General features: G+C 36.5%; 3 protein-coding genes across 3 annotated transcripts; 1 reads left to right on the forward strand and 2 right to left on the reverse strand.

Annotated features, from left to right (window-relative positions):
- Positions 1 to 17,869: 17,869 nt before the first annotated feature.
- LOC114541139 lies at positions 17,870 to 25,875 on the reverse strand. The gene is made up of 5 exons (XM_028561126.1): positions 22,337 to 25,875; positions 21,407 to 21,823; positions 19,064 to 19,211; positions 18,638 to 18,888; positions 17,870 to 18,196 (listed from the first exon to the last, which is right to left on the reverse strand). Exons 1-5 carry the CDS (start codon positions 25,832 to 25,834, stop codon positions 17,870 to 17,872), a joined length of 4,641 nt encoding a protein of 1,546 aa, XP_028416927.1. The 5' UTR covers positions 25,835 to 25,875.
- A 2,406-nt stretch (positions 25,876 to 28,281) lies between these two features.
- On the reverse strand, positions 28,282 to 38,948 carry LOC114541141. The gene is made up of 3 exons (XM_028561127.1): positions 38,723 to 38,948; positions 38,230 to 38,510; positions 28,282 to 28,344 (listed from the first exon to the last, which is right to left on the reverse strand). The coding sequence occupies exons 1-3, from the start codon at positions 38,946 to 38,948 to the stop codon at positions 28,282 to 28,284; spliced, it is 570 nt and encodes a 189-aa protein (XP_028416928.1).
- A 23,073-nt stretch (positions 38,949 to 62,021) lies between these two features.
- Positions 62,022 to 71,305, forward strand: LOC114541142 (protein C12orf4 homolog). Its single transcript, XM_028561128.1, is given in 14 exon segments — positions 62,022 to 62,181; positions 64,139 to 64,469; positions 65,242 to 65,326; positions 65,328 to 65,354; positions 65,518 to 65,632; positions 65,825 to 65,846; positions 66,504 to 66,592; positions 67,062 to 67,146; positions 67,645 to 67,766; positions 67,963 to 68,133; positions 68,216 to 68,418; positions 69,063 to 69,120; positions 70,580 to 70,647; positions 71,198 to 71,305. Coding segments are annotated over 14 exon segments (1,635 nt in total). The 3' UTR covers positions 71,297 to 71,305.
- The last annotated feature ends 784 nt before the right edge of the window (positions 71,306 to 72,089 follow it).

Consider the following 72,089-nt stretch of genomic DNA (forward strand, 5'->3'; position numbering starts at 1 on the left):
GTTCATTGTAATGTTTCCACTTTCCATGGCCAAAACTGTGATTCCTTGTGTTTGCACATTTATTGCAAATTTTCACACAATTCTTTTTGGAGATAATATTCTCTTATCAACACAAAAAAGTCTGTGTAACAATTTTGCAAGACATAATTTATTAATTAAGACCTTATGCAAAACGATGTCAAACGCTTCTGCTTGGCCACAAAGACCAGCATTCCCGACATTTTCATTGTTTTTTTTATAATTCTCAAAGGGAATGCTGGTCAAGTGCCCTTTTTAAAAAGTGCCGATTTTAGATAATTAGAGACATTTGCTCTGTTTGAAAATTGCCCATAAAAGCATGAGTTCCCCAACTTCAACCCGCGTCCTACCCCTCTGTTTGTCAGGACTGTCAGGGGCTGTCAGGACTGTTACAGCTGTTAGGACTGTCAGGGCTGTCAGGATTGTCAGGGCTCTCAGGATTGTCAGGGCTGTCAGGATTGTCAGGATTGTTAGGACTGTCAGAATTGTCAGGGCTGTCAGGATTGTCAGGATTGTCAGGATTGTCAGGACTGTCAGGATTGTCAGGGCTGTCAGGGCTGTCAGGATTGTTAGGACTGTCAGGTCTGCCAGGACTGTTAGGACTGTCAGGATTGTTAGGACTGTCAGGATTGTCAGGTCTGTCAGGATTGCCAGGACTGTTAGGACTGTCAGGATTGTTAGGATTGCCAGGATTGTCAGGTCTGTCAGGATTGTCAGGGCTGTCAGGATTGTTAGGACTGTCAGGATTGTTAGGACTGTCAGGATTGTCAGGATTGTCAGGACTGTTAGGACTGTCAGGATTGTCAGGGCTGTCAGGTCTGTTAGGAGTGACAATCTAAAGATACAAAATGTGAAAAAATAACTCAAAAATGCCATTTTGTCAACATACATTAAAGTTTAATTTAAATTTCTTTAGCATTATTTTAACGTTAGCTTTTATTATTTTTTTATGGCCATTAATTAAATATAACTGCGTGAGAAATAAGTTTATACTTTTTATGCATGTATGTGAGCATGGGAAAGATGTTAAATGCATGCGTGACTAACAGTGCATCATAAACGCGAAAGGGTGGGGCATCTGCAAAATTCTTCCCCAGGCCCCACTTAAACACTCAGCGAAATTATGCCATTTGTCAGGATATCAGGCGCTGACAAAATAAACTGGACTATTATTTCTAGTCCAAATCATGCATTGTATCATATAGGGATACATTCATTGCAAAAGATTTTAAAGACAGAATTTGGGTTGTAAAGAAATATAAGCCAGAAGCAATTGTACTTATTCAAGATACCAAACAAACAGTGGAAGACCACACAAAAAGGGGGCAGTACATGTGCACCTACTGGCAAAAAGTTTTGCTGATCAGTTGAAAAAGAAAGTTTTAAGTGATGAGGTATGTAGGTCAAGAAATTTTTACCAAAAATTATAAATTACTTACCACTTATTCCTTACTCCGGAAAAGGATTATGCAATATTGATGATATATTGGTGTTACATATACTTTCTTGTCTTTCTTATCTGTTTTGAATGCATACATTTTGATTCTCTAATGCAGTCATCTTGAGTTATCACTGTGCAAATTATGTACATCTACAACATGTGTTATTTAATTTGTCTAATATCTCTTACAGATTGAGTCAATTTTTGGAGAGACTTTTCAATACAACAAAATTTATCTGGAAAACAAGCAAATGGAGAGTTGGTATAGTTGAAGAAATGGTAGATGGCGAATTTGTCAAATACATAAATAATGATGGTAGTATTTGCAAGAATGATGACACACATTCTGCAAAAGTGCAATGTTTAGCACACTTTTCATATGAAAAATCTAACAAGCAGGTCATGCTTCTTGATATACAAGGTAGCTGCTACACCTTGTATGACACCGAGATAGCTTCTGGGGTATTAAAAGATTGACTTGCCTGTCACTGTTTTGTTAAAAAACTGTTGATATATAATTGTGTACAGTGGCATAGCCAGCATCGATAATTGGGGAAATATTCATATATTCATGTTTTACATAATCAATTTCTTTGGAAATCTATTGAATATATGAATATTTGGTCGCAATTAGTGATGCTACAATCCTGGAAAAAAATTAGTAGACTTTTGATTACTTCATGTCTCCCCCTTCCCCCCTACACAATGTTGCTATTTATGCATTGTATGTTGGGAAGTTACTTTATTTTTTTCATTGAAGGTCATGCAGTAAGTAATTTAGGGAAAATGTACAATTATAGCATTTTATAATAGATTTTTAGTGAAATTAACAAAGAGTCTCCAAGTATTTTCCCAAGATTGTCTCTAACTTCAATTAAATGCAACAATTAGGCAGTTGTATCATTGCGTTGATTTTTACACATATGTTATATTACTAGTATTATGAAGTGCAAATTACGTGTTGTTAAATTTACCTATACGGGGGGGTGATCTGGATTTTTGAGGGGTGGTTGTTGACTGTTAATAGTATTTCGGCGCATTAAATCAAGAGTTCAGATGACATTACAAGTAAATTTATACGCTAAACTCAAACAAATGTTTAATCAATGGGTGAAATTGACAAGTCTAAACCACAGAGAAGTTATCTTGTTACATACAGTCAAGCAAACTTGGTAAAATTCCCAACCAGAGAATTGTTTGGCAAAGCTGTGGCTGCTGCATTCACTTCCAAACAAAGTAAAGCTACCCCGCTACATTGGGCATGTTGCCTGGAAAAGCATAAAGATGATGGTTATCACTACCACATTGCCTTGAAACTCAGTGTTACAAAGAGATGGCTCAAAGCAAAGAAATTTATTGAAGAACACGGTATAACTGTTAACTTCTCTGATCACAATGGCTACTACACTGCATATTAAGTAAATCTGATGATATGGTCTTCCACAGTACAGGGCACCCGAATCTCAATGAAGTTGGTTCCCCAAGAACAAAGCGCTGTCAACAAACATATCGAAAAAGGCGTTGTGAGAAAAAGTCGTCTAATGTGGATGGTAAGGAGGCTGCTACTACGTCCATGCGAAGGAAAAAACTTTCAAATTTGGAAGTGGCAGAGTTCATTGTCGAACATGAAATTAAGTCTGAGACTGAATTGTTATTTGTTACGAATGAGCAAAGCGAAGAGGGGAAGAAATATCTTGCAGATTTTGTTCGTTCACGCAACTCAAAGGGCTTGCTTGCGTGAGCCTAAAGAGCAAACATGGAAAATGAAGATGGCATCTGCTAACCTACAACGAAAAAAAGCCTCATAAATAGATTTGATACGCAAGGCTGCTGATAGTGAATGCTCAACATCTTGCAAAGGAAAATGGTTGGAGTGTGCTGAAGAAGTGCTTGTGAACAACAAAGTCCATCCTATATTGTTTGCTGCTGCCGTTAGAAGAGCTATTGCTGTTAGGACGAGGGAAGTACCAGAATGTGATGATAGTTGGGCCGGCTAACTCTGGAAAAATGTTTCTATTAAGACCGTGGAGTTAATTTTCAAAATATTTTCGAATCCAGTGGAGGATAAATATGCATGGGGTTGGGGCCGAGCATGCTGAAATAATGATTTCCCATGGAACAAGGAGTTAATCGATTGGAAGAGTTTTCTGCTACTATTGGAAGGAAATAGAGTTAACCTGCCTGCTCCTAAGAATCACTTCAGCACCGATGTTTGCATCAGTGAAGACATGCCAATATTTGCAGCCTCAGAGTATCATCAAGTATAAAGGCTGCTACAACTCTCACAACCAAGCCGAACATGACATGATGGCGTCAAGATGGAAAGTATTCACCTTTTTCCACAAAATCCCAGAAAACAAACAGAAAGATATTGTCCCATGTTGCAAAGTGTCTTGCACAACTTGTATTAATGGGAGAAATATGCTAAACAATGCGGAACATTATTAAGTACTTGTTGTTTATTTACATTTAAAATTCGTAGACTACTATGGCAAGATATAGCCAAAAGAGAGACCAAAGTTTATGAACGATAAACATTTATGTTTCGTGCAATAGGCAATATTTATACTACATGTTATATCATGTTACACCTCAACTATTATATTTTACTATATATCTTGACATGTTACACCTACTTTTAAAAAGAACATACTGATTATTTTAAAAAGTAAGTGTAACATGTGTAGCATGTCAAGATATATAGTAAAATATACAAGTTGAAGTGTAACATGTGGTGTAACATGTATGAGGGGTGATTACCGCCAAAATTAAATATATACTTATATTATGTTGTTTGTCGGTGGGGTTATGTGCTTCTCAATTTCAATTATTTATTTCCACAATTGTGTTCGGAATTGCACCGCTGTTGTTCTGTTGCTGTATCCTATTGTGCATAACCGAATTCTGTTATTTGCTTTCAAATTATGTTATGCATAATCGAATTCTGTTATTCACGTTCAAATTATATTATGCATAATCAAATTCTGTTAGTCGCTTTCGAATTATATTATGCATAATCGAATTCTGTTAGTCGCTTTCGAATTACGTTGTGTATAATCGAATTATGTTGGTCGCTTTCGAATTATGTTGTGCATAACCGAATTATGTTATTCGCTTTCAAATTATATTATGTATAAACAAGCCTCGTACTCAGGCCACTGCCCAGGCGCTTCTAATTATGCATTCTGTGTATAAACCTAAAATTATTACTTATTTGAGATTGCGCAAGAAAATTTATTCAAAATTAAAATGGCGGAAATTGTGAGGGGTCGGCTACGAGCCTGGATCAATGAAATTTTACAGCAATTAGGTTCAACAAATTTTGATTCGGATAGCCAAGATTCTGTATTTTATCGTGTGGAAACTTTGTACAATACTGTCGTGCGATTTGATGGAGTTGAAGGGATTGATCCTACGATTGTTAACTATCTGAGGGAGGTACGGGACTGCTTAAGATCCACTCACACCCATAATCAAGCATCGTCAGCAAACCTGGCGAGCCAACTTTTCACTGGTAACCGTGGTAGACCGAAATATATTTTACCGCGAGAACAATTGCTATTTCTGGTGGAACGCAGATTTAGTGTGCCCCAGATATCACAACTTCTTGGTGTTAGTACCAAAACTGTGGAAAGACGTCTTTCTACGAATGGGATAAGTGTTCGAGAAACTTAAGCTGACCTAAATGACAACCAAGTGGATGAGATAGTTAGGAGTATACTACGGGATTTCCCAAACACGGGCTATAGGCGAATGACAGGTCTTTTACTCAGTCGAGGAATACGACTCCAGCAATCAAGAATACGATCAGCAATGCAGCGAGTCAATCCTGAAGGTTGTCTTTTAAAGTCACTAGAGTTAAACATTTTGCACCGTCGTCGATACCAGGTGTATAGGCCTTTGGCCTTATGGCAACTAGATGGTAACCACAAAATGATAAGGTGAATGTATATTTAGAAATCATTGTTATGTACTTGCCTACTTGGTGAGTGACATGCATTTTCAGTATGCTTCTTTGTCAATACTAATAAATATACACTGTCTTCTATTATAAAAGAAGTAAAGTGTACATAGCGCTTGGCACAATAAAATGGCATGCCTTTAGGAGTTATTACAGTATTAGGATCCAAATTAGGATCCTCAGTCACCTGTCTGGTCTCAGATAATTCTGGAAACAAGTGCTGATCTCTCTCTGGACCCTGGTCAGTTACTCAGTTGTACTAATTACTAGTGTGAATTTTAGCATTAGGTCACATGTACTAGCTGTAACCTACTATTCATGCTCATGAGCAGCATTTAATTTATTTGGAGACATATCCATATATCCATGTATGTATACTGTATGTATGTTGTATGTATGTATCTATAACTATCCAATTTACATATGTTAATTACTTTCTAGATGGAGAATAGTAATCCATGGGGGAATTGATGGTTTCTCAAGATTAATTGTTTTTCTTCATGCAACCAACAACAACAGAGCCACAACGTTTCTTAGCTCCTTTCAGTCAGCAGTACAAAGATATGGCCTCCCATCAAGAGTACGAACTGATAAAGGTAGAGAGAATGTGGAGGTGGCATGGTTTATGTTGAACCATCCATTACGAGGCCTAGATAGAGGAAGTCATATTACAGGCCGTAGCGTGCACAACCAGAGAATAGAATGGCTGTGGCGAGATCTGTTCTTAGGTTGTACATATGTTTTCTATTATCTATTTTATAATATGGAAAATTCTGGCATCTTAGACCCTACCAATGAACTTCATCTGTTTGCACTTCATTATGTATATTTGCCAAGGATACAAAGAAACCTTGACCTGTTTGCTGCTGGTCATAACACAGTTAATAAACTGAGATGGTTTGTTCTCCTTAATTGATGGTCACGTGACGAGATAAGGGGGTGAATGACAAACAGTCTATAGAGTGTAATATGAGACAGAGTTATTGCTACATCGAAATCTTTAAGCGTACTGCTATTTTCAGCGAATTTCGGAGTATTTTCTATAGCTGGGTTATGACAGGTTCTAACTGTGCACTCTTTGGCTGTTCGACCAGCCGAACGAGCGATTTGTCTTTGTTTAAAATACCTTCCGTTGGGAAGGCTGATGGAGACGAAACAAAGGCTAAGAAGGAAACTGCGCGCAAAGAATGGCTTCGTGTGGTTTTACGAACGCGAAAATTGACCCCTGATTTAAAGAAAAGAATAGATGCTAACAATCTGTTCTTGTGTGAACTTCATTTTAAAGCAGAGTTCATCGTTGATCGTAAGTCATTTTTATTGCGCACGATATGCTTTAATGATATGATAATTATCGGTCTTTGTTTCAAATTCATATTTGAATATTTAATAAATTCACGTCGAAGGTTAGTCAAGTAAAAACTATTTTTTTTCTGTGTAGATGGGAAGCGCAAAACGCCTAGATACAGGAGCTGTTCCGACTGAAAACCTTCCTGCAAGAAGCCACGCCCAGTAGCACACGTCGTGTTCTTGTACGACAGCAAAGTGGCCCTTCCTCAGAAAGCCTTGCATCTCCTTCGCCCCCCGTCGTTCAGGAAACGTTTAGTGAATTCACAAAGCAGCTGAAGAAAGTTTCACTTGACCCTTGGACGATAGAAGCACTCAACGACACCGAAATCAGGATTGTACTTCGCGACAGCGAGCATTCTATAGCAAAATACGTCCTGATTATAGATTCGTGTTTACATTTTTCTTTGCATGTTTTCAATTGGCTTCTCCCTGATGTCCACAAAATCTATTCAAGCTACATACGAAGGATTAACTCTGGCGAAATTTTGGAACTTGTGCAGTGTATTTCAAACAGTGAATACAAGATATGCGAAGGTTTGCAAGAAACTGATTATCTGAACTCCATTGCTAAAGATCCTGTTGCCCCAAATCACAGCTCATATAATGTTTCTGATGTTCTTCGCCATATTGTCCCAAAGAATATTGATATTGAAACAAATTATAGAGTCATGGTGATCTTGCGCTCTGTTGATTGTATGGTCCTTTTCGATCAGGATGTTAGTAAGGAGCAAGTGATTTGCGAAACCTGTTTTAAGCTTCAGAAGAAAATAAACCAGCAGCAAGCAAGGAAGGAGCGTACATCTAATGCCCCTGCAAGAGACAAAGCTCCTTTGGCTGCATGTGGTCCTGAGAAGCTTCGAGCAACAGTGATTGCTGACCGTGTCCGTTTGAAAGATCTTGAGGCAAGACTTGAAAAAATGCAACGGCAAATAGAAAAGCATGCTGTCAATGTGAGTAAGCCATTGGAGAAAGATTTGTTGACCATAATGAGTGGACAAAATCTGGATTCAACACCTCATATGAAGTTCTTTTGGGAACAGCAAATGCATCTTTTGCAAACAAATAAAATGGGGCGTAGATACCACCCTCAAGTCATCAGATTTGCTTTGTCAATTCATTGCAAGTCCCCATCAGCCTATAGGGAGATAAGAGAGAGTGGAGCTCTCATATTACCCAGCGAGCGTGTTCTTAGAGATTATAAAAACTATTTTAAGCCGGGACCTGGTATAACAAAAGAGAACATTGAGGAACTGAAAGATAAAACATCAACATACACTGGCATTCAACAATATGTTGCTGTTGTCATGGATGAAATGAAAATTCAAGAGAATCTTGTTTTTGAGAAATCATCAGGTGAGCTGATCGGCTTTATTGATCTTGGTGATCCAGTAACTACATTTGCTAATGTAAACGAGGACAGTGATCCGATTGCTTCCCATGCACTTGCGTTTTTGGTGAGAGGATTGGCTACCCATCTCAAGCATATTGTCGCCTATTTCTTTACTGGCAATGTGACATCATTCCAATTAATGCCATTGTTTTGGAAAGTTGTTGCAGAGCTTGAATCCACAGTAAAGTTAAAGGTGATTGCAGCTGTGAATGATGGTGCATCTCCAAATCGAAAGTTTTTTAACCTCCATGCAAAACTTGGTGGTGTACTCCCTGATGGTGTTGTATACAAAACACCCAATCTTTTCTACCTCGCCCATATAATTTACTTCTTCGCCGATGTACCTCATTTGATAAAGACTGCGAGAAACTGTCTTTATAACTCTGGGTCTGGATCACGCAGTCGGTATATGTGGAACAATGGCCATCATCTATTATTCAGACATATTGCTGACATATTACCGTGATCAAGAGTTTGCCCTCCACAGATTACCTAAACTGACATTGGACCATATTGTGCTGACCAGTTTTTCAAAGATGAAGGTGAAACTTGCTGTTCAGGTTTTGAGCAGAACAGTTTCAACATGCCTTTTAGAATGTAATGACCCCAGTGTTGTTGGTACTGCAATGTTCTGCCAGATGGTCAACGATTTTTTCGATTGCACAAATGTGAGATCTACATCAGAGCACCAAAGAAAGAGGAATGAAAGGATCAAACCCTATGAGAGTGCTGAGGATGAGCGATTAGTCTGGATGAAGGATACATTTCTAAAGTTCTTGGAGGATTGGAAATCAAGTATTCAAGCCAGAGAGCGACCATTTGCTGCAGCTGAACAAGAGAAGATGTTTCTGTCCAACCAGACCTATGAAGGATTTAAGATCTCTGCTAATTCGCATGTTGAGGCCATTAAGTTACTCCTTTCTGAAGGATTTTCCTATGTTCTTACAGAACAGTTCATGCAAGATGTCATAGAAGACTATTTTGGACATCAAAGGACTCAGCGAGGAAGATCAGATAACCCTTCAGCAGAACAGTTTGGCTATAATGATCTAACAATTGCTGTCAAAAGGGATATTGCACCATCTGTGAGTGGTAACACTGGAGGTCGATATGGCAAGGCAAAGTGGTATACTGTGTCTGATGATCCGGTGAAAAAGCGTAAAAAGAAGTGATTCAACCCGTTGAGCCACAAGGCGAGTTCCTGGCACCTTAAAACCAGATTGCTCAGACAGCCTTCCAAAGGCTGTCCATGTCGGAATCACAGGATTTCCATATGGTATGGTAATATCTGTTTCCTAGGCATGCTGATGAGCCCTGACATTGGGCGAAACAGTCACCCCCTCCCCTGAATTTCAACAAAAACTTTTGAAACAATCTTTTGTGCATTGTTCAGTGACAATCTTATTTGAATAACTATATTCAGTACATAATATCCCCTTTTGATTAATTAAAAAAACCATCTATATGCAAACTAACCTATATTATGACCTATATACACACACTTAAAACTTCATGCTTTACTGTTGTAAGTTGCAATTAAATTGTAGTAATTTTTTACATGATCCTCACCACATTAAAGGCACAGTAGCCCCTGCTGAACAATGTGTTTTAAAAGCACTTATTGTAAATGGCTTTTTGGAAGCCAAATTTTGGTGAATTTAAACCAAACAATACAAAATACATAGGTCAGCACAAGTGTGACATATGATAACAACAGCATTAGTGGTAAGAATCAGATCAGAAACCATTAGTTACAATATTACATTTTTGCAAGTTAGTTGTCCTCATTTTTTCTTTTAAGTTCTTTTCGTAGGCTTTTGCTTCTTAGTGCTTTTTGCTGCATCTTAAAATTACTAATATAGTCTTTTGCATACGAGAAGCTTCGAACCCTTAAATACAGCTTTACAATGTTTTCCAGGCAAAGCTTTTTTGTTTGTTTTGAAATTTCCTGACTACGTCTTGCATAATATTTTCCCATAGTGATTTCAACAATGGCAAGTCAAGTGCATCATTGCATAATGTTTGACAAGGTATATTCCTTACAACACTTGTCTGCTTTTGGATAAATTCTCTGAATAAATTCTCAACAACCTCTAATACCTGTACAAGATCTTGAGATGGTGTGACCAGACCACCTCTGCTGCGAGCCTCGATATAGGAATTTTCCACATCAGGGCAAATCATGCTTTGTAATATGGTTTGAAGTTCGTCATTGTCTTTTTTGACACATTTCTTCCTCAGATTAGCCAACACATAACCTGCTATATAAGAAAGAGGCCCACGTTCATGTTCAGTAAGTTCTGATGAAACTGTTACACCAGTCTCACTGTCACTGGAAGTAGAGGGCTGTTGTTCACCAGTATAAACACACCCCTTGAACAATGACACCAAATAGTCTGGCATGGATACAGACATGCCAAGTCTCACGCATTACGCGTGTGACACACGCCTCAGCATTATTTCTCACGCTCACACGCATAATATGATATATCTCACGCATAAACAGGGAGTTAGCTAAAAAGTTAAAATTTAGAGAAATCATAGTCATTTTTAAAGACATTTGAACAAGTTAAATGCTTTATTTAGTTTACCTTTTAGAGATTTTAGTAATATAGTTCCACAACAAGCCGGATATTGCAATATTACAACAACCGGTATACTATATCAGCCTATCGCAGTAACGCTATCGAATTACGGATTAGAGTTTGACGCATTTTACTGGGCGAGGCTGCTATTACTTGCAAAATTCCAAATCGCCCAATTGAGAAATTACGTTATGTGACTAATTTAGAACTTGTGCGGTAATATGCATAAAAGCGCGCAAATTATTTATATTATTACATTAAACCAACTGCGTTCTAAATGCAAAGTACTGTAGTCACCAGTGTATCACTGTATGGGTAATGAAATATTCAAGACTTCTATGGTTTGATTCTCCCTCAAGTCTATGACTTTAAACATATTATATTACATAACGCATTTTGCTAATTGCTATTGCATAATACTATCGATTACGGCTTAGAGTTTGACGTATTTTACCGTAGGTGAGGCTATTACGAAAAAATCTAAATTGAGAAATTACTTCATGTCACTAATTTAGAACTTTCAGGCAGTGCATAAAAGCGCTCAAATTATTACATTGAGTTAATTGCGCAGTGTAAAATACTCAGTAAGGAATAAAACATTTCAAGAGCTTTTACTTATGGCTGACGTGAACGATTCGGTATCTGGTTCAGAAGACGATTTTCCTTCAAGCCCGGGTCCTTCAACACAAACTAGTAAGTCAACAAGGAAAGACAGTGGAGCTGCAAAGTACAGGTCAAAATTCAACGCTGCTTGGAAAAAACAATATCCTTTCATCAGCGAAGTAAGGGCAGATAAACACAGCTTTTACTGCACAATTTGCAAACGCAATGTAAAATGCGGTCATATGGGTCTTTCGGATGTACAACGACATATTGCTACATCGATGCACCAACGATATGCAAAAGACGCAAGATCGCAGACAACCCTTTCGTTTCAATCGGTATCAAGCCCAGTAACTGAAAAGGTAAATCTATCTTTATAGTTTATAAATGGATTAATAATTTTAAACCAGATAAAAAAGGACCTTACGATTACGTAAACCCATCTTTTTACACTAACCTAGGTCATGCGTGCCGAAGTCAAAGTGGCCACGATGCTGATCCAGCACAATATTCCGTTTGCAGTTGCTGATGAACTTACACCACTGTTCCGCGATATTTTCTCCGACAGCGAAATCGCCAAGAACTATTCTTCCAGACGAACAAAAACAGCCTGCATCATCAATGGCGCTGTTGCTCCTTTCTTCCGAAAGAATCTGGTTGAACATATAAAGATCAATCCTTTCTCTATTGCCATTGACGGCTCCAGTGATTCTGATGTTGAGAAGATGAATCCCTTGACCGTTCGAATTTTTGATGTCAACTGCGGAAATGTTTGCACTCAGTTCCTTGACATGTGCATGTCTTCCTCGTCCACAGCAGAAGGAATATTCTCAAAAATGGAGGATGCCTTTACTACACATAATATTTCATGGGACAACTGTGTGGGTTTAGGAGTGGACAACACCTCTGTCAATATGGGTTGCAGAAATTCAATCAAGACTCGGGTATTGGAAAAGAACCCAGCGATCTATATTATGGGTTGTCCTTGTCATATTGTGCACAATACTGCACTAAAAGCAGCGCACGCCTTTGAAGAAGTAAGTATATCTATGTCCGTTTTTAAAACTGTAGTGTAGGGGTAATTCCGAATTATTCCGTTGCACATCTTTAATAGTGTACATTCGCTAACAAATCCCCATATTCTTGGTTCAGATATCAAAATTCAATGTTGAGGATATGGTTATTGATATTTATTATTGGTTTGACAAGAGCACAAAACGAAAAGCTTGTCTGGCAGAATTCTACTCCTTCTGTAACGTTGACTATCGTAAAATAGTTAAACATGTCAACACCAGATGGTTAAGTTTAGAACGAGCGGTTACTCGGGCGCTTCAGCAATATCCTGGCCTCAAGAGTTACTTTTTATCTAATATATTATTTGCCAATGTATTATTCATATGAACTGATTAAAAGTTGGAAATTAATTTATATGCGTCTTGTCTTTTGCAGATGAACACGAAGCAAGATTTCGGAGATTGCATTCCCTTTTTGATGATCCTATGACGGAAGTTTATCTTCTCTTTTACCAATCATCTCTTCAAACATTTATTCATTTTAACATGTTTCTACAAAGGGAAGACCCTATAATTCCAGTTGTCTTTGAGCAAACAACTTCGTTTTTGCAGAAGCTTGCTGGCAAATTTCTCACTGTGACAGCTATTAAGGAAGCAAATGGAGACTTTAGTACTCTTGATTTTAAGGAGCCAGAATTTCAGCATCCAGGTAAGATACACCGGCATACAGAACTATTGTTACATGTATACATACATATGTACATGAAACATCCATAATGAATTGACTTTGTATTATAATAATACGTCGTATGTTTTTTTAGACAATTTGCTGTTTATTGGGTTGCACACCAAAGTACGTCTTCGCAAGCTATTGGAAGAGGGTGATATCAGCCCAGTGCAGAAAAGCACTTTCTACAGGAGTGTTAGAGCATTCTACGTCCGTGCCTTGGAGTATGCCATCACAAACCTACCGTTAAAGGATGACTTGCTACAAAATGCCAGATTTTTAAATTTTCACAGGAGAGAGAGCGCTAACATTACCGAAGTGGAATACTTTGTAGAAAGGTGAATTAGAGTGACATTAAAATAGCTTCTACACCCCGCCAGTCAAACTCAGTTACATGATTTGAAATCCTGTGCTGCAGTTTTTCGGCTGTTTCTGCATATTTTGGTTTTACACTTTTAGATTTAACTCGATATTGCCTTTCCAATCCTCTGAAGAAATGGACAAGCTATCTGAGGAATTTGTCGAGTTTCAACTGCTCCGTGATGAAGATATACCCAAACCAATTTGGGATAAAGCTACAGTTAAAGTTGATAGCGAAAACGACAAATTTTATTACAGGATGGATATCATTTGGCATTACCTTTCATCGCTGAAGGCCCCAGATCATACCACTCGCTTTTTGAGACTTTCCAGGATAGCTACGCTGGTTCTCTTAATCCCACATTCTAACGCCCAAGAAGAGCGTATTTTCTCTATGGTTCGTAAGAACAAAACAGCGTTCCGGCCTAATCTAGATCCCAGGGGAACATTATCAAGCATTTTGACTGTAAAACTTGCTAATGACGTGCCAGCCCATCAATTTGAGCCAACGAAAGATCTTCTGAAGACAGCTAAATCTGCCACTTGGAATTATAACAAAGAACACTCGAACAAATAAAATTCGCTTGACTGATGCATGATGAACTTTAACTAATTAATGCTAGATCACATAGATTAGTTTATATAATAGTTAGAATTTATTATATTGCGTGTTGTTCCCTTCAATTAAATTACATTTTGGTTAAAAAAGAGGCGTTCTGTTTCATGACGTTTAATGTGTTTTAATACCAGCAAGGTGTTAAGACCTAAGCGGTGAAATCAACCTCGTACCCAGGGTCTTTTTACCTCCGCACCACTTGATCTCACCCTGTTAATTCGGATTTTAATGGCCTTTTGGTTGCTTATATCTAGTCAATAGTGACCGAGCTTTCTCTCTAAATTTTTTTAAATATGTCCTCAGAACGCTGGAAATGCCATTTCAGAGACCCAAATTTAAAAAATTTTCCGGGGGGGCATGCTCCCCCACCCCCCTAGATTTGCCGCGGTGTGGTATATCTCACGCGTAGCTAATCGACGAACTTGGCATCTATGTGGATATCATTATCAGACTACAGAGTTGTCGGTTTTGACATTGTAATGTGATAGTCGACTCTGGAATAAGTTCATAAAATTCCATTATAAATTTGTCTTGATTACGTTTGCGACAAAATAGCTCATAAACAGGCTGTATACGGTTGTATACGGTTGTATAGAGCATCGTTTGATGATATACTCGCCATACTTGCAGTCATTTCAGCGTCCCAAAAACCATCCTTCGTTATTTTTGCCTTTATTTTCTCAATAATTGAGGACAGCTCTTCTTTTGTAAGTTTAGCTACTGATGAAGGTACGTTCTTGTTTCCATGTCCAGCTTTGTTCTTATGTTTCGCGTTTATATGTCTAGTCAACCCTCCCTTTGACTTACAAATCTTCTCACAGCTATTGCAAGGAAACGACTTTTCGCCGGATATTTCGCTTATAGCATCATCAATCTCTTCTTCCATCGGGTCTTCGTTTCCTTCGACTACGGACAAAGCAATGTCAAAGTTAAACGGCAAGATATCTTCACCTTCAGCGAATTCTCACTCCTCGCCAACCAAGCTCGAAGTACATTCGCTTTCTCTCTCTTCTGGAATCAGTACAATTGCCTCCAAATCTTCGTCCATTACCCTTGCTTAGTTATACTTTTGTATCAAAGAATGCCGAGCTATTTTAGTGCAATATTTTGGGGTGAAAAGACAAAAAGATTGCCAGCTGTAATATAATCCCTTATGTAATTCGAGACATTCACCCCCTTATCTCATCACGTGACATTTTTTTCCTTTGTGCCTCAACACATTTGCCGCCGCTTGCGAAAACCCTTTGAAGTTTGCCGGCTAGCCAAACCATCTTATTTTATTAACTGTGGTCATAATAACGGGCCACTTAGCACTGAACACAACTCTTCACCCGAGCAGTTGTTTATTGAAGGAACATTAGCAGTGGCCAAGACTGATCTAAGAACATCCATTGAATTCGCTAACCAGGTGATGTAATTATGCTGTAAATAGATTTTTTAGGTATGAGGGTCAGGCAAAAGGCATGCCTGTGCCCTGCAGTATGAAAATGTTTTGAAATGAATCTTATAAAATTAATAATAACTATATTCACTGAGTATTTAAATTGTCACCCCATATATTGTTAAATATGTTTGTTAACTCCTAAATTTTTGTTATTTATAATTGTAATAATATACGTATATATGACACTTTATGTACAGTTCAAAAAATTCAGCTACTAAGTCACTGCGTGTACTGTAAATCATCAGACATGTCTCTGTTATTCATGTAGTATTGTGTATTCTTTGTATTATCAGAGCGAAAGTAATGCATATGGCATTGATCCAGATGGTCCTGCTCCTTCAGAAGAGTGGGATGGTGAAATTAATGAAGATGTACCATTCGTTGAAGTACCTCCAATAGCCTTCTCACTGGAAAATGAAGTTCTGTCCTTACTATCTACTGCCATTGACCCATTGCGTGAATCTGATGTACATGGTGTTGACATATACCTTGAAACACTCAGGTTTATTCAGTACCTATAGGTATGTATGAATGTTCCTGTATCTTACAGAATTTAAGCCATTATACAATGGTCAGTAACATTAAGCTAGAAGAAGGATCACAATTATCTGACAGAGGATTTAACAGTTTGGTTATCCCATAAACAATCTAATATAATTTTATACTTCATAGCAACCAAGAAGATCAGTTTGGAACAACAAGAACACAACATATTATTTATTGTTCTTCTAATGAACTGCAATAACAACTTAACATCCATAGAAAACATTGAGCCTTGGAGTGCTTAACATTATCATTGATACTTTAACTAACTTTAACTTTACTTGATTTAACTAAGCGGTAAACATAGTTTGAAAAATGCCTTACAGAACTGTATCAGTATGGACAGCTTAATTACAATTTTTGTAAGTGTATATGCATTGGCAATTAATAGCACAATAGCCAAGCACAATAGATATACCCATGGATGACATTTAAGCAATGGCAGCTAAATAGAGGTTGTATTCATTTCTCTTAGTAGGAGAAATGTCTAAACAATGTTTTCATCACTACTCACTTAAAATTTTGATATTTTGTATGACATTGATGATAACATGACTATAGAATCTGCACCTCTATGAACAGTTATTGCACTAAATGAATGCCAGCTAACTATGCAACTATAAATATAAACAACATTTCTCAACTTTGAATAATTACTGGGTACATGTACTAATAACAAAAACACAACAAAAATAGTTGAGGATGATTGGAGTGTAACCATACTTATTTGCAAGATAAAAAGGAAAAGTAGGCTTTCGGCTGCCATCTCAAAATGCCATAACAACAAGAAGTACCAAATTGTTTTCCATTCCTCGCAGCATGTTAAAGTCTTTGCATGAAGACAATAGTTTAATTTATACTTTTTCTCCATCCTTAAATGATAAATTTTGCTCTACTAGCCTGTGCTTATTCTGATTATGCATAACTATATGGTGCCTCCATAAGCAATTTTGTATGAATACATGTATCCAAAGTTTGTTACCAATATTTCAACATTGCAACTTATCCATATTGCACAACAAAACAAACAAAAATTGAATTAAATTTTTGTGGATGAAAACTACTGCAACTGAATAGAAATAGTGCTAGTAACGGTGACAGTGATGGATGTTAATTGTATTCATATGCATGCCCTACCTTATTTCAAATTTGGGTGATCATGCATGTACTCCATTAATCATGATGACTTCAGGGTAATGTTATTCAAAATGATGAATATCCCCTAGCACCATATTTCAGAGCTTTAGTAACACAACCCTTAAAACATGCATAATTGACATAAGATGATTGAAGGATAAGCCGGTTAAAGCAAGCTTTGCTCTCAACCAGCCGCGTACAGGTAGTTGCCTCTTGTACCTGACCAACTTCATCTAACTGGATGAACAGGCGTCCTCCATTACTTGGCAATATTTCCCAACCTGTCCAAAATGACATCAAATCTCGCAAACCTATACCAGCTAAAAGAAATGTGAATTAAATGTAGGAAGAAATGTAAAAAGTAATGTGAATGAAGAAATTTTACTGACAATGTAACATATTATATCATGTTAGATCGTTACGTCAGTATCCTGATACTCTTGTAAGATTATTTTAAAAAAAAATTAGAAATGTTAGTGCATTGTAAAATGTTAAAATATTTGAATCATCAAGAAAATGTTGTTTAAGACTTCGTGCATGTCACTTTTCAATTGAGCCAATGCAACCCATAAACAGGTTATAAATTAAAATGACCTACTGACAGCTAATGCTGTATTTACCTTCTTTATCTTCATTGGCTTCATCAATGAATTGGTGCATGTAAGCCATTAGAACTTGTTGTTGTTAGTGGTTCCCATTTTCAAATTCAATCATGTTTTTTAACTGTTCCTTGTCAATCACAGATTCACATTCTCTGGGGAACACAACTTTTATCATCTCACTATGTGCCTTCAGAAAATTCACAAGAGACCGTTCATTCATCCCTGTTGCAAGATCTGTCAGTTCACATCGACGTTTGCCAATAACATTGTAGTGTATAATCTGTTGAATAACCACGTGCCTTGTTTCTCCACTTAATGGCACCTCCAGGACAGCTGCCTCATCACAGTAGGGTAACAGGATGGTTTTCAGTGCATCTGAGGGGTTTTCATCTTTCTCTAGTCCTGATAACTGTAATATAATCAAACTAAAATTTATTTTATTTTACTTATAATTATTATAGCTATTAAGTTCATAATATATAACACAAGAGCTTGCCTCATGCAATGCAACACGCAATTCATGGTCTGGGACATCTTCGATGGCAAGTGCCTCAGCGATTTCTTCATCATCACAAGCCCAAAAATTTAGAATGGCTGGTGATAGGCCATATACTGGCGGACCTCCATGGAGGAAGGAATGGGCAACGATCCTTCCAATACTCACATACAGTTTCGAATTTCGTAACAAAGCATTCGGAACTGGGACCTTGTGATCTTGCTGACCCTTGAAGAAAATGGTCAGTTTTGTGCTCTGATCCAAATGAATGCCATCCTGGATAAGTCCGATCACTATGCTTAAAAACTCTCGCAAGGGACCATCACCAACTGCTGCTTCATTTTCAAATCTAACCCTTGGTTTTGAACGAAAAAGTGGGTTTGGTTTCTTGTACAGAGCGAAGATATCTGATGTGAACTCTTCTTTCATCCGATTAACATAAATCCGCAGTGGGGGACCAAACTCATCCAGAGTTTCTCGTCTGTACATCTTTACATGATCAGTGGTTATTCCATCACCAAGTTCACCAAATGTTGACCTCATAAGCTCTGTTTCATCTTCATTGCCAAGTGCATCTTCATTTGTAACAGTACATGTATCAGTACCTGTAAAGAAAATAATGGAGACATTATTCTTGACAAGCTTTTATTCTTTGACAAGAGTGGAATAGTAAGGGTCTAAAGGGTTAATTCAAATACATTTCTTTACAGATTTGTTTACATTTATTGTATAAATTGTGGTATATCTAGGATGCCTGTTAATAAATTGGTTTGTACATACTAGTTGTCCCAGTATCAACACCAGACCACTGAATGAGCCTTGATGCAGCTACACTTTTATCTCCCCCACTGGCAGCCAATGCACTTTGGATGACCTCAACATTCTTTTCTGGAAATAGAGCACTTAATTCATCCAGGATTTCATGAGACTAAATAAAAATAATTAAAATATAAAGCTTAGTTGACTGGCCTAATTATAGATTCAGTTTAGCCACTATATATTAATTAGCAGATATATAGTGAGTAGAGTATAGGGAGTATATATAAATATAATATATATATATTATATATATATATATATATATATATATATATATATATATATATATATATTTATGAATGCCAAAATAGTTAGTAGGGAAAAAAATTATCATAAACGTTTGTTTCTCGAGGCTTGGTATTCCCAAGTGGACAAAAATTCTGGCAATGACCACGTTGACATTCCGGATATTTATAGCTCCCTAATCATCTTAATTAGCTAACGAACTGCATAAATAGAGGCCTGTTATTAGCCTCTTAGTTTTTAATTGTCAACTGACGAAGATCGGAGGTTTCTGATCGAAACGTCTTTTAGAACTTTTTATAAACGTGATTACGTTTTCATATAGCTAGTGACAAGAATTTTTAATCTTTTATATAAATATGAATCCTAGCTGCAATTTTAGCATTTTTCGTCTTATAAATTTACAATATGGTTCAGGTGCTATGAAGATCGCAAGAGGCCTTGAAAGGAAATGCTATAGCATTGTCAAACAGAAAGAGCATTTGTCATTTAATCACGAGTTAAAGAACGCCAAGATATTACCGAAAAGTCTTCGATTTACGCCTCCTATCATCTGCAAAGAGGGTAACCATATAATGTCAAAAGCGGGTTGGAGTTTCCTAAGACTTCGCATTCATCATGGTCATTACAAAATCAAGCAAAAACAGGATGAGTATCAAAACAATTTAAACATTTTATCGAATATTTTGTCACTAGAACACTTGCAAGACCTTCAAAATGTCATTAAACATAACTCGGAGAAAAAGAAAGCTACTATTAAATCTAGGCATGAACAAAAACTTAATTTGCTAGGTGTAACCACAAATACCGAAGCATATGTTGACAAATCGAGGTGGGTAATTAATTTATCTACAAGACAACTCAATACACAGGAAATGCAGATACTCAAAAATGGTCTGAACTATGCCATTACACCTAAACATGTTCCTATTCCGAGGATAATTGCCAGCATTGAATCGGGTATTTACCATTTAAGTGAGGAAAGCAAGGCCACCATACGAGCATCTGTTGTTAATACTTTACAAATACCAAGGAGTTGAACACAACCAACCTTTCTAAACAACGAAGTTCTGCTTTACGAAATTTGAAGAGAGATAAAGAAATTACTATTGTTCCAGCTGACAAAGGGAAAGCAATCGTTGTTATGAATATTAAGGATTATGATAAAAAATTTTTCTGATTTATTACTTGATAAAAAGACCTACTTAAGAATTACAGACAAGCGTAGAAACCCTACTAGTAAGGTAGAACAAGATCTAAACAAACTCCTACGAGGTATTAAATCCGAAAGATCGTTTAATGACAACAGTCTACCACAGATTAACGAGAAACTTTACGCCTATTTACATAGTTCAGGCGCGTCACCGGCAACGTTTTATGGTCTACCCAAGATCCATAAGCCGGATATACCGCTTCATCCGATCACCAGCTCGATCTTGTTTCCTACGTACAATCTTTCAAAACACCTAGTAATTATTTTATCACCTCTGATTAAAGGGAGTGTAGCAACCAAAACTGCTACTAATTCCCCAACACGAGAAATACACAACATTAAAATCAATCTTTCTTTTTGTCGGTTTTCTAAATAACATACATAAAGAAATGAATCCTATCTATAAGTCAACTATAGTAAATACATACAAATCTTACCTCACATTGAGGGAATCGATCTAGTTTATCACATAAATAGTCTTCTCAATAAACGTTCTTCTACAAAGTTCTATCATATACTAAATGATCCAAAAAATTCGCCCTTAAATAAGGTTTATTTTCCTGAGCCTGCGCTACGCAATTGACTCTATAATTATAAATTATAATTTGGGCTTTACATACCGGCCCCTATCAAGTCCACGGCTTGATAACCAATTATTAAACCAAATTATCAATTAACTATATTACTATATCTAAATTTGTCCAAATACTATCCTATAAATACGCCATAATAAATATTCTAACTTACATATGGAGTCCAAATACTTAACAGACTCCTTCTAGTAAACATAATTTTCTGATATCTCTTTTGAATGTCGACTTGGATGTACGCACTAACGCTTGTCGTACTCTTCCATTCTTGTCAGGATACACTTCTTCAACAATGCCAAGAGGCCACTGTTCTCGCGACAATCTCTCGTCCAACAATAACACCAGATCTTGAGGTTGTAAATTTCGTTTCTCCGTCAGCCATTTTTGTCGTTCTTGAAGCAGAGGCAAATATTCTTTCACCCATCTTTTCCAGAATGCATCTGCGAGCTGCTGAGCTTGTCTCCATCGTTTAGAGAACTTATCTGCGGTTACCCAACTTCCCAGTGGAGGTGGTTGCTCTGATCGCAAGAGAAGTAGTTTGTTTGGGGTCAACGGTTCAAGGTCATTCGGATTATCTTCTTGACGGGTTAACGGACGATCATTCAGGATTCTCTCCGTTTCTGCCATAAACGTCAACAAACATTCATCATTCACTCTCTGTCCTTGTAATAATGCCTTTAAAATTCGACGGATGGAGCGAATAAGCCTCTCCCAAACGCCACCCATGTGGCTAGCAGCAGGCGGGTTAAAATGCCACTGTATGTATCGCTTCCGTAAACGATCTGTGATGATTGACTGAGACGATTTGGCTCTAAGTTTCTCGAACTCTTCTTCGAGAGCGGAATGTGCTGCTGTAAAATTGGTACCGTTGTCACTATAGACATCAGTAGGTTGACCTCGCCGACTTACGAATCTATTGAATGCACAAAGGAAGGATTCGGCATCCAGAGAATGGGCAATCTCTATATGTACGGCTCTGATTGTCAGGCAGGTAAACAAACACCCATATCGTTTTACTTGGCTCCGACCTTGACTAACCATGAATGGACCGAAGTAATCTACCCCCACAAAGGTAAACGGTGAGTTTTGTGGAGTGATTCTTGCTTCAGGAAGAGGAGCCATTATCTGCTCTCCGGGCTTTGCATTTCGTTTCTGACAATCGATACAACTTCTAATAACTCGTCTCACCTCGGTAGGTCCATGGATGATCCAAAATGTCTGGCGGATGGTTGCCAACACTTGAGTAGGTCCTATATGTCCTTCACTTACATGAGAGTCACGGATAATCAGTTCGGTAACATGGTGATGTTGGGGCAAGATCATCGGATGCTTAGCGTCGAATGACATCGAAGATCTTTCGAGTCGGCCTCCAACTCGCAGTACTCCTTCAACCAAGATTGGATTTAACTTTCGCAGTCTGCTCCTTTTCATTATCAGATTTTCCGTAACCACTTTCGAGGATTTTTGTCCGTCAGCTACGGTTGTCGCTAAAGTCCGTATTTCATCTTGGAAACATTGTCGTTGTACATACTTCACGATTTTGGTTGTTGCTGCACGAATTTCACGAACTAATAAGCTTCCTGATAAAGCTTGTTGCTGTATCCTAATGTGCTTCTTCTGTCGCAGAAACGTTAAGAAACATAGTAACCAGGCAACACCTTTCTGCAAAGCATACCATGAAGAATAACGTTCCAAGAGCTTATCCGTCATGTTGATCCGCTTCTCTGCTGTAATTTCGTTAATCTGGGCAGTTCTTCGCCATTCCAGGTGCTCATCAGGCATTTGCTTTATCTCATCTGGATTCTTTGGCCACCTATCTTCTTCGCATTGCAAGAATTCGGGACCATCGAGCCATGCTTGTGTTTTCCTTAGGTCAGTTGGATTAATACCACGAGATGCACTATCAGCAGGGTTGAAGGCTGTTTCAACATATCTCCACTGTGATGGTTTGGACAGGTCGTGAATTACTGCCAATCTGTTCGCCACAAACGTTTGAAAACGCGTAGATTCGTTGTTAAGATATTGCAATACAATCGTGGAATCGGTCCAGAAGACAATACGATCCACTGAGATCTCCAACTCCTCTTCCAATTGATGACTTAACTTCACTGCGAGGACAGCCGCGGTCAATTCCAATCTTGGAATTGTAACTTGCTTCGTTGGCGTCACTCGAGACTTTCCAGCGAGGAATGACATGATAAGATGGTTGTTCACATCAACAAGACGCAAGTATGACACTGCTCCATATCCTAGTCTGGAAGCATCGGCAAAGGTATGCAGTTGAACATCGCTCAGTTTCTCTGCCAAATTGAGCTTGATACACCGTGGAATAGCAACGGTCGACAGCTGAGCCAACGATTTTTGCCAGATGTTCCAAGTTGACAATTCTTCCTCCGGAATCTCTTCATCCCAGTCGTAATTGATTGAACACAAACGTTGGAGAATTTGTCTTCCTGGAAGGATGAATGGTGATGCAATTCCAAAAGGGTCATACATTGAGCTGATAAATGATAACATAGCTCTTCTCGTCTTGACGTTGTTACCTTCTACGATGCGAAAACGAAATGTATCTGTTTCGACATCCCAAATGACGCCTAACGCCGCCAACTCTGGAAACGACTCAAAATCGAGATTAACCAACGGGGACGCTCGTTCACTTGGAGGAATTGACGCCAATACCTCACGACTGTTACTTGCCCATTTAGTAAGATGGAAGCCACCTTTCGCGAGCATTGCACGTAATTGACTTGCAAGCCGTGTAGCCTTTTCAACAGTCGCAACTGACTTCAAGCAATCATCCACGTAGAAATTCTTTTCAACGGTGTTGACTGTTTCTTTATCAAACTCGTATTGATGGTCTTGAGAAGTTTTCCGGAGACTAAAGTTCGCACAACTAGGTGACGAAGTTGCTCCGAACAAATGCACCTGCATTGAGTAATCTTGCGGTGGTTTAGAAAGATCGGCATCTGGCCACCAGAGAAATCGTAAAGCTTCACTATCCTGCGAGTTAACTCTGACTTGGTGAAACATGGCCTCAACGTCCGAGGTTAGAGCAACCGGTTCCTGGCGAAATCGAATGAGAACTCCGATCAGCGTATTGGTTAAATCCGGTCCACGTAATAATTGATCATTCAATGAGGTATCGCCAAACCTTGCAGCGCAATCAAAGACCACGCGAACCTTTTCAGGCTTCTGTGCGTGGAACACTGGATGATGTGGCAAGTACCAGACTCTACCAGTCGTACTCTCGCATTCACTCGTTCTTCTTTCTTCCGGAACTTTAGCAGCATAACCTTTCTCGAGGTAGCCTTCAATGACGTTCCGATAATTTTCCTTCAAATGTGTATCTTTCTTCAAACGTCGTTGCAAGGAAATTAATCTTTTCTCGGCCATCTTTCTGTTGTTAGGGAAACTAGGTGAACCGTCACGCCACGGTAATGATATTTCATAATGTCCATTTACTTTCTTCGCAGAACTTTCCATAATATTCAAGGCTCTTTGATCCTCAAATGACATTCCTTTCCCCAAATGAAAGTCAGACTCACTAAAATCCATACGAAACATTCGTTCAACTTGTTCTTGAAGAGTGTTATCTTCTTTCCGAATGAAATTTATCTGGAAGCCTTGCTCGGTTTCTGTTCCAATTGGTCCCATGAGTGTCCAACCCAGAGGAGTTCTTACTGCATATGGTTCCTTACGTTGACCACGTCGTTGTTCCAAAACCCAATGGGCTTCTGGAACATCGCTACCAATGATTATGCTGACGTTTTCATTCTCCAGCTCTGGAAACACGATTCCATCCAAATGAGACCAGCCAGACACATCACCAGCTGTCGGAATTGATCTTTTGGAAATAGGCAGATTGCTCACTGTCCATGCCCGCGTAATGTCAACGTTCTCACTGCCGTCCAGATCCGAAACTATCAATCTGACTTCTTCTCCACGGTTCTCTTTCGCTTCTTCATTCACTGTGGTTAAGGAAAATGTCGTTGGAACACCAGTAATTCCGAGTCGTCTAACAAGACTGCTGTGGCAAAGAGATACATCTGAACCGTCATCTAATAAGGCATATGTTTGAACTTCGTGTGTTTCATCTATACCACGAACCGTGACGGGGATTACACGTAAACGAACTCTCGGCCTTCCGGCCCCAGTAGCAGTACAATGACCATTATTTGTTTCACATTCTGGCTTGTTATTCTTGTCAACCTGTTCTTCAACTTCCGGAGGTTTCCAGTCTTCTTTGAGCTGTTGCACGGGGTGCAATAAGCTGTGGTGTCGTTGTCCACATTCAGCTACCATGCACGTTTCTTTCCGTCTGCACTGCCTTTCGAAATGGCCTTTACCAAGACATAAGTTGCACAGCTTTTCTTTCCGTACCACGTCCTTTCTGGCATTCAAGGATTCCTTTCTGAAAGAGAAACACTTTTCTAACGAGTGACCAATCTTCTCACAATGGTAACACTTCAGAACGTTCAGTCTGCCTTCAGCTGCAAAGGATGTCCCGTGAGGGTTTCTCTTCAATTTTGGGTATTTATCATCTTGAGGCTTTGCACCGATCAGTTTACCAAATGCACTACTCGCCAATTTCGCTTTCACAGTCACAAAACTTGTTAGATTCTTGAAGGTAGGGACTTTTCCTTTTTCCAACAGAGCAAACGCTTCTTTCGCCCACTCCGCCTGCATGTACCTGGGTAGCCGTGCGACAATCCTCTCTAAATTACTTTGGGCATTAATTTCGGACTCGCAGCCGAGTTGAGTTAAATTGATCTGACAGTTCTCCATATCTCGCGCCAACTGTAATAACTTGTCGCTATCACCGTCTTTAATTAAACCTCCCCTTGTCACTTTATCGATATACGCGTGCGTAATGATATGACTTTGACCGAACGAATTATGAAGTATTTCTTTAGCTTTCGAGAATCCTTCTTCATCAGGCAACATAACACAGTTACTAATGGCATCCTTCGCGACACCAGTACAAAGCTGAATGAGATAAGCTAACCTGGCTCTTGGTTCTCGTTCCCTTTCTTCAATGTTGGTCTTGAAATTCTCTATAAATCTAGGATAGTTCATCGGATTTCCGTCGAACCCAAGACAGTCCCGCTTTGGCATTTCAAACCCTTTCCTGATCGATGATCCAAGAGTATTAGCCATATGGATCAATGATTCTTGTTGACTCTGGAGTATTCGATACAATGGATCAGATTCACCCGCAGCATATCTCCCTTCAACTGGCTTCATCCTTAGAAGTGAGCTTGCAGTTTCACGTTCTTTAGATCGAGTGACGTTCTGTTTGATTGGAGTGTTCTGCGTTACACGAGACTCGGGAACTAGAATTTCTGGTGACTGAAACTCTTGCCGCTTTTGCATAGGTGAATCACGACGTGATATCCCACCAACATTAAATTTTGACGATTTAAAAAACTTAGACGAGTCCTCGGTTGCCAGCTCTCTGCACAATCCAGTTCTTCTATCAGCTGCCACAGTGCTATCTTGTTGTAATTCTGAAGTTGTATAGTTTATCGATAACTTCTCAGCTTCCTCTTCCAACTTAGCCTGTTCTATTTCGTTATTGAGCTTTATAAGTTCACGTCTGCGTTGTAGTTCAGCTCGTTTCGATTCCATTTCCTGTCTAATTTGCACCAACTTTAGCTGTTGATCAATAGCCTGTTGTTGCCGTTCAATCTCCTGAGTTTCTATACACCGTTGTTTTTCCAGTTCGGCTTTTGCTCTTCTAAAACTCGCACTTTCAGACACTACGCTTGCTCGTGCGCTTCGAGTCACGCTATTTTTACGTCGGGATTCAGGCGTCTCATTTCTCGACTTGAAATATTGCAACTCCATCATACCGGGCGAAGCACGACTCAAACTTGTTTTCCCATTGCCGATAACTGAGACACCATGACCGTGACCATGACCTTGCATATTTGGATATGCAAATTCATACGATGTTGTTAACCTTTCATGTTCATTCACGCGAGACGTCGTTAATTTGCTTGGCTCGAAGTGTTCTTTAGAACCCGGGTTTAAACCAATTTCTGTGTTCGATACCCATTCTTCGACCTTCCGATCCAGATTTTCTTTAGTATTTGAAACACTCGCATACTCATTCATCACACCACAGAGTTCAGTTACTTCGTCCTCGCGCAAACAATCTCTGATGTCTTGACAGCATTTTGAATAACTAATAAACGTTTTATCCAGCGAAGCTTTTTCGACTTGCACTTCTTCAAAATTGCTGGTATCGGTCATCAACTGTTCTATCCGCCTTTTAACTCGAGTAATCGCTCCACGATACGCCGAGTTAGACGCTTTTAAGCTCCGCAGCTTCTCCTCACGAGCACCATCTATATTTCGGCTGAATCTAGTTCGGCTTGGCTGTTCTGCTTTGTTGACCGCCATATCGCTTTCGGACGCCATATCGTAGCCAGATCTTCCTTGTGAGAAAACTTATGTAGCAACCAAAACTGCTACTAATTCCCCAACACGAGAAATACACAGCATTAAAATCAATCTTTCTTTTTGTCGGTTTTCTAAATAACATACATAAAGAAATGAATCCTATCTATAAGTCAACTATAGTAAATACATACAAATCTTACCTCACATTGAGGGAATCGATCTAGTTTATCACATAAATAGTCTTCTCAATAAACGTTCTTCTACAAAGTTCTATCATATACTAAATGATCCAAAAAATTCGCCCTTAAATAAGGTTTATTTTCCTGAGCCTGCGCTACGCAATTGACTCTATAATTATAAATTATAATTTGGGCTTTACAGGGAGATATAGTGTGTATAATAGCACGGACTTTAGCGAACGTGTGAAAGACAAGTCCATCTCAACTGACGAAGTCATGGTCTCATTTGATGTCATATCGTTGTTTACATCAATCCCTGTTAATTCAGCTCTAAAGATAACTAAGGACAAACTTGAAAGTGATCGAGAATTATCAACTAGAACTCAAATGTCAGTCTCTAATATTCTAAAACTTTTAGAGTTTGTATTGAAGAATAGCTATTTCACGTACAAGAATGAATATTATCAGCAAACATCTGGATGTGAAATGGGATCGCCGATTAGTGCTACTATAGCTAATCTTGTTATGGAACATATAGAAGAAATTGCTTTAACAACTGGCGCCCACCCACCCCGTTGGTGGTTCAGGTATGTTGATGATAGTCATGCCTGCCTAAAACGCAAGCATGTAGAAGAGTTCCATGAGCATTTGAATTCAATAGACAATGAAATCCAGTTCACGGTTGAAGTGGAAGAGAATAATAGATTGCCATTTTTGGACACCGTTACAATTAGACAAAATGTTCAAATTAGAGTAGATGTTTACCGAAAAAAGACGCATACCGACAAATACTTGGATTACACGTCTAATCACCCTTTACAACATAAACGATATGTAGTGAATACCTTACTCGATAGGGCGGAGAAAGTCCCCTCATCCAAGCGGGGAAAACGCAGAGAGAAAAAACATATTATAAAGGTCTTAAAAGACAACAGCTATCCCTTAAAATTCATCAAAAGCTGTGACAATAGGCGATGTTGACATGAGAAATTAAGCAGTCCGCATGGGAATGCAGCACGAAACTCGACAGAGTCATCTAGTTATGTTATGTTACCATATATAAAGGGGGTCACCGAGAAAATTACAAGAACATTACAACGGGAGAAAGTTCGTGTTTCATTCCAACCGACTCGCACATTACAACAAGAATTTCCAAAGCCGAAAGATAAATTAGATACCGACAGTACAAGAGACATTGTCTACAAAAGTGTTCTATTTGTGATTTTGTTTATTTTCTGCGCTTTGGCGGAGCAGGACGTGTCTGGTTTCTCGATGATGATGCATACGGGGCGAACAAGTAGTGAAAATTCTGCAAAGTTGAGCTTGTTGATGGTGTCGATGCTTGAGAAGCACTGGTACTGGCAATACCACTCGAAGGAACTGATGTTACGTTCCTTGTAGTATGCACGTTGCTGTTATCTCCATCATTTTGCAGAAGATTCTGCACAACGCATAATAAGTTGACTGCTCGTTGGCGAGGTGTATTACTCGATGGTACTTCTTGATCGTCCGCCATTTTTGCATATGGTGCATCGTACCGCATGTGGTTCTGCAAGGCTTGCATAATTAATTTTGCCGCGGTGAAAGAATGCATAATTAGAAGCGCCTGGGCAGTGGCCTGGGTACGAGGTTTGTTTATGCATAATATCATTTGAAAGCGAATAACATAATTCGGTTATGCACAACATAATTCGAAAGCGACCAACATAATTCGATTATACACAACGTAATTCGAAAGCGACTAACAGAATTCGATTATGCATAATATAATTTGAAAGTGAATAACAGAATTCAATTATGCATAACATAATTTGAAAGCAAATAACAGAATCGGTTATGCACAATAGGATACAGCAACAGAACAACAGCGGTACAATTCCGAACACAATTGTGGAAATAAATAATTGAAATTGAGAAGCACATAACCTCACCGACAAACAACATAACATAAGTATATATTTAATTTTGGCAGTAATCACCCCTCATAAACATGTAGTGTAACATGATGTAACATGTGATGGATTTATCATATGATATATATAATATATATTCGTTACAAAGTATAGAACAACCGCCCAATTTGGGGCAAATACGTTACTCTACTATGTTTGTATTGATTAAAATCATTTGATATTCGATCTTGTGAGTGATAAATCACTACTATTATACAGCAGCACAGCTGGATTTTTGCACTTAAAAATTTCCAGAATATAATGATACAGACATTTACGCTTTTTAATAAACTAATACTTGGTTGTTTGACCCTTTCCTTTAAGAACTGCGGTGATCCTTTTATCCATACTGTCAATGATTTTGTCAATTTCCTCAGAACTAAAGCTCAGAATAGTCTGTTTTACTCGCGATGTTAGCTCTCTAAAAGTATCCTTGGTAATATTCTTTTGCAGTGCATCGTTCTTCAGTGGCACTGTTAGCGTATGGAAAACGTTTTCAATCGAATTAAGGTCAGGGCTTCGTGGCGGAATTTTGAATACAAATGCATTCAATTTGTCGATAGCACGCATTGCTACTTGGACACCCATCCATTAGAAATCTTCTCGCTTTTGGGTTTGATGATTTTTTGAAAGCTTTTGGAAACAATTTGACAATTTCTGCAAATTTTGGGCCTGTTATTGTCCCATCATATTGTTCACAGAGAACTACACCTTTACCATAGGATATTACCACCATGAAATTAACATTGATACCACCTTCCTTTTTTCCTTTTGCAGTGCAATTGAACTTCAAGCCTTCTCCTTGTTTTCTCCACTCTTGGAGCCCCCGGTGTGCGTGCCCTTTCCATCTAAATAAAACAATAACCCTGTCCTCCAGAACTCTTCGCCCAAATTTTGCCTTCTAATTTTCTTGCAAAACTTTACCCTTGATTTTAGATCTTTGGCATGAAGAAGTCCTTTCTTTTGCGTTTGCAAATACCGGAATCCATCCTCTTTTAAGCAATTTCTAATAGTGCAACCACTTACATGGGCTACGCTGCTTTCTACCTGGACATGTTTAGAGGTAAAAGAACCCTCCTCTTCTTGGAGACTTGCCACAGAGAGCACTATACTTCTCTTGTCTTGAGGTGATAATTTTGAAGTCTGTCTTTATTTGCTTTCCTCTCGTCAAATACAGGCTCACATTTAGTGGCTTCTGAGCGTGCTTATATATTGCAGCTTTAGAATACTGAGGGAATATTTTAAAATTTTTTTCCTCAAATATTTGACAATTGATATGCAGCTCTAATTTGAGCAGAATGCTCCAAAGTGACGTTTTTGCAACATTTTTTGGCCATCTATAAAGAAAGTGCTACAATTGAGGTTAACTATGATAAAAGAACTGCATTAAAGATCGTCAACTCAAAAATGCACAAAGTAAATTTGCAGATTTCCTGCCCTTCAGCCAACTGAAAATCCATTCAAAAGACAATGCAACCCCCCCTGATTCAACAACCCCCACCCCACCCACCGCCAACGCTGGTGACAGAATTTAAATCAGGAATATCATTTTTTACAACTGATTGGTGAGATTTCTTAAGATTGGAGCTCAAAATTCACAATAACTTGTTATATAAAAAATTACTAATTTAGTCATCCTGGAAAAAAATGTGTAGACTTTTTCAATTTCTTCATGTCTTCCCCTTTCCCCCTACACAATGTTGCTACTTCGGTATTGTATGTTGGAAAGTTACTTTATTTTATTCAACATTGTTCAGGGGGAAGGGGGAATTGAGCATTCAGTAAGTAATTTAGGGAAAATGTACAATTACAGCATTTTATAATAGATTTTTAGTGAAATTAACAAAGAGTCTCCAAGTATTTTTTCCAAGATTGTAGCTACACCAATGATTGTGTATGATTATTATGATGATCATGCTGTCAGAAACCAAAGAACGTTGTCTAGTTACTATTGTTGTGTTCAAAATATAGAAAATAGCAAATATCAATACAAAATTTTCAAGTTTTAAAAGTTGCAATTCCACTTGTGAGATAATGAGCATATCAGAACAATGCAACAACAGTACAGCTGTGCTATATATGATATATCACATGTTGGACTAAGAGTTAATGAAAGTCACCATACTGTAGTGACAAAAGAATAAAGTATACCCTAAATGGCATTCAGGACCTTTTTTCCAACCACATTTTAAGAGGATGATGTTCCAAAGACTTTAGGTAAAACTACCAAACTATGTGACCCTTCAGTTGCTACTTTGTGTTACAATACTGGCTAAATATGATTCTGGCATGTTATTTCTTAAGTATAAGAAGGAGTCAGCACAGTTTTCTGGTGCAATTCTGTCAAGGTATGGGATTACCTCCTGGCATCTTTCTCTGAATTCTTCCTCAAGGTAATCATCTCCTATTTCCAAGACCCCAGAGTGGTTTGCAACTTCTTCCAATTGATGTTCAGTCACTTCAAACCCTTAAGTGCATATAACATGTTAGAAACAAATTAAAGTGACCATAGCTGGGGTTTACCACAGCCTGTAGTAGATATTTTTGTAAGGATTTACTATAGGTTAATAATAACTACCACATTCATGGATTAAGAAATCCATGTTGTTCAGGAAAGTCAAAGATGTGATCTGGAATACCATATGGAAGAGAAGTGCCTCTCTGGTTTCTAATTCTGTGACTGTTCCAAACAGTCTCTCGAAATACATCTAATTGTTCTTGAAGCACTGGAATGAATTTAAATGCCAGCATCATTCTAAAGAAACAAAATTACTAAAGATCTGAAAATAGACACTCTGACTGGGATTACCTATAAATTGCACATGGTTAATATTGGTGTAATCTTTTCCAATTATTCAGCTTGTATCCATACACTGACCTATCTGATACACTGCCGGGGTCATAGTTTCTTCCTCCTTGAGCCTTTTGAGGTGAGGTTTAAAATATTTTTCCAGCCTTTCATGTAATTCCCTCCACCAGCGCTCAATCTATAATGTGGTATACCGTACAAACAGTTAATTGCTTTATAATCTAAAATCAATCTGAATAAAATGGATATGACTGTTGAGTGTATTGCATTGAGAGACATTGTTTCCTTTTTGTTTATATTTATTGTATTAAAGAATAACACCAATTTATTTCAAACATAACCGAGTAAAAAGAATATAAGATATGAGATGTATGAAACGTTCCAGTGTTTTATGATTGGCTAGTTTGTGTAAGGTCACGTCCGGTATTAAAGTTCACTGGATGTTATCTGATTGTTCTCTCAACAATGACAGATGCATTTGGCAGGGGGCATTCTTCAAAATTAAGATGTTATTAATTAAACTTGTACCCATCCAGCATCTGCTTGGCCCAAGGCTAGATGTGTTAATCTGGATAACTCCAATAAAAATCCACATTTTTACACATACTTGATTTGACGTAAATGGTCCATATATGACAGTGTTTATAGATATTGAACTCTCTTCATTACCTGTCCAAGCTACGAAAGCTCCAGGCGTACTGTGGAAAGTTCTTAGTAAAGGTAATCCAGCATCTCTTTACGCATCAAGCCTTTTCTAACATATCTTTTTATTTCTTCTTTTTAAAGATCACCGCCTGTCCAATCCTTATTTAGAATATGTGCAACCGCCATGTTGGTTCTGTATGAGAAATTATTTGACAATGCCCATTGACAAATGTGGATTCTAGTGGACAATCAATTCATATCCCTATAACTTTTGATTTTTGAACAGCAATGCATTTTGGTCTATAGCAACGATAGGCCAACATGAATTTCAATTTCGATTTGTTTTATTTTACATTTATTTTACATTTATTTAAATATGCATTGCTTTTGTTTTATTTTAATTTGGTTTTTCATTTAAAAAATACTTAAAATTTTAAATATTTTGCAACTTTCTTATGGCAACGCTCGGCCACCATACATATATTGAAAAAGTCCATTGCGGATTAAATAAATTATTTCCCCCTGTATTTTATTATTTTGAACAGTGCAAATAAGCCAAGCATATCTACTCAGTAAATTTGTGTTTGGAGCATAATAAAAAGATAGGAAGGAAATAGTTTGCTGAACTTCGAATACTGGCTATCCTAAGTCCTCACATTCAAAATTTTTGCCATACATTACGCTTGCAGCAAAACATACTGTACTTAATGCTATTATTTATGGAGATTTTAGATATAAACGTTTCAACAGAGGCACAAGAAAGCTAGGCTTGAAAAATTTTATATCCAGTACCCATGGCACGGTAATTATAGAATAATAATCTGCTGGAAACCTGACATTATTTTTCTTCAAATTTCTTCTAAAGTTCATTTTTTATCTTGCTTAGTACTAGTTTCTCTGGAGAATTTATATATAACATTTTCTAGAGTGGCACAAGAAAATTTGGTTAAAAAAAACACATGTTCATCTGTATCTAGTATAAGTAATAAAAATTGCTGACTCAGCTATCCCCATATTTGAGCTTATCGCCGATTCTCGAAAATATACTACGCTTGTGTCAAAGCCAAAAGATACTGTATTTAGTACTATTTTATATGCAGATTTTAAATATAAAAGTTTCCAGATTGGCACAAGAAAGCTTTTGCTGAAAAATTGCATGTTAATACCCATCAAACGCACGCTGGAGTGAGGATAATTATGCTATTCCCATATTCGAGGTGGTCGTCGATTTTTTGAAATACTACGCTTGCGCCAAGCCGAGAGATTTGTATTTAGTACTATTTTATATGGAGATTTTAAGTATAAAAGTTTTGAGAGTGGCACTAGAAAGCTTTTGTTAAAAATTTACATGTCTAGTACCCATGTCGCGAATTAGAATGACAATAATTATGCTATCTGCGTATTCGAGCTGATTGCTGATTTTCTAAAATACTAAGCTTGTGCCAAAGCCAATTGTATTTAGTACTATTTTATATGGACATTTTAAATATAAGAGTTTTGAGAGTGGCACAAGAAAGCTTTTGTTGAAAATTTTCATGCTCTCTGTTGATCCTTTTTAGTATTTTATGAATTCATGATCACTGAGTGAGTGATTATACAAAATATTTTACTGTTAGATTTTAACAGTGGTTGTTAAAAGTTTAGCATGTAATCTTGTTTGCCATGTCAAATGCAAAGTCAATAATCATGGTGGCTTAATGGACTTCTTGGCATCTTGTACCTTGTTAATCAAGCTACAAGCTTTATTCAAGCTTGTTAATTTGCAATGGTTTCTACTCCCCTCTGGCTCTGTCCTCTGGGTGTATTCTATTGAGTACAGTTAAACTTGGCCTGATCTCTCTTTTTTAGGATGAAGATGTTATGGAATTTGGGGATGGCTTTTTTGCAAATTACTTGAACATTATACTGTTAATTTTACCATGTTGACTTTGTTAGTCATAGTTACAATAGTTATTTAAATGGAAATAAATTTATACAGACATGCATTGACTGAGTAGTTTGATTTCAATTTACAGCAACTTTAATAATTTTCTGGACAGTTTAACCCTTCCCACCATTACAAGGAATATTATCATGGGGCTAATCAGGAATTGAAGGTTAATAGATTATAGACTAATGGAGAAATGAAAAGGCTCAGTTGCATTTTCATTTATTCAAAAGACATGTGTTTGATAGCACAACAGTACCATAATCGTCTTTGTACCATATTATCTAATTTTTGTTATTTACCATAGCCTTTTTTTGGATTATGTGGAAAAGACTCCATATCAAAAACTTAAGTCAAGCAAAAAGTGTGCAGAAGGCAAAGTTCGCCATGTTTTTTGCTTCAAAAAGATGGTGGACAAAGTTACTGAAATGGGAGGAGCAAGTCCTCCAGGAATTATCAGGGGCGGATTCAGCCGTTCAATCTGACAGTAGCATTCTAAGATGTTACGCAATCTAGGGGGGTCCGGGGGCATGCTCCCCCTGAAAATTTTTGAAATTTGAAGCCCGGAAATGACATTTCCTGGGTTCTGAGCATCAGACTCTGTTCTGAAATATGGCCTTAACCAAGTCAGATTTTAGACAATAAGTAAAAAAAATATCATAAACAATAGCAGAAAAATATTGAAACATACTTTGTTCTCTACTGAATAGCAGAACATCAGAGGACAATCACCTCATTTACATATATACACGCGACCACAATTCCAAACCACAGACAACGGCAGGACACGTATGGCAATATCACGCGCTGTTCCATGCTGTAGTGTAGCATTACAAATTCTGCTGCAGAAATCATAAAGCGCTTTGACGTAGAAAAATCTCTGACAACATTGAACTCATTTAGGCGTTTCAGTTGCTCCATAGGTCTTTTATGGGAATAGGTTTCGGACCCATTGACCAACCCTCCTCCTTTTTCATCCGGGCTTGGGACCGGCAATGGCGGAGTTAGGGAGCATCTTGCAATCATAATCTGTACATCAGTAGAATAGCGGAAGTATAATAGGAACGTTGTTCACTTTAAATCATCTTGAAACCGCAACCCGAAGCAAGTTACGTAAATGTTCAATGATAAATCACATCGAAACAGCAGCACGAATGTAGTTAAGTAAATGTTCACTGAAAAATCATCTTGAAACAGCAGCCTGAAGATAGTTAAGTAAATGTTCACTGAGAAATCATCTTGAAATAGCAGCACGACGATAGTTAAGTAAATGCTCAACGATAAAATATTGAAACAGCAGCACAAAGGTAGTTTAGTAAATGTTCAACAAAAAATAAATTGAAACAGCAGCACAAAGGCAGTTTAGTAAATGTTCACTGATAAATCATATTGAAACAGCAGCAAGGAGATAGTTAAGTAAATGTTCATTGATAAATCATCTTGAAATGAAGGAGAAAGGCAACCAAAATATCCACTGGTGAATCATCTGGAGACAGCAGCAAGGAGATAGTTAAGTAAATGTTCATTGATAAATCATCTTGAAATGAAGGAGAAAGGCAACCAAAATATCCACTGGTGAATCATCTGGAGACAGCAGCAAGGAGATAGTTAAGTAAATGTTCATTGATAAATCATCTTGAAATGAAGGAGAAAGGCAACCAAAATATCCACTGGTGAATCATCTGGAGACAGCAGCAAGGAGATAGTTAAGTAAATGTTCATTGATAAATCATCTTGAAATGAAGGAGAAAGGCAACCAAAATATCCACTGGTGAATCATCTGGAAACAGCAGCATGGAGATAGTTAAGTAAATGTTCATTGATAAATCATCTTGAAATGAAGGAGAAAGGCAACCAAAATATCCACTGGTGAATCATCTGGAGACAGCAGCAAGGAGATAGTTAAGTAAATGTTCATTGATAAATCATCTTGAAATGAAGGAGAAAGGCAACCAAAATATCCACTGGTGAATCATCTGGATATAGTAAATGTTAGGGCAAATGTTGTTTTTCTGGAATGCGCAGTTATAAAATACGATTCAGAAGAGTTTAAGCATCATTCTTCTTGGGTTTTTCTGGGCAAATTGATCAATTATCTCTTCAGTATCCAGATGAATTTTGCGATGGACATTTAACAAGGCTAGGCCTTTTAATCTGGATTCTGACATGGTGCTGCGAAGATAAGTCTTCAATCGGCGTAAAACGGAAATGGACCTTTCGCAGGTGCAAGTGGTAACAGGAATTGTTGCAAAAATTTGAAAAGCGGTGAATATATTGGGAAAACTTATTTTGTCGACAAACGGTAAAACATCAGCCAGTTTAGAAGGCAGAGGACCCTTTTCCATTTGGCAACGTTCAGCCCACATTTCCAATTCAGTGTCGAGAAAGCGAGGGTAAGGCAAGTCGTCCATATACATGTTGAGGAACTTAGAAAATTTGGTTTTCCAGTCAGGGTAGATAAGAACATTTTTTGGCAAACCATACACTGCATCCATAAGGTCAAGGTTTGTCTCCGACAATCGTGTTTGGATTTCCGATTTAAGATGATCCAAAAAGGGCACACTAATTACTCTACGGTAATATTGTGACGGTGTATCAGCTGGTGTGTTAGCGCGGTGTTGTTGCCTCCCTGTCGTTCTTGGCTGATCTGGTTGAGTTCCAACACTGGTTCCCATGGATTCAGCTTCTTTGTACCACGAGTCGTGTTCTGCGTCCACGTCATTTCTCATTTTCTCTAGATGAACGTAAAGAGCGGATACTTTTTCTCTAGCTGCTCCAGCATCAATAGCGGATTCCTGCAGTTGAACCGTGAGCGGTTGAGTCACCAGAAGACATTTTGAAACCACAACTAACGCGACAATGAATGGAAAGGACACGGTTGCTGAATATAAAGAAACAGCTTTTCGGACAGAATCTGGATTCCAATTGTCGCCGACATTGTCACGAATGATTTCCAAGCATCTAATAATTGCAGGGAAAACCTCGATAAAAACACATAAACCATCGATTCTGGCCACCCATCTTGTTTTGCAAACATTTATCAGCCGTTTATGATTCGCTGTAGGAAGCATTTCGTGGATGGTCTTGACCAACAAATCAAAACGCTTCGGAGAAAAATTAAAGAACTCCGAGACAACACGAACATGTTCCATCATATTCCTTACCAGTTGTTCTTTGCAGCAAGTGGCGACACAAAGGTTTAAACGGTGAGAGTTACAGTGAACATACAGAGCCTTCTTGTTGGTTTCTTGTATTCTAGCTGCTACTCCAGATAATCGCCCTGCCATGTTCCCGGCTCCATCATAACCCTGACCACGACAATCATCAATCGGCAAATTTTGGTCCCGAAGGAATTCTTCAATTGTAGCGGCAACAGCTTCACCAGACACACCCTTTTTGCACGGGACAAAGCCAAGAAACTCTTCTCTTATTTGACACTGCTTGTCTACAAACCGATAACGATACTAAGCTGTTCTATGTTGCTACAATCTGATGCTTCGTCGGCGAGAATGGAGTAAAACCTTGCTTCGCGGATCTCATCAGTAAGTTTTTTGGTTATCATATCGCCACATATATCAATTATTTCATTCTGAGTGGTTTTTGATTTGTAGGTCATGTTCTTAGGAGTGCTTTTGAAAAGTTCCTCAAGAGTCTTACCAGCACACATTGCACCGTACTTTAGGATTTCAATGAAATTACCACAGTTAACCTCATCTGACAGATAGTTCGAAGAATCATCTCTATGTCCACGCAAGGGAATATTTTGCCTGCCACAAAGAACGATTGCTCCGATAATGGGTCTCAGAAGTTTTCTGTTTTCCTCTATCTGCTGCCTTTTCATATCATCCAACATAACATCAATGGGTGCAGACCTTTGCTCCATATGAGATCTTAGTACTGCTGCACGCGCTGTGGCTGCTTTGTGAAGTGGTGACTTCTCGGAATGCTCCCTGAATTTAGCGGGTGCGACCTGCCATGTGGTGAATGGGGTTTTAAAAAGCCTTTGCAACTTACTCGTATTGTGCATCCCAGTACATTCTGAACCAAACAGCACGCAGTTTATGCAGAAAGCTCCATTCAACTTTTGCGAGTACGTCAGCCACGGAAACAACTTGATCCAATCCAAGCGAAACTTCCTGCCGTTTACCAAAGGAAATGGAAAGTTTGTAGATGGTACCCAAACGTTGCAAAGAACCTCGTACTTCTGCGTATCAGTTAAGGAGTTGCTGTTGACAAAGTTAGCTATATCATTTGGGGAACACGATGTTTCGGATCTTGAACATTCAGGTACGTGTTCTGAAACCAATGAACTAGGTACACGTTTTTTAGACAAAAGATTCGGCTTTGGAATATCTTCGTCGTCACTTTCCTCGGCAAACTTTCTTTTTTTAGGGAATAGCTTGTCAAGAATGGTCTGCTTCTTTTTAACTGGTTGCGATGAAGAAGAGTTTCTTGCGGGTACAAAGGCAGAGGAAGTTGCCACAGGCACAGTACTACATAACGGTGGCGGCGTTTGCTTGGTAGGCGGCGTAACATTTCGTACTTGTGTCGAACTGATATTAATACCTGGTGAAACTTTCTTCATAACAAAGTGTCGAACACCTACCTTACTGCTGCTTTCTTTTGCTTCACAAAGAGCAACATAGTGATTTTTGGTCGCAGGAACTTTACCAAGCTTGGAATAATCCATAGGCATTAATGCACAACGAAATAAATGAATTTTCTGATCTGAAATTGATGTTGCTATTTCTCGCGGATATATAGTGCAGTTAAACATTGTAGACAGGGAGTCAATTTTTTCTTCATTAGGTGTAATTGGAAAATACGACTCGATTGGACGTTTAACAACACTTGATAGGGAAAGAAGACAAATAAAAGAACTCCATTGATGATTCATTGCGTTGCTGTATGCTTCAGTGAGTATTGGTGCGCAAGGATCTTCTTTTGTTACAAAACCAAGAGCAATATCAGACAAACACATTGCAAAAGTATTTGCAATGGAACTAAATGCACATTTTTTGTGCTGCTGCTCAATAATGGGATGTTTAGCATCAAACGAAGAATTTAAAAAAGTTCAATGCTTGTCAGACAACGCAGGTAAGACGCCAGAGACTCCTTGCCACACAATGCAATGGAACATGCATTGTACAAGCAATTGCCATCTCCAGTAGTCCTAAATATGGGAAATACAGAAAACTATGTACTGTTTTTGCATACAAAAAGATATAATAAGTGGGACCCTTAAGCTATGCACTGACACACGTAAGGGGAGCTGAAATTCAAACTCCACTATTTGAGTGTGAGCATGAATGAGCTTTTAGAATACAGGTGTTAAAAAATTCAAGTTAATAACTCTATCAATACACTGTACATTTGTGGAAATTGCTCAAAGACAAAATTATGTAATTAACCTACTTAGTTACTTTATTAATCTTTATCTATCTTCACATTTACCTATAATGTTACTTTGACATTTGGTTCCACATCCACTTATTGCACATATATTTCAGGACATTTATAAATAATTTAAATTAATCTAGGTAAATCCTGTATTTTAGTTAGTTGTCAGTAATGAATAATTACACATTTATAAATTAAGCTTGTGTGTCCAATGGTGCTGCGAATCTCTTACTGTAATTAATCAGTGGTATTATTTTTATGTGCCAATTAATAGCTTGCAGTACCATGTGTAGGTAAGCAAATACAAAATACACTATCGCAGCCAGGAAGCAGGCTTTATTGTCTATATGTAATTCTAAATTATGATAACTTGATTACTGTGCTGTTGAGGAAATACTCTGGTTTACTATTATGGGTATGTGATTATAGTGTAATTCGAAACTCTGTTAGCAGTTACCACTGTATATATACACATATAGACAACAGAGTCAGACAACAGCCTGTGCAGGTATATTTCACACGAATAAGTTCATGAACACTGCAGTGTCTAAGATAAAACACTGCAGGGTCTAAGATATAAATATATAGCATATTAACTCACATATTTCTTCAATAATATACACACATGACACATATTACATGGCTATTAAATTAGGATGAGAGGCCATTGTTCTGTATTTTTTATACATAAGCAAAATATGGTAATATATTCGACAAGAATGAAATGTGTAAACAATTTACATATTTTATATATTATTCATAAGAGTGACCTGACAGGAAGGTGATTTAAACAGCGCTGTTGTTCGCTTCGTGGGAACTGCAAATGCGAAAAATCGCACACCAAAACCTTTCGATTATCCGAGACGTTCCTTAGCGATTCCTCCACGACCACTTTCTCACACAGGGATTTAACAGAGGCTATTTTATTCGCCTTTTCGTCAAACGAAATACGTTCGTTCAGTATACAAAGAAGCTCATCAAGTGGGTCTGTAGAAGCCATGTCTACTTAGTAACTACCGCGTTATTCACTCTATTGATTACAAGTCAAGCAACGAGGAGCGGCAATACGATTATACGACAACAAGTCAACTTCATCGTTCTGAAGTCGAAGCGACTATTGCAAACAGTAGCAGTTTGCTTCATTTTGATTGGCTTGCTCCGTCTGAGCGTAGCAAACCAATCAGAATGCTGTATTTGCGAATTTTTGCAGCGGTCAGTTTCAATATGACCACTGCAAAAATTTGTAAATACAGCGCTATCATTGGTTTGCTACAGTTAGATGGGGCAAGCCAATCAGAATGAGGCAAATGCTACAGTTTGCAATGACTTGCTTCGACTTCAGAACGATGTGATATAGCAATTGCCGTAAAACCCGCAAATACGGGCAATATAATGCTAATTTCGGGCAGAAATTTGATAAAAACCCGAATTTAATCATCCAAAATGAAATAAAAACTATTTCAATATACCGGATTACCGGTAATTTTGTAAATTTCAAATATGAAATTATTAGCAATTATTTCGTTTTCCAAAGGTACACCCTGGAAAAAAATATGTCGGTAAAATCTGACCGTAGCATATGCTACGGTTGCAACGGTCTGAATCCGCCCCTGATTATAATACAGCTCAGTGGTGCAATCCCATTGGAACCACATAAACAACAACATACTTTTAAAAAGTAGTTGTAATCAAAGATTAAAGCAAATGTGTTCAATTTTTATTACCAAATTAAATTTGTACCGTTAATTTTCTATTGTCTCTTTTTTGCTAACAGCCTTAGCACGAAATATATAGCTCTACTGCATAATTATGGCCAGGACAATGAATGTAGGACTAAACGAGACAACTACAAGGCTCGGTTGAAGTGTCTTTAGTGTCAATAACAAAACATTTGAAAAAAGATTACGACTACAGAATGACTGTGGAACAAAATGTGAACAACTTGTTCAAAGTTCATTACATAAACACATAGCTAATAATTCATTAAAGTTCATGAATATTTTATGCTATTTGAGAATATTAAAAGCAAAGTTCTTTTCTGTACTGTTTGGTAATATTTAGCGTTTTGGTAAAAAGAACGTAAACATAATTATTGCTTTTATAACATTTAATAACAGGGTAAAGTTTTTTAATTGATGGCGATTAATGTCACTCGTCCGTGCGTATGCCATAGAACTACATATTTAATCTTAAATATCACTGATTTGATAATTGTTATCAAATGTGAAGTTGAATACTTGCTGCTTTGATAATAATGCAATAAGTATACCATCTTGGTAGATGGACGTTTGCAGAAAGTGATGTCAAAATATTTCAGGCAGTTTGAATTTGACATATCGTCCATAAGTTTCTCTTTCAACACATTTAATAAAACCTAGACCCTAATTATTAAAACTGTTAAAATAAATTCAAAAAACTAAAACTTAAAACCATGGCAAATAAAATATATTTCGCTGATTCTCAGCCTCTTCAGTTTGACGCCATGTTAAATAATAATAAGTCAATACTTCATGTCTTCTGACTGAAACGTTTTCCCTCCTATTACTTCATGTACAAACCATAAAAGCATCCCACAGTTCAAAACGTCTGGTTGGGTACACGAAAAGAGTTCCATTCCGTTTTCGAATTGATCAGTGATTGTGGTAACGCTTTATCTATTCTCACACTTTCGCTAATTTGCCTTAACATAGCATCCTTAGAAAATACCTGTAACGTTCATGCGAAAACTCTGACATCTACCCCCATGTTTCTCCTTACAATGTTTCCAAAGTACTGAGTGTTCATCCTTGCTACTTAGTGACTTTCTGTGTTCAGTCCCTCTCAGGTATGCACTCCGTGATGACTCCCCGATATACATATTTCCACACTCATTACAAAGTATCTCATACGTCACCCCCTGCCGATCACAAGGCCCTTTTCCCCCTGTTGTGCACACTAAACAATCCATTTTCTTGCAATGACGGTCTTTCAATGGGTTCGATCTTTGCAACATCGTCTTTAAACTTTCACCAACCTTCTCGATCACTCTAACCTTAAAACCTTGGCTCTGTATCTCTCGTTCGTATGCTTTCTTCAACCGTGATCCTGGTGTTGCCGGGACAAAAATAACAGACTCACTACCATCCTTCTTATACCAACTGACTTCCTTTCTAAGCTTCTCTTGCTCTCTTTCTTTCTTCTTCCAACCTTTTGGTCGATGAACCGGTCTTTCACCTTTTCGTTCAGCTTCTTCCATCACTCTATATGCTTTAAGTGCTGAATCGACAACCTCGTACCTGAATTTCTTGGTATATCCAGAAAACTGCATTCGTAACACGATTTCCTCAATATGTCTAACAACCACCTCCCATGGTAGAAGCCTACTACAACCTAACATCACTCGTAAAACCTCCTGCGTTAGTACAGTTCTCTTTACGGCCCAAGGTAACATTGATCTTGCATTCACTAGTGCCTTTGATGCCATATCTTTACCGTAAAACTCATGCAAGATAACCGCCACTCGCTTCGTTCTTCCATTATGTTCCTTTTCCCTGGTCTCCACCCATACTTTCGTATCCAAGATTGGAATCTTACCGTCTTTGTGTCTCGACGGGTAATCGACATCCAATCTAATTGATGGATGGATATCATCTCCTATTTCCTTAATTATCATCATTGTTCTCTCATCGGCACTTATTACTTCTATCCTCCATGACTAACTGTTCATCTATGTGTATTTTGCCATTCTCATATCTCATTCCAGGGGGTGTTGCTCTCGTAGCTATATTGATGTCATCAACATATCTTTCATTCAGTTTCTTTATAACCCCATACTTTTGCAACCTCGTTGTAAACTCCTTGTCCCACCAGATCATAAAAACCTGGGCTAAGACCCCAGTTAGCTGCAAGCCAATAGGGCCACCCCTAGTCTGTTTCCTAATTTCATTATCAAAGGTGTACACATGATTATTCATAATTACTGTGAGCACCATCCTCATTGCTTCCCTAAACATCACACGTTTTGTGTACTCATCAGGCCCCTTAGTGGGCATGTTCTATAGTTTAAACCGTTCCTCTTTCTTCCCCTCCTTACTACGGGCAATAAGGGTCGGTGGTCACCCGATTAGCACCTCATTACACATATATAAGCAGGTTTCATTATCTCTCATTGCCCGTATGTAAGTGCTAACGAAAGATCTGCTGTACCTGCTGGCGCGCTGCCTTCAGAGCAGGCTGGAGTCGACTGACCTTCGTTCCGTTAAAAACCGCGAAACTATAAAATTTGCGCCAGTTTTCCGTGTTCGCCAATCGCCATATTGCTTTGATAGTGTTGCACTGTAGTCGCGGCTGTCGCGCACGTTTACTGATTTGCATTTCGCCGAATATTAAAATAAAATAAGTAACTGAATTATTCATAATGGAAGTAGAAAGATTGTCAATAACGGATGCACAAAAACAAGTTCTTGTGGATTTTTATGAGAGAGGAATGGTTTCAACCAAGAAAGGTTTGGCTGAATTACATGTTGAATGTGCTAGTGCTTGTGGCTTGTCTGAAACCCAAGTAAAAGTAAGTTTGTATAAATGATACAAATAATAAAACAATGAAACAACGCTGTGTATACTGTTAAACATGTTAAGATATAATATTGGTAGGTCAAAACAATAGATAAACTAATATTTGCAAAATATCTTTTGCACACCGTCAAATATTTAATTTGCAAATCATATAAACCACAGGGCACAGGCTATAGCAGCTAGTCATTCAGCAATTTATACGTCAAGGCAGGCAAATAAGGATATATATTAAAATTGAGAGGATATTTGCTGTATTTTGTCGAATATATTTATATGAACTCCAGAAGATTTTATGTTTATAGTGTAAGACTAATCAACCTCTAATAGAAACATTTTTTTTCAAACTTTACCTTGAACAGGGGCCCTTTAATTGTTACATATACCTTTATTTAAAACCTGACTCACTCACACTCACTGAGTAAGAGATCACAATCACCTCATAACCAATTTCTATGGAATCTATAATGGTATTTTTGCTCCAGTAGATGTAATAATTTTGAATATTTCACCCAAATTAAATCTTGCTATTGTTGGTGTTTGATTCATTGTGCAATTTCTACAATTTACTACACAATTTTGCACCCAACAAATTCTGGAAAGAATAGTAATGAATTAATGGTTAATATATTGTTCCGAGACATCAACCCATAGCGTAGCATTGTGCCCTGATGCTCCCTACTTTAATTGGTATTTTACTTTGTCTAACACCAGACAATTTTATTCATCAAGGGGTGACTGGAAATTTCATTTGCCATTTGTACTGCAGTTGAAGTATTCACATGTATAGCCTTACACTTTAACATTTCTCACACCAAAACCAACCCCAACCCACACTGTAAACCCCAACCTTAACATTGGTTGGACATCAAAATGTTAAAACATTGCAAGAAAAAAAATTGAAAAATATATGAAGAAACTAACCTATAATCTAGAGTACTTGGTGCACAATAGCCAGGAAAAATTTAAATGTTAATTAAGTTGAGTGCTGGAAGTTCAATTAACCAACAATTAATTGTTACTATTATACATTATAGTAGTGAAAGCAATTTGATTGGCTAATAGTTGACAGATAAATCGCGCAATCACGCAAAATTCAGTTCTGCTAGCAGATAACTGAGTTATCTGCAAGTGAACCTGCGGTGGTTAACAAGCGGTATTCATTTGAATGCATTTATATATTAATAATTGATGAATTTTTGGATGTTGCTATTAAATAAGGTTTTTCATTTGTTAATGCTTATGTTTACTATTCTTCAAATGTATAATAAAACCTTTAAATTTTATTGAATTCGGTTTTTGTGATATGCAGAGGCTCGGCTCATAATGCTTACCGAGACCTTGATAACTCTGCATATCACACTGTCTGTGATTATAAACTGTATTTTATTACAAATGGCAATGAAAACTGCTTATTTAACAATGGACTGCATTGTCCGGCTCGATTTCAAACTGTTTTTTCTATGCAATCAAGCTAGTTTTGGAAGGGTTTATTGTATGTGTTGTACAGTACCTTAATCTAATACCAACCTGACATTTTTGTGCTTCGTTTTTCATGGGATAATCACTTTAGTTTACCTTATTTTTTAGAACTGGATAAGTAATTATAAAGCTAGCAAACGATCCTCTGGTGAACCTAGGCAAAATGCTAGTAAATCAGTTCTAATTCGGAAAAGGAGTGGCTATAATGTTTTTGCCAAGGAACAACTTGCTGAAGGTAAATTAAATCTGAAGTATCATTGTGATGTACCATTAATAAATGTAAAAAACAACTGATAAGAAGAGAGAGGATAACATATGGGCTTCAATCGGTATGATTATATTGATGATATACAGGATGTATCAAAAAAATTCGAATCCAACTTTGACAAGCTGCTGTGTATAAAATACTAAAGTAAACGATATAATTTTATATGGCAACAAAGATTAGCTTATTTAGTTTACGATTATACTTTTTATATCGACACAACCAAAACTGGCCGAGTTATCGTCTTTTAAAAATTGTTGCTCAAAATCAAATTTTTCCGCCGATGGGAATTCGAAATGAGACCTCCAGACAAAAGAAAATGCAAATTTAATTAATGGAGGCATTGTGTTCTTCAAACTTCTATCGTTGAACATTGAATAAGCAGAATTTTTGCGATAAATTTGCGTTTTAGTTTTCAGTAATGATTAGATTTTAAAGCCCTTTGGGACTAATTTTCAATAAAACAAACGTCCAATTCCCATCGGCGGAATATTGTGATTTTTATGAACTTTTTTTGTTGAACCAGTACTTCTTCATTTTTCAACTAAATTACACGTACAACGTGTCATTTGAAAGAGAAATAAATGAACTTAACAATCGTGTAAAAATCAACCAAATTTGTCAAATATATTTTGCATTATTACACGCAAAATTTCGATTCGAATTTTTTTGATACACCCTGTATATTAAAAAACCACAGTGCATCCTACAATTAGATTTCACATACACGTTACTCAATTAGGCAAGTCAGGTTTTATGTTAATAAAATTTCAAATGTGGGTTGCCAGTGTAGGTACATAGATTCTTTGCCGGATAAATTTTCGGTTGATATATAGGATAACTACCTCAAAAATATAACGATCAATCGCGTTATACTGCATCGTAATTAACACTTTACTAATAATTCCCGTTATATTTTTTAGGTTTTTAACATTAAGTGGGTTAGAAAAAACCCCACCAGTTTATCTTGTTAATACATTAAGCTGTCATGACGTCAAATGCATGCACAGGGACAGCATTTTGACCACTTACTTTTACTTTTGATCTGTACAATATTTGCTGAAAAGTAGCCATCCGTTTTTGCAAGATCCAGCTGATACAGACATAGTATCATTCACTGTAGTATGTATATGCTATTGTGTACTATTATGTACTGCCATTGTGTACTGTATATAACATTTTGTACTAGTAAATTTAGGAGACTCCAAGAGCAAGAAACAAAAGTTCTCTGAACTTGGTGCGAAGTGGAAGGACTTGACAGATGGTCAAAAAGAGGAATATAGAGGGAAAGTCGGAGTCTGAATGATTCCGATGTTGCGGAAGGATTCACTGATAGGCAGAGAAGTAAAAGAATTGTTAACAATTTAATGAAGGAGGTAATGTTATTATTAAGTATAAGTGTATTTACTCTGTATCTCACAGTTTTTTACTACAAATAGTTATAGTGTATTAGTGCACATACAGTGCTCATTCAGTATGGAATAGTCGTTCTAAACCAAAAACGATTTACCAAATAGTAACGAATTTTTTACGCGACTTGGTGGAGTAAAAATTTCTCTGTATGAAATCGCTGTGTATGAGTGCTACCTGAAAATCTCGAAACGTCGAAGACTCTCTTGTTTTTCTCAGGTAGTTTACTTATGCAGACACAGCGAATTCTGATTTCTACAAGCTACCTACACGTTCGAAGTTAATATGTACCGTGTGTTATATGAATGTGTGTGAATTCACATGACATGTGATTACGTGAAACCACATGTGAATGAAAACACATGCATGTGATTCGAATTTAGGGCACTACAATGAGTCCTGAATTGAGCCTAATCAATATTTATCAACACTCAGGTTGCAGAACTTGATAATATAGATGGAGTCGAATGCCTGGTTATCTGTGTGGAAGGTGGCAATATATATCATGCCTCAACAAAATTGGGCCAAAAGTTTCTTGAAGAATATCCGGATACCTGTACAAAGTTTGGAAATGTCATTCAAAATGGTAAAGTGTCGGCACCGTTCACTTCGTGGAATGCGACTGTTAATCTTTGTGCTCCATAACATGAGTCACCTGTTTGACATGAACATTTATACCCAATTTATAATTTTTGAAAACTTATTATACATGCCTATTTAAATTTGGTCCAGTCTACCGAGGGCATAAAATGGGCGAAGGTGTTTAGAGATGCAATCATCTGAATGAGTGAATAATTCAGATACAGTAAAACAGGGGGGAATTTGTTTTAGGCCGATCAGCGCATTCTAATGTCAGGTTATCTTTATTTGGCTTTGTATACACTAGAGAAATAGTAAATGACAGAGATTTCGTTGCATATAATGTGATACTTTTAAAATTATTTTTTCAGTCTCCCTTAATAACAAGATAGATGTGAGCGACAAAATGATTAGAACAATATTTAACAAAAAGTATAGTAAGTACATTCTATATTTGACGTCTTTCCTCTAATATTTCAAAAATGCAGTATTTATATATGAATTTATATATATACATAAAAATGCTGTTATATTCACTACTGTTTCTTTGTGAAATTAGATATGGTTCACCTTTATAAAGGAAGCTTTATTTACAATTGCATAGACCACTTTCATGACTGAGAGGAATTTAAATATTCTTTTATGAACATCTTAATAAGCCTTGCTGGCAAGTTTCTATGACTGAAAAGGAATAGAGTTCTTCAACAAAAACGACGCCAACCGGTCCTATAAAATGCACATAAAAAGAATATTTCATTTCGTCTCTGAATTACTGATGAATGTGGCCTTTTATAAAGATGCCTAAAAATAAGTAAATCTCTACTTTTTATGTGTGTTATATACTATGTTGTACAAGTGCTATACACTAGTGTATATGAGAATTCCTCATAGAGACATTACGAAAAAATAGAATTCACTTAATTCTTCATCGTCTTTGTGTTAACACGTATCAGCGATACGAGCACGGGTTCAACTCCCGTGGGATGATACTATTTATCTGTGAATTCTATCTGACGCTACAAAAAAGTCAGAATACAAAATTAATATAATATCGTTATTTTTAAGGTACATTAGTTGGCAAGGCTTCACCCTTGCCGTATTCAGCAGCAAATCTCTTGGACTAAAGTTTAATGGTTTGCCGTCCGAACTCATAGACGAATTGGGTTGTTATCCAAAACAGCCAAACCATTACGGGGCACAACAAAGCGAAGATTGTGGGAGAGAAGAAACTCCTTTTCTTTTTCTTTGCAATCACACATGGAAATAATCAATACTGCAAGTAACAATGCATCATCTTCTTCAACTTCATCAAATGTCAGTTCGTCAACTAGTACTGATCCACTTTTGCCTCCATCTACGTTACCTCCAATGACTGCATCTGATCACCAAGTCCCACTTTCTACTAGCCTAAGACCGAGTACATCAGGGGAAACAATTAGTACGCCTTCACAATCCCAGCCTCAAGACCATTCTTTCCTCGCTCCCATTAACCAACCTGACATGCAGCTCCCTAGTCAGTCTTTGTCAAAGAATGACGGCCAAGAACTAATTGTTTCTCAATTATTGAGCAAACAATTTTTTTAAATGCTTCAAATGGGCTTTCACTACAGCTTAAGGAAGGTTAGCTAAATTTTTATTCCCCTTCGTGAAGTCCGAAACTGATGCGATTTAGAATTTTTTAATGTTCATCAATGTTCTGCCTAGTTATCAAAAGTTTTTATTCGCTTGATTGGTTGCCCCACCAAGGCAGTGACATTTATCCTATATAATCATTTTTAAATTTCATATTTTGGTGCACGAATTTGATCATTGCAACGTCTTATGGGTACCAACTGCGCCAGTAAAAATGGGTGCTTGTGAAAGCAGTATAATGTTATGTATATGTCTGAATTGAATGTCTGAATTGATCGCCGGTAACGCCGGTCCATTACGGGAAAGTGCCGGCCTTTACGGGAAATTTCACGGAAGTGACGCTTGCCATATAATAATACGCGATAATCACCTAAGTGCTGTTGAGTTTATTTGTTTCTTGTTTCACGGAAAGAGCAGAATTAGCTATAAGCATGATAAACAAAACCTGTTTATTTAGCCGATTCTTCTTTTTTTGTGAAGCAATAAACAAATAAACTTAATGGCACTTAGCAACATTACCCATTGCATGTTCCAAACAGAATGCGGTAAATGTCTGCGTTTTCTTTCATCCATGTAATTAATAAAACCAAGATCTATATTTCGCCGTTGTGGATTCAGGCTATGTTATTATTTCATTTACTGTTCATTTTCAAATTCAAACATAATTCCAGCGTATCTATCATTAACAAACTGAACCATTACATGCTCGTGGACATATCGGTGTTTTCGTAGTGAGTAATATAAATAATGGAGTTTAAAGTTACATTTTAGCCTGCTTTCTATGTATTCGTGAGTGTCGTGGACATGAGTGCCGATGAAACTCTCCACAAATATTTTTAATAGTAAGGTAAATTTTTATACGCAGGTACAGTTTTTGGGCTTATGGACGAGCGAAACATGATCAAAGGAACGGGAAAGGTTATGGCAAAGCATCAGTTACATGGAAGACCAATTGCGCCTGGTTGCCTTGTAGTTGAAGTGGTCAGTGTGAAAGATAATTGCGCCACAAAACCGCCTGTACCGGGTGCATTTGATGATGACGAGGCGGTGCATATTGGAGGGTTTTACCTGTGGCCAATATCAAAGCTCTCTTTTCTTGGTAAAACCGGAATTCAAGTTGGAATCAACAAGTGACTTTAGTAGATAACCATTGTTATATAAATCAATACATTGATGCTCTTTTGGCCTACATGCCTCGCTCTCATTATATGGAGTCTTCGCTGATGAGAGAGAGGCTTCCAACCCAAAAAATATTCCGTAATTATATGTATACGGTGATAAGTTTATAAACAACAAACATTTGAGAAATATATTATATATAGCATTGTTGTATTAATGTAAGTACTGTAAGTAATTATTTATTGTTACATTAAGATTTTTAATATATATATCCATTTACCAAAAAAAAAAAAAACTAAGTACATTTTGTAAATTACTTTCAGTTCATCGAAAAATTTCACTGACATTCATTAAATCCGTACATGCGTATGCATTTTGGGGTACAGTTTCGCATTATAAGTTGTTTATATAAGGTTTACACAGGACAAGCAACAAGTTCATCCCAATTTTAAAAACGGAATTTCAACAAGATATTTTGCATATTTTTTTAGATCATCGAGATACATGTAATTCTAAAATTTCACTGACATTCATTAAATCCGTACATGCGTATGCATTTTGGGGTACAGTTTCGCATTATAAGGTGTTTATATAAGGTTTACACAGGACAAGCAACAAGTTCATCCCAATTTTAAAAAAGGAATTTCAACAAGATATTTTGCATATTGTTTTAGATCATCGAGATACATGTAATTCTAAAATTTCACTGACATTCATTAAATCCGTACATGCGTATGCATTTTGGGGTACAGTTTCGCATTATAAGGTGTTTATATAAGGTTTACACAGGACAAGCAACAAGTTCATCCCAATTTTAAAAAAGGAATTTCAACAAGATATTCTGCATATTGTTTTAGATCATCGAGATACATGTAATTCTAAAATTTCACTGACATTCATTAAATCCGTACATGCGTATGCATTTTGGGGTACAGTTTCGCATTATAAGGTGTTATATAAGGTTTACACAGGACAAGCAACAAGTTCATCCCAATTTTAAAAAAGGAATTTCAACAAGATATTCTGCATATTGTTTTAGATCATCGAGATACATGCAATTCTAAAATTTGACGGACATTCATTAAATCCGTACATGTGTATGCATTTTGGGGTACATTTCGCATTATAAGGTGTTTATATAAGGTTTACACAGGACAAGCAACAAGTTCATCCCAATTTTAAAAAAGGAATTTCAACAAGATATTTTGCATATTGTTTTAGATCATCGAGATACATGTAATTCTAAAATTTCACTGACATTCATTAAATCCGTACATGCATATGCATTTTGGGGTACAGTTTCGCATTATAAGGTGTTTATATAAGGTTTACACAGGACAAGCAACAATTTCATCCCAATTTTAAAAACGGAATTTCAACAAGATATTCTGCATATTGTTTTAGATCATCGAGATACATGTAATTCTAAAATTTCACTGACATTCATTAAATCCGTACATGCGTATGCATTTTGGGGTACAGTTTCGCATTATAAGGTGTTTATATAATGTTTACACAGGACAAGCAACAATTTCATCCCAATTTTAAAAACGGAATTTCAACAAGATATTCTGCATATTGTTTTAGATCATCGAGATACATGTAATTCTAAAATTTTACTGGCATTCATTAAATCCGTACATGCGTATGCATTTTGGGGTACAGTTTCGCATTATAAGGTGTTTATATAATGTTTACACAGGACAAGCAACAATTTCATCCCAATTTTAAAAACGGAATTTCAACAAAATATTCTGCATATTGTTTTAGATCATCGAGATACATGTAATTCTAAAATTTCACTGACATTCATTAAATCCGTACATGCGTATGCATTTTGGGGTACAGTTTCGCATTATAAGGTGTTTATATAATGTTTACACAGGACAAGCAACAATTTCATCCCAATTTTAAAAACGGAATTTCAACAAGATATTTTGCATATTGTTTTAGATCATCGAGATACATGTAATTCTAAAATTTGACGGACATTCATTAAATCCGTGCACGCGTATGCATTTTGGGGTACAGTTTCGCATTATAAGGTGTTTATATAAGGTTTACACAGGACAAGCAACAAGTTCATCCCAATTTTAAAAACGGAATTTCAACAAGATATTTTGCATATTGTTTTAGATCATCGAGATACATGTAATTCTAAAATTTCACTGACATTCATTAAATCCGTACATGCATATGCATTTTGGGGTACAGTTTCGCATTATAAGGTGTTTATATAAGGTTTACACAGGACAAGCAACAATTTCATCCCAATTTTAAAAACGGAATTTCAACAAGATATTCTGCATATTGTTTTAGATCATCGAGATACATGTAATTCTAAAATTTCACTGACATTCATTAAATCCGTACATGCGTATGCATTTTGGGGTACAGTTTCGCATTATAAGGTGTTTATATAATGTTTACACAGGACAAGCAACAATTTCATCCCAATTTTAAAAACGGAATTTCAACAAGATATTTTGCATATTGTTTTAGATCATCGAGATACATGTAATTCTAAAATTTGACGGACATTCATTAAATCCGTGCACGCGTATGCATTTTGGGGTACAGTTTCGCATTATAAGGTGTTTATATAAGGTTTACACAGGACAAGCAACAAGTTCATCCCAATTTTAAAAACGGAATTTCAACAAGATATTTTGCATATTGTTTTAGATCATCGAGATACATGTAATTCTAAAATGTCTCGTTTTCGTGTGGCATTTATACTCAAGTCTCGCGCGAGAGCTTGAAACTTGGCAACTTGCAGGAAACACCTGCCGGATGTTAAAAAACTCCACTAAAAAGTCAATCCCCTGCCCCATCGGAATTATTTTTGGGCCTCCAGGAAAAAATTCCGTTATTATCAAGAGAAAATAATAAGATAAATTAAATTTTATCATGTTTTTAACGGAATTATTCGAGAATATTTTTTACAAGTTTTGTCTCTGATCGATTATTATATATATTATAAATTTGTAAAATCTACGTGAAGAATTATTATAGTTTTTTTGTCGTCTAAAATACCATATAATAAACAACTTACAGACCTCACTCTCATTCAGTAAGTACCCAATCCTTAGGGCCGCCCCAATCACTAGGGAACTTAAGCATTGACTACGAGTACGACTACGACTACGAGATTCGTCATTCCCACGCGTTGTTTGCTTACGCTATCAGCCGAAACTCGTAGTCGTTGGGCTTTCGAGTACGAAATTTACAAACTCGTATTTAAAATCAGAATCAGAATCAGATTTATTTTTACATGTAAACAAAAACGTAAAGAAAAAAGCTCGGCGACTACGAGTTTTGGCTGATGGCGTCAGCAAACAACGCGCGAGGATGACGAATCACGTAGTCATAGTCGTAGTCACTGCTAAAGCTCCCTACTGTCGTGTTAACAACATTCGAAATTTGGAATTAGAAATTTCCATAAAAAATCATAACTATACCGCATAGAGGGGCTTTCTGGAGAAAATTGTTGAATATTTTCATTACAAATAAATAAAGCTAACAACTATCTAATCATCGACTTCATAATTATCATCATCGAATTCGTCATCGTCGCTTTCCATACTCTCCATGCTCAGCATGTTATAGTATTCCGCTATTGCTTCTTCAGTAATGTCCTCGTCAGGATAATGTGCTTTCTCCGTGTCGAGCGAAACATCAACGTTAAATTGCTGCTTGAGAATACCAATGAAGAAAGACAGTGAACGTATTCTTGACGACAATACAGCTATTATTCCACGAATTGCTTTCAGAAAGATTGTCTGCCTTTAGCACATTATACCAACTTTCAAGTTGATCAAGGGATTGCGTGAAGAAGTTGATGCAGTTATCTTTTAACATAACAACTTCTTCCTCGCATCTTCGTTTTACATTATACATATCAATTAAGTGCTTTTTAATTGATCTGGGGACGTGCACGTTACATTGTTCGGTGCTGTCTAACCCATCCCACAACGACGATTCAATATTGACACACTGCTCAAAAGTTAATTGGTCTGGATATTGAACTTCCGATATGGTTGACACTTTTCCAGCACTTGCGTTGTAGGTATTGATGGCTTTCTTAATCATATTCGTCTGCCTAGTAATTTGGCCACAAAGTTTCTTCGCAATACTTTGACCATCTATAAAAAGGAAGATAGCTTGATCGTTTATAAAAATGTATGGAATTGTTACCACTGCGGAGGGTTAGTACAAAATACTCAGGCTTAAACATCTTGCAGGAATCGAACCTGCATCGGATTATATGATACATATCCAATCACCTGAAGATGTTCAATAGATAAAATTAAACATTTTTACAGGCATCCATGCAGTAAAACATTTATAATCCAGGTATGGGTAATAATAATAATAATAATAATAATAATATGGATAATGGGTAAATGCAGCCATTTTTTTCGTGCAATATTACCTGCATACTTCTTCATTAGTTGAAGTAGAAACCACCTTTCTGATGCCATATGGCGAATCTTCTCTAGTTGGTCCTTCCTGTTCTGCTTTTCCAGGTTCCGTTTTGCTTCGTGAAATGTGGGACTGTCACTCAGCCATCTCGAAAAGCCTTTTTCCATCTTCTTTAACATGTTATCTAACCTAAAATAAATATTTTGAGTTAATTAAAATTAATTGTTATACAAAATTCAAATCAAATGCAAATGAATGAAGTCCAAAAAAGCCACTTACTTCAGCGCATTTTCAACTGTTATTTTCCATGCTGGTGAGTCAGGAACGCATTTAGAACTTTCGTCTCTAATATACAACAAACTCAAAAAGTGAACAATGAATAATTATGAACAATGAATATAAAACAAATTTATCCAGAAGTTTAACTCTATTTCATACAATTTGTAAACAACGCACTTTGCAGAATAGTATTGTTGAAGTTTCTCTGCATACTGAAGAGATCCATAACCTGTTGCTGAAGCTGTTTCAAAAATCAAAATATCAAATGTAGCTGATCAAGGCATTTCGTGTACAATGTTTATATATGACAAACAAGAATTTCAATATACTGTAGTTCCTTATATAACAGTCGATGTTGCTATCTAAAATACAGTATTATTCATAGTGGGATAGTATCTGGTCAACTGGACAAGTAAATTTACCATATTTAAAGATAATTATTTAAAACTAAATTTTGATATTAAGATATATAATGACATACTTGGCACTGAACACTTTTTAATGTATGTTTTTTCTTCTTCAGCAATCCAGATGTGAACATCTGTTTGTAGGGTATTTTCTGTGTTAAAACGTTCCACGCATTAAATCTTCAAACACCATTAGTAGGTAACATAAAAACATTATGGGGTTTGAGGATATATATATATATGATGGACTCTAAAAACATTCTGATTCTTTACAGACAGGTAAAGTACACAGAATAAACTACCTTAATTGTCTCAACTTATTCCAGGTTTGCTGTATGAGTACTCACCATCCTTTCCAAGTTTTGAAGCTAAAAGTTTAAATTCTTCACTGCTGTACTTTTGCATTTCCAAGGTATTTTGCATCCGTTGACACAATAGATCACCTTTAGCAATTGAAGAAAATGTATATATAGAAAAATAATGAATACGATGAAATGAGGAAAATTAATTAGCGATTACCTGTCATCAATAATAACTCAATAATTGTCATGAATTGATTAGCATGCATAAAATCTAAGTCTTTTTGTTGTTGTGTTGACACGGTTCGGATGTTTTGCCAGGCCTACAAACTGCCAGATTCCGTACAGAACAATAAAATCCGAGATGATCATAGTATTTCATAATTAAGCATTAGGTAATTGTTTTAGTGTAATAGGTAAAACACAATAACATACCAATCTGCGATACTGATTTCCTCGCATAATGTAGAAGGTAATCAGTGAGCGCATCGATTCGGTGGCTGGCAGTCATTTCCTTTGTAATTTTTCCAGTGGGACGAAGGTATGACCAAAGACGCTCCATAACCTCTCCATCTGTCAATCCAAAGCCTTCCAATCTTCTAGGACTATACAATACCTATTTAAAATTGACATGACAACTTAAATGTAACGATGTACAATGAGCTGTAACGATCAAAAAGATTATTTTGAAAATGGATAAAAATTACCTGACACTTTACTTTATGACCATATGCATGGAACGTAGGAACTGCAAGATTTACATCATCCAACAAATCAACTTGCCCACTCGCCTAAAAATGTAGTTTTTTATTGCTGAAAACGGACAAAATCTATAACATAGTGTTACGAATTTATAATATTATACATTCAAGATGCGAAAGCATTTTACACCGATACTGCTTACATGCTGAAGCCATGTTGATACACTTGTGTTGTGTGCACGAAAATTTACTAAAAACATACTGCAAATACATCATGCATCCTAATAGCTTTTAGAGGTACCTAAATCTTAGCAGTGTAAAACAATGAAATGCAATGCAATAAGATTGGAAACTGTGGATTTAAACACTTCTAAGGTCTATTTACAAACCTTTAAATGAGACTCCAAAGTGCAAGCAATATCATACAAAAAATTTAACTTCACCGAAGGATGTGAAATTTTCTCCTTTACGTGTTTCAATAGAAACACCGCATTTGATATTCTAGTAAAATAATTATTATTGTCATTTTAAAGAAAGTTTACGAAAAGTCTAATGATGCTGTGAAGTCCTTACTGTAATACAGTAGTTAATGCTGAATTAAAACCGTCAGTTAATCCATTAAAATAATACAGTAGTTAGCTGAAATATATACTTACTGCTCTCCGTTTAAGACTAAAGAAGGTGTTAGGAAATTCATGGCGACAAGAACATCCAAAAACAGCTGTTTCATCAGCTTGTTGGACTTTACTTTGGATCTTAAATTTGTTCCGGCTTGAAATTGGTTGCACTCCTTGACGAAAATATTCATGCAGAGTTTTAGTTAGGGCAAAAAAAAGGAGTTTGTTAAACACGGACATAATCATAGAATGAAATGAAAAGCGGGATAATTCATATTTAGAATGAATTTAGATTATAATTCAGTTACAGTTTTCTTACATTCTCTAATTTCACATCTTTCTTTTTTCCATAGGAATTGGTGAATGAATCAACTTTGTCTTGCGAGATAAAAAATGTCTCACCATGCTTCGGAGGAGCAGTGCTCTCGCCAGAACTTTTTTTTCTTACACACCCAAAAAGTGCGTCGACAGAAATATGCACAGTTCCTTTTTCCTTGGAATGGATAAAGATTTTGATATGAGTTTTTCCTGCATCCAGGCTTATGGGAAGTATTATGGGAAATATTAAGCAAACGAAATCGACTCACTTTGGGACATGCTGGACATATAGTTCCATCATCTACAAGCTGAGGGTTGAGTTTTTTTAGTGTCCTAAACTGATGTCGCATGAATCTAAATTCTGTGAAGCACTCGCCAACAAGTAGTCGGTAAATGTCTTTTACCTAGTAGAAAAGGTTAATGCCACATTACTTAATAGTTACCACATTAGCATATACATAAATTAATTAAACCTCTTTGATTAGATTGAGCCCATATTGCACATATAACTACTAGGCTTTTTAATCCAAAACCTCTCCCTTTCATTGAGGTTAATTATTAAGCATGCATGACATTAATAACCTGCACCAAAAAATCACTTTAACCTGAATGTCCCTTCCCCCAAAAATGTTCATGTAATTGTTGCCCAAAAATATTCCTTTGCCGTATCTACTCAAAAACGTTATTGGAAATTAAATTGCAATCTAAATGGTGTTATACTATTTCTTACATACTGTAGGTAACCCACAACATTTATATGTACCACTAATGAAATACACTAAACCGTCAGAGTCACAATCAAAGTGATGCATGGTTAATGCAAAAAGCCCCTCACTTTAATAACCATGTTGAAAGGTGCTTATTCCCGTAACATTATAATATATATATATATATATATATATATATATATATATTATATATAATATATATATATATACACCCGTTTGCAAAAACGTTGGCCGCAGATAGATAGATAGATAGATACTCGAAGTCTAATTAGAATTGCATATGATTACATTTGCATGGGATTTCAATCATATTACACAACATATGCAATTCTAATTAGATTTCGGGTATCTATCTATATATCTATCTGCGGCCAACGTTTTTGCAAACGGGTGTATATATATATATATATATATTTATATATTTTTATACATATATATATATATATATATATATATATATATATAAACATATAATATACAGTAATTATGTATTAATTACTTACATAAGCTGGAGAAAGATCTGGACATAACCACTTTAGGGCATTGCAAAATTGCTTTGTAGACAAACGGCACTCCAGGAAGAGTACTTCAGCTATTTCAAGTAGATGGATCTCAAATGCAACCTTTGGCTCTTTAGGTGTAGCTGGCCACATTCCATAACCAATAAGGGTTAGGCATGGTTCCTCATCATAATAAAACATAACAGATGTTTGATTTGAACTCCTACAAAACATAATTAATAGCAGTAAGATTAAAGTTAAATGTCAGGTTGTTTTCTAAAAGCAACTGTTACAAAATGTTTTTAGTCAGACAGTAAAGAATTCAGAAACTTTAAGAATTGAAATATATGTACATCAAACACCATACCAGATGAATTAACAACAGTAATCTCTTCAACATAGCCACTTAAATCATTCACATCAGGTTTTCTCCACACATCTCTTTCAAAAACAAAAACCTCAAACCTATCTTCCTACAATAAAAAATCAAATAACCTTAATGTAATAATTATAAATGAAAGCATACAATCTGATAAAATAAATAAATAATTATAATTTTTGGTAGCAAGAAATTACTGGAATGAATATATTGGTGAAAATATACCAGTTTTGAGCTGTGCGCTGACTCGACTATACCCATAAACTATTAACTAACAGAGGTAGTCTAATTAACATCATATAAATAACTATCAACTATTATTTCCTCGCTCCCTCTATTTTATATAAATTAATTAGTGATTGAAAAAAAATGGTTTTCTTGTCTTTTGAAATTAAACTGGAAACCAGAAATTCTTCATCCTTTCATTGCTGTTCATTTACATTCACCTACCTATATCCATGCAGCTTATACATTATAATTATACTCTACCTTCCATATCTCTGGCACATGCAAAGACTGCTTGTGCTTCTTATTACAACACTCAGCACACATTAATTGCAGGATTCCGCATTGAAGGCATCGGCACTCAGCTATGTTTGAACAAAAGCAGCAACTGGTATCATTGGATAATGCCATGCTTTCGATGTATTTATCCAGCATACTTTCACGTATGTTTGACCAGGCTTCTATTTCCGCTTCCTTTCTCTTACGATATTGCCTAACACGAGTTTTAAGGAGGGATTGTTTTCCATATTGGGGAATTTCATTCGTGTGATCATCATCTACATTGGCAACATCAGTAAAGTCAACGATTGATCCGTCATACTGATCACCTTCATTTATATCTTTAACATTATGATCACTGCCACTGGTGTTCGCTTGCCCCGAAACAGATGATTGGCCAGGTAATGTTATATGAACTGGTATGGTGACTTTCGAGCGTTTACGAACACGTCCCCCTCTATATTCCACAACTTTAAATGTTGTTTTTAACTTCTTTCCTCGGGCCCTATAAAATTATATACAGTAATTTGACGTTAAAAAACAAAAATATAGTACAATCAGTCAACCACTATTTACGAAACAATCAAGGTTAGCTTTCAGCGTAATAATTTCATGACTTATCAGACTTATCGAAATACCCAGGCGAAGGCGAATAAATAAAAAATCGAAGGCGAAATACCCAGGAAAAGTGGTGATATATTTTTATCTTTGCTATAAAAAATGCACAGTACACTATTTTAATTACTCACATGTTTAATTGTAAACAATCATATTTGAAGTTTCCCCAAGCTACCCTAGAGTTGATTGCAACGTTCCAAAGCCGGCACAGCAAAATTCCAATAATTACAACGAATAAACAAATGAATATTAATAAAGAACACAAGGTGATCAAAGCAATATGGCGAACACGGAACACTGGCGCAAATTTTATAGTTTCGCGGTTTTTAGCGGAACGAAGGTCAGTCGATTCATAGGTCGATTCCAGCCTGCTCTGGAGGCAGCGCGCCAGCAGGTACAGCAGATCTTTCGTTAGCACTTACATACGGGCAATGAGAGATAATGAAACCTGTTTATATACGTGTAATGAGGTGCTAATCGGGTATTTCAATCTTATTCGCCAAGCCTATATGAAGCTCCGTTCATGTTACCACTGACATAGATGCAATTGAAGATGAAGTCGTGGGCTCAGATATCGTAGTGGTTGGTTCTGGTTCTACTGTATCAGTGGTAACCAATCACCAGTGGTACAACAATGAGACTGAGCTATTTGTAATTTGTTATTATGCTCAAATACTCAAAAACAGGAAAAAATACATTAGTAGCAATGTTTTTGTGCATATGAATGATATAATGCAATCAGGATGTCTGGTTTAACAAAGGAATTTAGTTTTGAGTTTGTGAATGAGGACAAGTCTTGTAAGTTTCTGACAAATGTAAAAATCCCCGCTGATGTTTCAAAAGTGAATGAATTGACGAAGAGAATTGTGAATTATCACAATTTGCCAGCCTACTTGGAAGAGGGTATTTTTTATTACATTTTACTATAAACTACTGGGTTTCATGCAAGTATAATGCAACCTCAATTATACATTGTAGTTGTGATCCTAGTGTGGAAAGTATTGGGCACACAATTTTGATGTCTTCTATATATTTACTACTTACTAGTATTTTTTTAACTCATGGTTGTGCAGTTTGCACAATTTCCATCAGTACATGACCCAACTTGAAATTATGACTTGGTGATGGGAGTGGGATGGTTCTTCAAACTGTATCTGTAGGGTTTGTGCTTGGTTGCAATTGTATCCACTGGTCACACTTGCACCACAGGCTAAATCATTAAAAATTTTAAGCTGACCAACACAACAACATTCATACATGCATGTAAAGGTGTCTGATGTGATAGAATATTTCTATGTATGGTTCAGTCAGCATAACCATTTAAATACTAAAATAAAGACAAATTTACATCCAAACTATTTCTCATCAGTGAAAATCACTTGTTCATGACAATTATGACTAAATGAAATCAAAACCAGGCTTCAGGAGCAATGTCATTAGTCATTATGTTGGGGTTTTTATTTTTTTATAAAAAAGTGGACAAAAAGATTATACTGTAAGTCCATATATGACTACAATAACTGACCAATTTTGGTAATATACATTTCAAGATAATTTGGTAAAAGGTTTTTTCAAAGGCATACATAAACATAACCTTATTGCTGCCGCAGCAAGCAAGCCTGAAGCAAGCGAGCAAGGCAGCACTCCTCCTAATCTTAGTAATCTATATATTAGGAGGGAAAATATTGATTTTGCTATGTGCATTGCATTCTGGAAGTTCTTATACATTCTTTCACTTGTGCCTGCACGCATTGCGGCTGGATAATGACGGCATGTCATGACAAGAAACGGCTAGGCATCGGGTAAAACCTCACATTATGGACTGCCACCTTGGTCTGCGCGCTAAATATTTTAACGAATTTATTATTCGTGTAGAGATTCGAAGCGTTGAAAACGCCAGAAATGTACTTCAAGATAACGAATTGGCCATAATAATGTTTTTGATCTATTGATCCTTGGCAACAAGCGATATATCAACAAACCAGGCAATACATCAACATGTGAATGCGCCAACAATTTCTATAGGTTGGCCGGCTGACATATTGGCAACTTGTATACTCGAATTCTGCCATACGTTTTCTGTCAAACCACGTAAATGTATAGTATCGAAATGTGCGTCAAAACTAATTTAGTGGCGATGCTTAATTCACGCGGGCAAACCTCTAGACACGCTGCTATTTCGAGTCACAACAGAATAAATTGTTATAATCTGTAGTAGCTGAATGACAAGGTTTCAAAGCAATATTGCAAATTATCCATTGCATATTCCATTATCATGCCAGGCGGATGAAGATGTATTAAAAACAGTCCGAGAACTTAATTGCATCATAAAATCTTCAATATGTAGATCTCCGCAACTATTGGCTGTCAATTCCCCCTTTCCATATCAATTAAGAGGTATACAATAAACAATATCTAAAATCCAAAGTAAATTAGCAGAGATAAATTTTGAACCACGGCACATGCACTACCATAACAGGTAAATTTTACAAAGGGTTCATAGATCATCGAACAAACTACTCCATAAGTAAATAGCAACCAAAATAGCAAACACTGGGGTCAAGGATTAAATAAAATATTAAAAATTCAACTAGGAAATAGGTTAAGCTATAAACAGCCTTCGTACAGGATCCTTCGTAGTGAATTCCCGTGGGAACGAGATTGGCAACCCGAACACTGACATCGTGCTTTCAGGCAGCATTTTTACCCATGGGTAACCTAGTATAGTACTAGTGAAAAGGCAAACTGTTAGTAGACATTAAACACTTTTTGAAGTACTAAATGAAACCTACAAATCAAATCAAAAAGAGGCTACTGCATCGATTTTGTATTTGATTGGTTTCATTCTAATTGCTTTTAGATTTACTGAATTGTCTTACGCTTTTCATGAGGAAAGAAAATAATGCATTTTTTGATGATCAAGCAGATGAAATTTTAGAGATATGTACACACAATGCAAAACAAGCTGAGATAGCGATTGATTCATGGAACGAAGCTTTTACACAAGAATGCTCAAAATATTCTGATGCAAAAGAAGTGAAAACCGAGGAACTGACCTTCTCTGAGATGTACCACCTCCTCATCCATTCAGCATCCTTAGAGACATTACTTCAGTTAGAGAATACCTATGCATTAGCTGTTCAGGATATGTTGGCACAAAGAGATGCTGCTCTGGACAAGTTAGAACAAAAGTATATTGATTGTTTTAATTTTTATACTTTTTTAGTTACACGTCACAACTTCATTGTTTTTAACTTAGAACCTCTTTCAAACATGCATGCGAAACATCATCCTTCAACACATACATGAAAAAAATTCCATCCATTCGGGACTAAAAAAACCTTTAAAACCAAAACGAGACTTAAGAATCAGGCCTCTAACTCTAAGCCTCATTTTCTTGTCATTAGCTTATTTCCATATTTATTTATTTTTTTTCATGCATGCATTAAAGAAGGATGTTTTGTCTTGGACATAGCCAAAATACCATCCCTTGAGAAAGGAATGCGAAAGAGGTCATAAGAAAACCTTAAAGTCTGCATCTTGTTGCCTTACGTCATTAGGTCGAAAGTTTGCTTTACATGGGGCCAATGCATAGGGCCAATGTCATGGGCGCTCTATATCATATAAGATATAGTTTGGAAGAAGATGTATGGATTTTATGTTCTTGTGCCTAAACTGCATGATATATTTTGGCAAAACATATTCGCTTTGCTTTTCCTCACAACAGTTGTTAGCATCGTCTAAACTTGACTTGGGAGCTTTGGGACCGTAAGGATATGACTTAATGCTATTTATTACAACTTGATTTAGGGTGGTTTAAGAGATACTTGCTCAAATAAAATAGTGATTTAAGGCGATTTATCCCAGAGCCGGTCTAAAATTTAGTTGTGAAGAACTTTCCAAATTGTCCAAAAAGTCTCAAATTGTAAACACCAATTTTTTCAACTTTCTTTACCGATTCAGGCAAAATAAGGAAATGAAAGAAGCACTGGAACCTGGAGTTGCTGGCATTAATTCGGATAACTATCACGAATCAGTAAATAATCTTCGCGGCAAGACATTGTGAAGATACACAGGTTACTATATTGGTCCCTAATTTGTTGATGCTTTCCTGTATATTTAGAGTACAATTGAGTGAAATTGAAAAAAATTCAGAACTTTTAGTCTGTTAAGATAAGAGGTGTGGCACAACCAGAAACAGATCAACACAGAAAATCCTTCATTTATTACATTCTGCAGATGATATCGACGCAATGGTCGAGTGCTTTGTCAGACCTTCAAGAAGTTCAGAAAAGAGAATATCAAGAATGGGTTGGTAAAGTGCACGAAGATCTTGTCCAGACGTCAAGCAAAGGTGTGTTGTACGTAATATATTGCGAAGTCAATTTAGTATTTTAGTATTATTGTAGTACAGTGGACAAACGGTGCGTGTTTAAAAAACATATGAACAATTTATTTCCTCTTTGCATTCTTTCTCTCCAAAAGGGTCGAGTAGTAAATTGTTTCTTGATTTTACCGTTTTTTTACTTGATTTTAACTTTTTTAGATCCGGGTGGTTCTTTTGAAAGGTATATATTTATTTTAATTTACATGACCCTGCTGAATATATTTTTCACCTTTCGAGGCTTCATTAACTAATGTAACGGTAGGGGGGCGGGAGCTCTTATTTCAGATCAGTGGGCGGGAGGCGCGAGAACCTCATCTATTCCTTGCCGCCAGTGGATAGGAAAATTTTCCTTTTATAAATGAATATAAAGTTAAGAATTTTTTGCCTTGTTGAAATTTATCATCAAATTCTGACTAGAATGCCTGTCACGTACGTTGCCTATATAGTGGTCTCGCCACGCAGCATGACCGTTAAAATCTGAATGATGACGCAAGCGAGGGTAATATTTCGTACAATAGTGCACTTTAGATAATATTTCCCCAAATTCTCGCCTCTCTGGTCTATAAATGATGAGTGTATACATTCCAGAAGTTTGTACATACGCGCTTGTATTTTTAAATCTAATTTGCAAAGATGAGATTAAAATTTTTTTTACGGTTTAAAATTTCAACTTCTTGCGACAATAGGTATCGGGCGAACCTTAACAAAGTTAATTAAAAGACCTTAACAGATTAATTAGAACAACTTTATATTCTAATACATATTTTCAGAAACGTCAATTTGCTTTTTGTAATGCTGAAAAATAGCACTCGAATTCATTCAATGTATTTTTTCACAGCTTTAGATCTCGCAGTGCATCTACCGTTAGCTTGCTCCCTGATGAGGTGCACAATCAGATGTTGGAAGAAAGTTTTACGATACACTTAGGTTCGTTAACAATGTTCGTAATCGTATAGGGTTCACAATTTGCAGAAATTAAATAATCAGGAAATTAATGTTGTTTGTTTTTTAGTAATCACGGAATTAACTTGGTCAACAAACATTGATATATATCGCATATAATCTTCTTATAAAACGGGCCCTAGTTTCACCGGGAGGAATTAAAAATATGAAATCGTGTAGCCTTTTAGTAAATGTAACCTTTTAGCGTTTGCTGTAACATATCATAGGTCTCGATTCCTGAAACATAATATGCATGTAGCCAGCAATATCTATGCTTACAGTTACAGGCTAATGCTCATACAATACGAGCTAGATCAACCTTGCAACATATATTGTATCATTTATGCATGTTATTGTTGTGTAGAAATTAAAAAATAACCGCGGAAGTTTGCTTAAAAAGATGTAATGTATAGCTGAAATGAAGATTTTTGAATTATATTATTGCGTTTTCTAGGAGCACAGATGAAATCAACGCATAATCTTAGGTTGATGTGTTGTGATCTTCTCGATTTATGTCGTTATAAACCTGCTAAGCAAGGGTATGGAATGTAATTCCTTCAAAAATGTATATTTTATAATTATTGAATTAAATTCTCTATATAATGGTTTGGAACATAAAAGTTAATAATTATTGAATTAAATTCTCTATATAATGGTTTGGAACATAAAAGTTTATAATTATTGAATTAAATTCTCTATATAATGGTTTGGAACATAAAAGTTAATAATTATTGAATTAAATTCTCTATATAATGGTTTGGAACATAAAAGTTAATAATTATTGAATTAAATTCTTTATATAATGGTTTGGAACATAAAAGTTTATAATTATTGAATTAAATTCTCTATGTAATGGTTTGGAACATAAAAGTTTTCTGCAAATATCTTTTATGCATGCACAAATTCCATAGCGTATATGGTTATAGGTAAGGCCTCGCTTTCATTTTGTCGTAATTGTCGTGAACATAATCGTGAACATGTATTGGAGTATGAAGAAACAGCGGGAATGCATTGTAACATCCCATTTTGTCGTTTAGGACTAGTATATGGGCACAACCCCAAAGAATTCAAACTGCAATGTCCTTGTATTCTCAATCACTCTCCGGCTTGGTTTTGCTTGTCGACAATAGAATTAACTCCTACACTGGAATTAAGAAAGGTATCGTTGTAGCTCTGTATTCTATTAACACCGGTGATTTAAAACCAGAAAAAAAGGAGGTGAAGTAAGACGATGCAAGAACTTTTTTGTTTTTTACGATTATATATATTGGTAAAACTATATAATATAATACTTGAGAAATATATTGTTCTAAATATCTTATAAGCTGTTTGATTATTTGTTTGCTATCCTGTAGAGTTTGCGTCCATATGTCAGCAGTCCACGGACTTCCATTTTCCTGACTTGGATAAGCAGTTTTGTATGATTCAACAGAATTTGGAGGAAAGACGACAGAAAAAGATGCAAATAAGTGGGGCTATCGACGCAAGAAATGATGAAGCTTTTAAAACTTCAACCATGGAGACTGGTGAGTTAGAAAAACTTTGTCGATATTTCTTGCCAGTTACTACTTAATAATATTTACTTTTTATCTTTAATATTTACTTTAGGTAATTTTTACATTACACGTCACTCCAATCTTTCTCAAGTACATGTTGTGTTTCATCTGGTCGTCGACGACTCTCTAAAATCGCCCACCCTTGCAGCACGAAATGCAATCGTCAGTGGTTTGCGTAATGTCCTGCATACAGCTTCACGTCAAAATATTCACACCATAACACTACCTGTTTTGCTGGCGGAGGAAATGACAGAGGTTTGTACCTCTTAGAGCTAGCGAGAAATTCACTTGGTTGAGCCGTGAATATCCTAAAAACATTATTCAACTACTGAAAAAACTGATAGAAAAACTTCTATAAAATAACCCATTTTCGTAGGTGGTACTTTGAATTAGGTATTTTACCAACTAAAGAATTGGTTTGTCTGAAAAAAATATATTGGTCACTTCTTATAGGAGAAGCCTGGTACGCATTTGATAAAAACAAAACAACATATTGAATTATTTAGTTTAACTAAAGTGTCTGGAGGAGTCTTATTAATTGCAAAATCAATTAAATTTTCTCTTGAGCATTTATTTGTGCCTTTTTCATTCAGAATTTCTCTATTTTTCATCTCGTAATGGATCGTCGGTAACACTGCTCCATTACGGGAAAGTATTGGACCGCTGAAAATTCTTTTCAGCCAAACAATGAGCTCATTTCACCGGAAGTGACGCTTGCCATACAATAAAAATGTATAATGTGCTTTATAACTTCAATACTGGTTTTACCTATACCGAAAGATTTTTCAAAGATAGCTTTTCTTGCATGCAGAGAAAACCAACCCGTTAAAAAATATGCATGTTATGACGTCTCTCAGTATTTTTGTATCACTGTTATATGTTTTGATTCATAATTTCAGGACATGACAGTAACGTGGTGTACAAGGCGAGCAGAATTGGTTCTGAAGTGTGTTAAAGGTATATATATATAATATACACAGCCGTTGTCATAAAGGTTATCACCTGGAAATAATACGTAAATGTGGATCACGTGATTGTACTGCATACATTAATTTTTTTGGGAAATCGCTGGAAATCTGTTTTGAAAATTTTTTAAATGTCATAGTAAGGCGAATAAAAATTGATATTAATAAAGAAACAAGAGAAGAGTCAACAAAATAAGCCACATTCAATAGTCACGTGATTGATATTTATATATTGTGTAGTCTGAAAGATACAACATTTGCATTCAAATGTGCAGGTACATGGTAATGAATTGTACGTATATCGTAGAAATTTTGGGTATAGCTGGGTTTTTTAAGGAGATGGGGTTTTTCGGTTAATAAATTGACTATATATTATTATTAAAATTAAAGGTTACTTTTCAGAAGAATTTTTTTGGAAACAGACATTTATTTCACAATTTCAAAATTTCCATCCATATCTGCTCGAAAACCACCATCTTGAATTTTTAAGGAAAGTGCTACAAATACATTTTATTTTTTTAATCTGGGGTTTATAATCACAATTCTTTTAAACAAGTTCCGAAAACAAAGAAATACGCGCAAACACAAAACATTTATTGGCTCTATACCATCTATTATATAGTGAAATTATATAAGTGTGCTACATAGCAAGGGGGAATTTCGTTTTAGCCAATCAGCAAGTTTGTTTATTTTTTTAGTAACCCAATCAGAATGCATAAATCTTGATAAAAAGTACAATATATACCATTTTACATGAAGTATTAAGAAATTAGGCATTCTGATTGGCTTTTCCTGAAAAATGTAAACAAATATACCGATTAGTTTAAAACGAAATTCCTCCTTGTTGTGCCACAATTCGACGGGGGCTACTTTTTTTGTCCACCCCTGTGTATAGAGAATAATACATGGATGCGCGGAAATATAGAATTTATTTCGAGTGTTAAGAATAATATTGAACGAGTGACCGCATTTTTTTTTTATATATAATAATATAAGTCTGTTTTATTAAAGGTTTTTAACTCCCGGGCGCGTATACCCGATTGCTTGATCAAACACGATAATCGCCAATAGTACACATATATTATATGATAAGAAAACGTGTAATGGTATTCATATATATTGTCTCACGTTCATTATAATATTTCAATTGAAAGATGAGATTGTGTTTTAGAAAGCCACTGCAGAGATTATACTGGAATTTTAAAAGTGTTTCCTCCGGCTTTTTAGCTCGATTTTTTTAAGCTTTTGACTAACCCCCAAAAAGCAATGGTGAAAGTTGAGGTAGATTTAGTGGTTGATATAGCAAATCTATACATGGAAATAAAAAGGCAAAATTTTACATTTGCAAAATACTGTTATATTAGCGCTATTTGAAACGTCGATGCACATAACCTCCCATAAATGAATCGACTAATAGAGGTAATAATATAGGTTTCCTGATGAACGTATAGGTTTTATGATGGAATGTGCATCCTGGAGTGGCTCTGAATCATTCAATATCCAGTTTGTTTTGCCGAAGGTAACTGAATAATATTCATTGTGAAATAGAAGTTTAATATGACTTCATAAAGTTTAGGTTTGATACATTTGTATTGTTTTGCTGTTGCCACAACCTCGCACTAAAACAAAAACACGTATGATCACTGTAGTATATGTTGTCGAAACGTCGAGAAATACTTTTGTGTATTTTTGGTAGCTGTTACTTTGTTGCAACATTATTCGAGACAACGTCGAGGTGAATATTTCCCGATAATCACCGAGCCTAAGCCGAAAAATTGTTTTAGTATTTTTTCACTAGTGAATTGACACAAGAAATTTGTTCGCTTTTCTCTTTGTAACTAGAAACGTCCACAAAACGGCTAGCCGCCGGCATTTTGAAATTTCTTATAATACGTCAAATATGACCAATCAGAATGCAGGATTTGATATATTCACTTGTGCATGCAAAAATACTAAATATATATATCGTGCAAAGCGTGATGGTTCATTTTTGACCGTGCTTTTTTTGACCACGCTCCGTTTAACCATGCTTATCCGTATAAATGCTAAATAATATATCTTTCCTTCAGGACATTTCGTCAGATATGTTTCACACACTTAGCAACATGCTACCCAGCATATTTCGTGTATCAAGGACGCTGGACCTGCAAGATTTATCACGAAAGTAAAAAAAAAAACATTACGTCGTAATACGATAACTAGCAACAATACTCATGCATGCATATGGATCTGAAACAAGCCGCGTTTGCATTACGTGTTTGACCTGGCCTGGACCAGGCCTAGGCCTAGATGTGAACATTGTTTATCCGGCCTAGACCAGGCCAGGACCTGGTGTAGGCCACAAAATCCTGGTCAACAGCAAAAGGTGGCCTGGGCCAGGCCTGGACCTAACCTGGGGCAAGATTTTGGTAATGTGCACATTCTTGGATTCTTGTATATGAATCTAGGCTTTACCTAATCATGACAAATTTTTAACCTAATAGTATGATTTATATAGGATATATATAGTATTATCACCTTCCGGTGTGTTTTGGGTCCTATTCTAAGTATTTTGTCAAATACTTTGGCTATCTGATATCAGCAACAAGGAAGACAGTGTGAACGTGGGGCACATATTACCTGGACTTGTCCTAGACCTGGTCCAGTGTAAACGCGGCTATATATAGGGGCCCTGGTTTTAATTTAGTTCTAGTTGTCGTAAACTGAGTAATTCACCGATGCGATGTAAATGTGTCTTTATTTTCTATATTATATGATATACATTATTGTTTACTGCGCAAATGCATGTTTAACATATTAGCATATTGGCCAGGGACCGCTGAGGGGGGGGGGCTGGGGGCTTTAGCCTCCCCAATAATTTTCAAAATACATGTGATTCCTTTATAGCGATTTTTATATGCATGGCCATAATAATACGAATAAAAACTCCTTATAGTAAGTTGTGTAATCATAATTATGTGT

The sequence above is a fragment of the Dendronephthya gigantea genome, unplaced genomic scaffold, assembly GCF_004324835.1.
Source record: "Dendronephthya gigantea isolate DGI-Jeju-01 unplaced genomic scaffold, DenGig_1.0 000269F, whole genome shotgun sequence".
Taxonomy (NCBI): Eukaryota; Metazoa; Cnidaria; class Anthozoa; order Malacalcyonacea; family Nephtheidae; genus Dendronephthya; species Dendronephthya gigantea.

Bases quoted from the DNA above. Each gene is read 5' to 3' on its own strand.
- LOC114541139 (XM_028561126.1), bottom strand. From the start codon at position 25,834: ATGCAGGCGGAGTGGGCGAAAGAAGCGTTTGCTCTGTTGGAAAAAGGA. The intron at 21,824-22,336 runs GTGAGACGAGTT...CGAATTTTAAAG, and splicing joins TCATCCATGGACCTACCGAG to GCATTATTACAAGGACAGAG. The intron at 18,889-19,063 runs GTATGTACAAAC...TTTTCTTTACAG, and splicing joins TGTTGATACTGGGACAACTA to GTACTGATACATGTACTGTT.
- LOC114541141 (XM_028561127.1), bottom strand. From the start codon at position 38,948: ATGGAGCAAAGGTCTGCACCCATTGATGTTATGTTGGATGATATGAAA. The intron at 38,511-38,722 runs GTAAGACTCTTG...ATCGGTTTGTAG, and splicing joins GTACGGTGCAATGTGTGCTG to ACAAGCAGTGTCAAATAAGA. The intron at 28,345-38,229 runs GTAAGGAATATG...CTTGCGTTTTAG, and splicing joins CTTGCTGCAAAGAACAACTG to GCAGGCATGACTATCATCAA.